The sequence below is a fragment of the Oncorhynchus mykiss genome, chromosome 9, assembly GCF_057628025.1.
Source record: "Oncorhynchus mykiss isolate SJ-2025 chromosome 9, ASM5762802v1, whole genome shotgun sequence".
NCBI lineage: Eukaryota > Metazoa > Chordata > Actinopteri > Salmoniformes > Salmonidae > Oncorhynchus > Oncorhynchus mykiss.
In genome coordinates this window covers 2,239,203-2,311,291 of record NC_143030.1, presented here as the reverse complement: position 1 = coordinate 2,311,291, position 72,089 = coordinate 2,239,203, and the positions used below count along the sequence as shown (strand labels likewise).

The 72,089-nt window shown below is 42.0% G+C and overlaps 1 protein-coding gene across 1 annotated transcript; it reads left to right on the top strand.

Moving 5' to 3' along the window:
* The first annotated feature begins 30,216 nt into the window (after positions 1-30,216).
* Positions 30,217-58,094, top strand: LOC149980699 (uncharacterized). The gene is made up of 6 exons (XM_090185654.1): positions 30,217-30,425; positions 31,195-31,439; positions 51,434-51,697; positions 54,249-54,383; positions 56,577-56,618; positions 57,656-58,094. Exons 1-6 carry the CDS (start codon positions 30,217-30,219, stop codon positions 57,676-57,678), a joined length of 918 nt encoding a protein of 305 aa, XP_090041780.1. The 3' UTR covers positions 57,679-58,094.
* The last annotated feature ends 13,995 nt before the right edge of the window (positions 58,095-72,089 follow it).

The window sequence follows — 72,089 nt, the reverse complement described above, 5'->3', positions numbered from 1 at the left end:
TGATGTTGCTTTATCTGATCACCACTGTGGATTTTTACTACCTTGTTGCCCATAACAGGGTAATACTGAACCCATTATTAAGAAACACTGACCTCTGAAGTTGATACAGATTTCGTTGAGTGTCTGAACAATATTAAACCACCTATTCTGCCTTCCTCTTGTGGTGATTTAGTTGATAACTTTAATAGTAAATGAAGGTCAACCATTGATGCCATAGATCCAGTAAAGTTGAAAAAGGACACATCCAAACAGAGAGTCCCTTGATGACTGAGGAAACTAATACATTAAAGAGAAACTGCAGAAAGGCAGAGAGGAAGAGGATGAAGTCAAAGTTGCAGGTCCATTATGATATTCTGAGAGAGCATCATATATAACAAGGCCATTAGATATGAGAGAGCATCATATATAACAAGGCCATTAGAAATGAGAGAGCATCACATATAACAAGGCCATTAGAAATGAGAGAGCATCATATATAACAAGGCCATTAGAAATGAGAGAGCATCATATATAACAAGGCCATTAGAAATGAGAGAGCATCACATATAACAAGGCCATTAGAAATGAGAGAGCATCATATATAACACGGCCATTAGAGATGCCAGATGGGCTCATTTTACTAACTTGATCACTAATAATCAGAATAATCAGAGAGTGCTCTTCTCCACCATTGATGGCCTGATAAATCCTACCTCCAGCAAACCTATGTGAACCCAAGACCTGACTAGAAGTTTGATGATATGTGTAGTAGCCTACCACACAAAGGCACTATGGATTTATTTTCCCTGGTTGACACAGACATGTTCAGGAACGTTACATCACAACTTAACCTTCTACCTGCCTTCTCCATCCTATCCCCACCACCTACAAAACAGTTTTAATTGCATATCAGAAGAAGTGCAAGCTATTGTTAATCCCTCCCTGTTCACAGGCACTTTCCCCACTGCACTAAAAACTGCTATGGTGGTTCCCCTTCTGAAGAAAGGTCATCTAGATTCTTCAGCTCTTAGCAATTATCGGCCAATCTCCAACCTCTTAACTTCTCTAGGGTAGGGGGCAGCATTTTCACGTTTGGATGAAAAGTATACCCACATTCAACTGCCAGTTACTCATCCCCAGGAGATAAGATATGCATATTATTAGTAGATTTGGATAGAAAACACTTTCTAAAGTTTCTAAAACTGTTTGAATTATGTCTGTGAGTATAACATAACTTATTTAGCAGGCGAAACCCAGAGGACACACCATTCAGATTTTTTTGTTTGTTGAGGTCACTGTCTTTTCAATGAGTTTTCATTGGGAAACCAGATTTCTAAGCGAATTGCTTCCAGTTCCTATGGCTTCCACTGGATGTCAACAGTCTTGAGAAATAGGTTGAGGTTATTCCTTTGTGTAATGAAGAAATACGGCCATCTTGAAGTCAAGGCACTCCACGTGTCCTGGACATGCGCTTCAATCAAACAGAAGGCATGCTACATATTGTTTTAATCCTGTATTGAACACAGATCAACCAGTCTTCAATTTTAGCGATTATTAACGTTAAAAAATACCTAAAGTTGTATTACAAAAGTAGTTTGACATTTTTTGGCAACATTTACAGGTAACCTTTGAGATATTTTGTCATCATGTTTGGAACCGGTGTTTTTCTGGATCAAACATGCCAAATAAATTTACATTTTGGATATATATCAATGGAATTAATCGAACAAAATAACCATTTGTGATGTTTATGGGACATATTGGAGTGCCAACAACAGAAGCTCGTCAAAGGTAAGGCGTGAATTATATTTTTATTTCTGCGTTTTGTGTCGCGCCTGCTGGGTTGAAATGTTTTCTCTCTTGTTTACTATAAGAGCTATGCTCAGATAATAGCATCGTATGTTTCGCTGAAAAGCCTATTTTAATTCTGACATGTTGGCTAGATTCACAACCAGTGTAGCTTTAATTTGGTTGTTTTCAAGTGTGATTTAATGGAAGTTTGATTTTATAGTAATTTTCATAGTAAATAATTTTAATTTGGCACTCTGCATTTTCTCAGGTGATACAGAAGCGTCTGGCCTAAACTCAGATTTTTGGATATAAATATGAACTTTACCGAACAAAAATACATGTATTGTGTAACTTGAAGTCCTATGAGTGTCATCTGAGGAAGATTATGAAAGGTTAGTGATGAATTTTATCTCTATTTCTGCATTTTGTTACTGCTCTCTTTAGCTGGAAAAATGGCTGTATTTTTCTGTGGCTCATACCTAACATAATCGTTTGGTGTGCTTTCGTTGTAAAACCTTTTTGAAATTGGACACTTTAGCTGGATTTACAACAAGTGTAGCTTTACAATGGTGTAAAATACTTGTATGCTTGAGGAATTTAAATAATGGGATTTCTGTTGTTTTGAATTTGGCGCCCTGCAGTTTCACTGGCTGTTGACGAAGTGGGACACTACCGTTCCACATACCCTAGAGAGTTTAAGCAGAATTCTGAATTAGTTGGTGCTCCAACAGCTAAATTATTACCTCAAACAAAGTGAGAGCACTGATTATACTTTTGGGTCCCAAGGAGCACCATTTTGTTTCTCTCCGTCACCCACACTCACTTTAAACATGTGGATGATAATTATGTAAAATATATAATTATATCACAGACCCATGCTCACTTTAAACATGTGGATGATAATTATATAAAATATATAATTATATCACAGACCCACGCTCACTTTAAACATGTGGATGATAACTATAAAAAATATATAATTATATTTTTATTTATTTTTATTTATTTTACCTTTATTTAACCATGTAGGCAAGTTGAGAACAAGTTCTCATTTACAATTGCGACCTGGCCAAGATAAAGCAAAGCAGTTCGACAGATACAACAACACAGAGTTACACATGGAGTAAAACAAACATACAGTCAATAATAAAGTATAAACAAGTCTATATACAATGTGAGCAAATGAGGTGAGAAGGGAGGTAAAGGCAAAAAAGGCCTTGGTGGCAAGGTAAATACAATATAGCAAGTAAAACACTGGAATGGTAGTTTTGCAATGGAAGAATGTGCAAAGTAGAAATAAAAATAATGGGGTGCAAAGGAGCAAAATAAATAAATAAATAAAATACAGTTGGGAAAGAGGTATTTGATAGGGCTAAATTATAGGTGGGCTATGTACAGGTGCAGTAATCTGTGAGCTGCTCTGACAGTTGGTGCTTAAAGCTAGTGAGGGAGATAAGTGTTTCCAGTTTCAGAGATTTTTGTAGTTCGTTCCAGTCATTGGCAGCAGAGAACTGGAAAGAGAGGCGGCCAAAGAAAGAATTGGTTTTGGGGGTGACTAGAGAGATATACCTGCTGGAGCGTGTGCTACAGGTGGGAGATGCTATGGTGACCAGCGAGCTGAGATAAGGGGGGACTTTACCTAGCAGGGTCTTGTAGATGACATGGAGCCAGTGGGTTTGGCGACGAGTATGAAGCGAGGGCCAGCCAACGAGAGCGTACAGGTCGCAATGGTGGGTAGTATATGGGGCTTTGGTGACAAAACGGATTGCACTGTGATAGACTGCATCCAATTTGTTGAGTAGGGTATTGGAGGCTATTTTGTAAATTACATCGCCAAAGTCGAGGATTGGTAGGATGGTCAGTTTTACAAGGGTATGTTTGGCAGCATGAGTGAAGGATGCTTTGTTGCGAAATAGGAAGCCAATTCTAGATTTAACTTTGGATTGGAGATGTTTGATATGGGTCTGGAAGGAGAGTTTACAGTCTAACCAGACACCTAAGTATTTGTAGTTGTCCACGTATTCTAAGTCAGAGCCGTCCAGAGTAGTGATGTTGGACAGGCGGGTAGGTGCAGGTAGCGATCGGTTGAAGAGCATGCATTTAGTTTTACTTGTATTTAAGAGCAATTGGAGGCCACGGAAGGAGAGTTGTATGGCATTGAAGCTTGCCTGGAGGGTTGTTAACACAGTGTCCAAAGAAGGGCCGGAAGTATACAGAATGGTGTCGTCTGCGTAGAGGTGGATCAGAGACTCACCAGCAGCAAGAGCGACCTCATTGATGTATACAGAGAAGAGAGTCGGTCCAAGAATTGAACCCTGTGGCACCCCCATAGAGACTGCCAGAGGTCCGGACAACAGACCCTCCGATTTGACACACTGAACTCTATCAGAGAAGTAGTTGGTGAACCAGGCGAGGCAATCATTTGAGAAACCAAGGCTGTTGAGTCTGCCGATGAGGATGTGGTGATTGACAGAGTCGAAAGCCTTGGCCAGATCAATGAATACGGCTGCACAGTAATGTTTCTTATCGATGGCGGTTAAGATATCGTTTAGGACCTTGAGCGTGGCTGAGGTGCACCCATGACCAGCTCTGAAACCAGATTGCATAGCAGAGAAGGTATGGTGAGATTCAAAATGGTCGGTAATCTGTTTGTTGACTTGGCTTTCGAAGACCTTAGAAAGGCATGGTAGGATAGATATAGGTCTGTAGCAGTTTGGGTCAAGAGTGTCCCCCCCTTTGAAGAGGGGGATGACCGCAGCTGCTTTCCAATCTTTGGGAATCTCAGACGACACGAAAGAGAGGTTGAACAGGCTAGTAATAGGGGTGGCAACAATTTCGTCAGATAATTTTAGAAAGAAAGGGTCCAGATTGTCTAGCCCGGCTGATTTGTAGGGGTCCAGATTTTGCAGCTCTTTCAGAACATCAGCTGAATGGATTTGGGAGAAGGAGAAATGGGGAAGGCTTGGGCGAGTTGCTGTTGGGGGTGCAGTGCTGTTGACAGGGGTAGGAGTAGCCAGGTGGAAAGCATGGCCAGCAGTAGAAAAATGCTTTTTGAAATTTTCAATTATGGTGGATTTATCAGTGGTGACAGTGTTTCCTATCTTCAGTGCAGTGGGCTGCTGGGAGGAGGTGTTCTTATTCTCCATGGACTTTACAGTGTCCCAGAACTTTTTTGAGTTAGTGTTGCAAGAAGCAAATTTCTGCTTGAAAAAGCTAGCCTTGGCTTTTCTAACTGCCTGTGTATAATGGTTTCTAGCTTCCCTGAACAGCTGCATATCACGGGGGCTGTTCGATGCTAATGCAGAACGCCATAGGATGTTTTTGTGTTGGTTAAGGGCAGTCAGGTCTGGGGAGAACCAAGGGCTATATCTGTTCCTGGTTCTAAATTTCTTGAATGGGGCATGTTTATTTAAGATGGTTAGGAAGGCATTTAAAAAAAATATCCAGGCATCCTCTACTGACGGGATGAGGTCAATATCCTTCCAGGATACCCCGGCCAGGTCGATTAGAAAGGCCTGCTCGCTGAAGTGTTTCAGGGAGCGTTTTACAGTGATGAGAGGAGGTCGTTTGACCGCTGACCCATTACGGATGCAGGCAATGAGGCAGTGATCGCTGAGATCTTGGTTGAAGACAGCAGAGGTGTATTTAGAGGGGAAGTTGGTTAGGATGATATCTATGAGGGTGCCCATGTTTAAGGCTTTGGGGAGGTACCTGGTAGGTTCATTGATAATTTGTGTGAGATTGAGGGCATCAAGTTTAGATTGTAGGATGGCTGGGGTGTTAAGCATGTTCTTGTTTAGGTCGCCTAGCAGCACGAGCTCTGAAGATAGATGGGGGGCAATCAGTTCACATATGGTGTCCAGAGCACAGCTGGGGGCAGAGGGTGGTCTATAGCAGGCGGCAACGGTGAGAGACTTGTTTTTAGAGAGGTGGATTTTTAAAAGTAGAAGTTCAAATTGTTTGGGTACAGACCTGGATAGTAGGACAGAACTCTGCAGGCTATCTTTGCAGTAGATTGCAACACCGCCCCCTTTGGCAGTTCTATCTTGTCTGAAAATGTTGTAGTTTGGAATTAAAATGTCTGAATTTTTGGTGGTCTTCCTAAGCCAGGATTCAGACACAGCTAGAACATCCGGGTTGGCAGAGTGTGCTAAAGCAGTGAATAGAACAAACTTAGGGAGGAGGCTTCTAATGTTAACATGCATGAAACCAAGGCTATTACGGTTACAGAAGTCATCAAAAGAGAGCGCCTGGGGAATAGGAGTGGAGCTAGGCACTGCAGGGCCTGGATTCACCTCTACATCGCCAGAGGAACATAGGAGGAGTAGAATAAGGGTGCGACTAAAAGCAATAAGAATTGGTCGTCTAGAACATCTGGAACAGAGAGTAAAAGGAGGTTTCTGGGGGCGATAAAATAGCATCAAGGTATAATGTACAGACAAAGGTAAGGTAGGATGTGAATACAGTGGAGGTAAACCTAGGTATTGAGTGATGAAGAGAGAGATATTGTCTCTAGAAACATCATTGAAACCAGGAGATGTCATTGCATGTGTGGGTGGTGGAACTAATAGGTTGGATAAGGTATAGTGAGCAGGACTAGAGGCTCTACAGTGAAATAAGCCAATAAACACTAACCAGAATAGCAATGGACAAGACATATTGCCATTAAGGAGAGGCATGCTTAGTCGAGTGATCAAAAGGGTCCAGTGAGTGGAGAGGTTGGTTGAGGGTCACGGCGATTTAGACAGCTAGCCAAGCCAACCGGTAGCAAGCTAGCATAGGATGGAGTCTGTTGTTAGCCACCTCTTGCGTTCGGTCAGTAGATTAGTGGGGTTCCGTGAGGTAGAGGGGATTAATCCAAATCACACAACAACAACAAAAATAAGAACAATAGATATAGTTATAGAGGCCCGAGAAGAAAACATAATAATAATAAAAATAAATAAATTGTCCGATTGTCTATTCAGATAGCAGCCGGTAAGACAGCTAACGGTTAGCGGGCCGCAGATGGGCGTTCAGGTAACGTCGCGACAGAGGAGCCAGCCGGATCTCCTTCAGGTAGATAACGTCGGCAGTCCAGTTGTGAAGGCCCGGTGGGGCTCCGCATAGGCAGTGAAACGGGTCCGGATAGGTGACTGCAGCCCAGGAGTGAATGATGGAACTCAGGAGTGATTGACGGAGCTGGCTAGCACCGGAACAATCGATGTTTGCTCCGGAATCGACGAAAGCCGACTGTCACACGGATAGCAGCTAGCTAGCTGTGAGATCCAGGTATGAATGTCCAGAGAGCAGTTGAAATCCAGGGACATGGAGAGAAAAATTGGTCCGGTATGTTCCGTTCCGAGCCGCGCTGCGCCGTACAAAACTGGCGATAGATTTTCGAGCTAAAGGATAGCTGATGACCACAAACCGTGGTTAGCTGAATACTAACGATTTGCCAGTAAAGAAGCTAACTAGCTTCTGATTAGCTTCTGGATTAGCTTCTGGGCTAGCTCCTGGCTAGCTTCTGGCTAGTTTCTGGCTAGCTTCTTGGAGTTTCTGGCTAGCTTCTTGGAGGATTACAGATCTGAGGTAAATAATAATTTTTTATAAATATAAATTGGTGAGGCTGGTTGCAGGAGAGTGTTTAGAAGATGAGTTGATGGAAAATAAAAATAAAATGTATGTGAAAAAAGTTGTAAATATATATATATATACAGGACAAGACAAGACGAGGACAAAAGACGTCTGAACTGCTATGCGATCTTGGAGAATGTCACAGGCCCACGCTCACTTTAAACATGTGGATGATAATTATAAAAAAGATATAATTATATCACAGACCCACGCTCACTTTAAACATGTGGATGATAATTATAAAAAAGATATAATTATATCACAGACCCACGCTCACTTTAAACATGTGGATGATAATTATATAAAATACATAATTATATCACAGACCCGATTTGCCCAAACGAAAAATGACATGAAAAGCACACATTTGTAAATCCCAAACTCTAAAAGTAATTGTAAAGGTAGATACAAATGCTTTGTGACATTGTGGTTTCAATAAAGAATGTAAACAAGATGTAAACAAGATGCTGTGTTTTTATTTACAATAATGATGGAGAACTGGAGTCATTTTGAAAAGTTTTCACAAGTGTACTGTAGTACTGCAGCAGGTGGAATACTGTAGTACTGTAATACTGCAGCAGGTGTAGTAGTGTAGTACTTTAATACTGTAGCAGGTGTAGTACTGTAGCAGGTGTAGTACTGTAGTACTGTAGCAGGTGTAGTACTGTAGTACTGTAGCAGGTGTAGCACTATAGTACTGTAGTACTGTAGCAGGTGTAGTACTGTAGTACTGTAGCAGGTGTGGTACTGAAGTACTATAGCAGGTGTAGTACTCTAGTACTGTAGTGGATGTAGTACTGTAGTACTGTAGCAGGTGTAGTACTGTAGTACTCTAGCATGTGTAGTACTGTAGTACTGTAGCAGGTGTAGTACTGTAGTACTGTAGCAGGTGTAGTACTGTAGTACTGTTGTACTGTAGCAGGTGTAGTACTGTAGCAGGTGTAGTACTGTTGTACTGTAGCAGTTGTAGTAATGTAGTACCGTAGCAGGTGTAGTCCATCAAACAATGTTTCCTATTAGCAGGACAAAAGACTCTTCATAGTCTGGCTACTGTAGGTGTGAAATTCACCCCAATGTGCATTGTATTCCCTGTCTGTGACAGTAATCCCCAAGTCCACCAGTATTTTTTAAATGTCTCCAGTAGATTTTCAGTTCATCCTGAAAGCCCATATCTGCTCATCTAGAATGAATAGAGATCCTGGTCATGGTGCTACAGTTTGTTGTACAGCATAATCAAAGTGAGGACAATCAGCGATCTGTTGTATACTTATGGCCTATTGTAACCTCAAAGTCACACCTTTCCAGTACTCCTCACCCCACCCCAAACTCCACCCTTAGCATAGTTACCATTCAAAAACGAGCTGTTTGTCTAAACAATTGCGACCAAAGAGAACAGATGAAATGAACATTGTTTTCTTTCTATGGTGCTACCCGTTACAGGGTTAGGACTGTAACCACCAGAGGACTTGAAAATGAGCCGGAGCTGAGAGGATTACCGAAACTAAAGGTAGTTTGGTTTCAGTTGAAGTCGGAAGTTTACATACATGAAGGGCACTTTTTGGCATTTGCTGTATGATTGATGAGAAACTCCATATTACAAATGTACGGTCCCTTACTAGATGTCCGCGAATGTTTGTAAAATTTGCCCGATGCAGCGGGCCATGCACCGGGGCCAGATCTTCCAGGAAGTCATCGAACTAAGTCTCTCGGACATTCGGTTTCCGTTTTATAAAATGTTCTAATTTTGGTAATTTTTCCGCTATCATTGTAAATTCCAGCAGATGGCGAAAGGAATCTTATGGCAAATGTACAAAACACCACCAATCACGACGTGGCCATTTCTCCTAAACGGAAAAGACTTTGAAGACGAAACTTTTTGAGCATAGGTTTGGCATAATGGGCAATTAGCCCCGAACAAGATGGCGTCGAGGCCTTAACCTCTCTGAACTACCCATCCAGGGGTGCGGTATAATTGTCATCAGCAACGCTGAATAGCATAGCGCCTCAGTCAAATAATATTACTAGAAAATATTCATATTCATGAAATCACAAGTGCAATATTGCAAAACACATTTTAGCCTTTTGTTAATCCACCTGTCGTCTCAGATTTTGAAATTATGCTTTACAGTGAAAGCAATCCAAGCGTTTGTGTAAATTATCGATAGCACAACATAACATTGTGTACACTTAGCATCAGGTAGCTTGGTCACTAAAATCAGAAAATCAATCAAATTAATTGTTTACCTTTGATGACCTTCGGATGTTTTCACTCATGAGACTCCCAGTTAGACAACAAATGTTCCTTTTGTTCCATAAAGATATTTTTATATCCAAATACCTCCGTTAGTTTGATGCGTTATGCCCAGAAATCCACAGGAAAGAGCAGTCACGTCAACGCAGACAAAAATTCCAAATTATATCCATAATGTCCACAGAAACATGTCAAACGTTTTTTATAATCATTCCTCAGGGTGTTTTTCAAATATCTATTCGATAATATATCAACTCGGGACAGTTGGCTTTTCACTAGGACCGGGAGTAACAATGGCCATCTTTCTCTTTTGCGCACAACTCACTCTGAGATCCCCCTCCTATCCACTTATGCAATGTGGTCGTTCACTCTCATTCTTCAAAATAAAAGCCTGAAACTATGTCTAAAGGCTGTTGACACCCCAGGGAAGCCATAGAAAAAGGAATATGGATGATATCCCTTTAAATGGGCAATAGGGACAGAAGGGTTTCAAAAAAAGAGGCACTTCCTGATTGGATTTTCCTCAGGGTTTCGCCTGCAATATCAGTTCTGTTAAACTCACATACAATATTTTGACAGTTTAGGAAACTTTAGAGTGTTTTCTATCCTAATCTAATTATATGCATATTCTAGCATCTGGTCCTGAGAAATAGGCCCTTTACTTTGGGAACGTTATTTTTCCAAACATAAAAATAGTGCCCCCTAGCTTCAAGAGGTCAGCTTTTTGAGTTAAGGCCATTTTTTCTGGGATTAAAGGTCAAAAACGAAAAAAGAGCGCTAATTTGACCATTTCACGTCAAAGTACAGGAACCTATGGTGTCAGGAAAAAAAGAACCAGACATTTATCTATCGTAATTTAAGAGAAATCGTACAATGTACAATTGGTTGAAGCTCAAAGAAATGTTTTTTTTTTAAAAAGTGTCAGATCCAGTTGCCGCATGTTCAGACATCCGTTAAGGTGGGTTTCGGAACTCTGTGATTTCTGTGATTTTCTGAAATAACACTCAATCATTCAACCCTCTGTAAATAAGTCAGTTCTTAACGTAAAGACTTCAAACTCAAAATTCAGTAAGAGCCTACCCCAAGGAGGATATGTGGTCACTTTCAACATCCTGTGTCAACCGGAAGTGCCTTAAATTGGTGTCATAGGTGCTGTTTCGAAGGGTTAAAAAGGTCACATCTTTCCCAAACTTCATATGTGTTTAGGCAACCCTCATGAACTGTAAATCAGTACTTTCTCCCAACAGATGTCAAAGAAACAAACTCACACACACACACACACACACACACACACACACACACACACACACACACACACACACACACACACACACACACACACACACACACACACACACACACACACACACACACACACAAACACACACACACAGCAAGGATGGAGTGACACAATGCGGGGCTTAAAGATACACAGAGCCTGCAATGGCATTACCATAATCTCTAGGCAGTGCCGAGTTCAACGAGATGCCTCGCTTGACCGTAGCTCGCTCGGTCTGAGCGCAGCGAACGTGAAAAAAAAGTAGGCCCAAAATGAAGCCTATCCCTAAATTTCAGGTGCTTTTGGGGTCAGCGGCGGAACCGTTAGGGTTAGAGGGACAATTCAACCACAGGAATGTTCCTAAGGTCCTCCCCATCTGTGCAAGCCTAACCGTGACCATGTGGCATTAACCCTTAACAGTGAAAATATGATTTTTTTATCTCACAGATTACAATGACATCTCTCCCCATAGGAATACATTTCCTGCTCCCATAAATTCAACCTGAAGCCTATATGGGTTATGAATGCCTTAGGAACCTGTTTTCGATGACAATCCATCAGGCCACTATGAGGTCTACCTGTGTCGATTCTAAGCTTCCAGGAGCAACTGGAAGGGGTTAAAAACACCCTAAAAGTGTTTTGCCATACCCAACCTGCAGTTTGTGAGAAAGTGGATTCAACCCTGTGTAAATCAGTCAGTTCTTAATGTAAAGATTTAAACTCTGGATTTTGTAAAAGCCTACCCCAATGAGGATATGTGTTTACTTTACGCCTTTAATTGGGGTCAAAGGGGCTGTTTCGAATGGTTAAAAAAGTCACATCTTTCCAAAACGTCACGTGTAACTAGGTAACCCTCATGAACTGTAAATCAGTCATTTCTCCCACCAGACTTCCAAGAAAAGCTCACACATAAACACAGCAAGGACGGAGTGACATAGACACACAGAGCCTGCAATAGTTACCTTTGTTAAAACTATCAATGAACCGTCAGACCTAGAGCTCTGAAACTTTAGAAACCTGTTCTAGAGCTCAAGTCGATAGTGCACGGTGAGTTATGTGGCTCGAGAAGGTTCTCAGACTGAGAAACAGCCTCGTACATTTGCAATAACTTCAATTAATTTTGACCATTACGAAAATTACACATTTAGAAAAGTCCCAGAGTCGCAAGACTAGGTGCATTGAAACCATCTCTGGCCATAAAGACAGACCCTAACGTTTCTGTCCGATAGCTCATTCAAGGACCCCATAGCAACGCCCGGAAAATTTGGATTTTCAGCACCAATTCAGGTCGCTGCTCGGGCTCCTAATGACCTATCGGGCCATAACTTGGTATTTGGGGTCGCATCAGCTAGGCCTACACATAATGTCAGAACTGGACCCGCAACTAGAACGTAACTACGTGTTTTATGTTTTTATTATGGTGCTATGAATTTTGGGCCAGCTCTGAAATATGTGATAGTTGGCTTCTAAACGAGTTGGAATAAGTAGGTTTGGTGTCAGTTTGTATCAGTTTGGTGTCAGAATGTTATCTAATTGACTGATGGACGGTGACTTGCTGGCTGACTTTTGTCCATTTGCAATATGTTTATACAGTGATAGACCATCACCAAATTGACTTTCTGAAATCAACACAACAACAGGAACAGGACAGGAACCAGAATCACTGCCCGGCCATCCCTAGTTCATCGGGCCAGTCAATTTCGCATTCCTGCAGTATTTTTGAGCATGTCAAATTCGTGATGGTAAATGCCCATTGAAACATATTGCAAATGGACAGCCATGTGCCTGGTGATTGGAACGGGTTACCAGGAATAAAAAATATAAAAACGTTTTTATTGCCTTTAGGGGGGTACAAGAGTTTCACGGTTGGGTAGGGAGCACCCCCCACCCGTACCCTTCCAATAGGGGGCGCCCCTGGTCATTTTGGACATTTTTCAAAAAATAGTTTAAAAACGACAGTCTCACTTCTCTCAAGTGACCATTGAGTGATGGAGAGGAACCACTATTACTACCTGACCATCCCGAGTTCATCGGGCCAGTCAATTTTGCATTTCTGCAGTATTTTTGAGCACGTCAAATTCATGATGGTAAATGCCCATTGAAACATATTGCAAATAGACAGTACATTTGCAATATGATTCAACAGTGAAAAAACATCACCAAATGGACATGATGAAATCAACACAAAAAGCGATGGAGAGGAACCACTATCACTACCTGGCCATCCCGAGTTCATCGAGCCAGTCAATTTCGCATTTCTGCAGTATTTTTGAGCATGTCAAATTCGTGATGATAAATGCCCATTGAAACATATAACAAATGGTCAGCCGTGCACCTGGTGATTGGAATCGGTTACCAGGAGCACATTTTTAAAGTGTTTTTAATGCCTTTAGGGGGAGCAAGGGGGAGCAAGGGGTCTACGGTTGGGTAGGGAGAACCCCCCCACCCGTGCCCATCCAAAATATGACATACATGATACATACACTGCTCAAAAAAATAAAGGGAACACTAAAATAACCCATCCTAGATCTGAATGAATTAAATATTCTTATTAAATACTTTTTTCTTTACATAGTTGAATGTGCTGACAAAAAAATCACACAAAAATAATCAATGGAAATCAAATTTATCAACCCATGGAGGTCTGGATTTGGAGTCACACTCAAAATTAAAGTGGAAAACCACACTACAGGCTGATCCAACTTTGATGTAATGTCCTTAAAACAAGTCAAAATGAGGCTCAGTAGTGTGTGTGGCCTCCACATGCCTGTATGAACTCCCTACAACGCCTGGGCATGCTCCTGATGAGGAAGCGGATGGTCTCCTGAGGGATCTCCTCCCAGACCTGGACTAATGCACCTGCCAACTCCTGGACAGTCTGTGGTGCAACGTGGCGTTGGCGGATGGAGCGAGACATGATGTCCCAGATCTGCTCAATTGGATTCAGGTCTGGGGAACGGGCGGGCCAGTCCATAGCATCAATGCCTTCCTCTTGCAGGAACTGCTGACACACTCCAGCCACATGAGGTCTAGCATTGGCTTGCATTAGGAGGAACCCAGGGCCAACCGCACCAGCATATGGTCTCACAAGGCGTCTGAGGATCTCATCTCGGTACCTAATGGCAGTCAGGCTACCTCTGGCGAGCACATGGAGGCCTGTGCGGAGGCCTGTGCGGCCCCCCAAAGAAATGCCACCCCACACCATGACTGACCCACCGCCAAACCGGTCATGCTGGAGGATGTTGCAGGCAGCAGAACGTTCTCCACGGCGTCTCCAGACTGTCACATCTGTCACATGTGCTCAGTGTGAACCTGCTTTCATCTGTGAAGAGCACAGGGCGCCAGTGGCGAATTTGCCAATCTTGGTGTTCTCTGGCAAATGCCAAACGACCTGCATGGTGTTGGGCTGTAAGCACAACCCCCACCTGTGGACGTCGGGCCCTCCTACCACCCTCATGGAGTCTGTTTCTGACTGTTTGAGCAGACACATGCACATTTGTGGCCTGCTGGAGGTCATTTTGCAGGGATCTGGCAGTGCTCCTCCTGCTCCTCCTTGCACAAAGACGGAGGTAGCGGTCCTGCTGCTGGGTTGTTGCCCTCCTACAGCCTACTCCACGTCTCCTGATGTACTGGCCTGTCTCCTGGTAGTGCCTCCATGCTCTGGACACTACGCTGACAGACACAGCAAACCTTCTTGCCATAGCTCGCATTGATGTACCATCCTGGATGAGCTGAACTACCTGAGCCACTTGTGTGGGTTGTAGACTCTGTCTCATGCTACCGCTAGAGTGAAAGCACCGCCAGCATTAAAAGTGACCAAAACATCAGCCAGGAAGCATAGGAACTGAGAAGTGGTCTGGTCACCAGCTACAGAACCACTCCTTTATTGGGGGTGTCTTGCTAATTGCCTATAATTTCCACCTGTTGTCTATTCAATTTGCACAACAGCATGTGAAATGTATTGTCAATCAGTGTTTGTTCCTAAGTGGACAGTTTGATTTCACAGAAGTGTGATTGACTTGGAGTTACATTGTGGTGTTTAAGTGTTCCCTTAATTTTTTTGAGCAGTGTATAATTGACCAAAAAATCTAAATAATTTTGGAGGGTGATAAGTTTTTGAATTTATTTTCAAATGTTCAAAATTTGACCCATGGGTCTTGACTTGATGTGCATTGCAATATGTTTTGAATGAAACAGATTGTTTCACTTATAATTCACTGTATCACAATTCCAGTGGGTCAGAAGTTTACATACACGAAGTTGACTCTGCCTTCAAACAGCTTGGAAAAATCCAGAAAATGTCATGGCTTTAGAAGCCTCAGATAGGCTAATTGACATAATTTGAGTTAATTGGAGGTGTATCTGTGGATGTATTTCAAGGCCTATCTTCAAACTCAGTGCCTCTTTGCTTGACATCATGGGAAAATCAAAATAAATCAGCCAAGACCTCAGAAAGAAAAATTGTAGACCTCCACAAGTCTGGTTCATCCTTGGGAGCAATTTCCAAAAGCATGAAGGTACCACGTTCATCTGTACAAATAATAGTACGCAAGTATAAACACCATGGGGCCACACAGCCGTCATACCCCTCAGGAAGGAGACGCGTTCTGTCTCCTAGAGATGAACGTACTTTGGTGCGAAAAGAGCAAATCAATCCCAGAAAAACCTCAAAGGACTTTGTGAAGATGCTGGAGGAAACAGGTACAAAAGTATCTATATCCACAGTAAAACGAGTCCTATATTGACATAACCTGAAAGGCCGCTCAGCAAGGAAGAAGCCACTGCTCCAAAACCACCATAAAAAAGCCAGACGACAGTTTGCAACTGCACATGGGACAAAGGTCATACTTTTTGGAGAAATGTCCTCCGGTCTGATAAAACAAAAATAGAACTGTTTGGTCATAATGACCATCGTTATGTTTGGAGGAAAAAGGGGATAGGCTTGCAAGCCGAAGAACTCCATCCCAACCATGAAGCACGGGGGTGGCATTATCATGTTGTGGGGGTGCTTTGCTGCAGGAGGGACTGGTGCACTTCAAAAAATAGATGGCATCATGAGGTAGGAAAATTATATGAAGCAACATCTCAAGACATCAGTCAGGAAGTTAAAGCTTGGTCGCAAATGGGTCTTCAAAATGGACAATGACTCCAAGCATACAATGACTCCAAGTTGTGGCAAAATGGCTTAATAAGGACAACAAAGTCAAGGTATTGGAGTGGCCATCACAAAGCTCTGGCCTCAATCCCATAGAAAATGTGTGGGGCTGCAATTGTCACGTTCTGACCTCTATTTCCGTTGTTTTGTATTTATTTAGTATGGTCAGGGCGTGAGTTGGGTGGGCAGTCTATGTTTGTTTTTCTATGTTTTGGGGCATTTCTATGTTTTCGGCCTAGTATGGTTCTCAATCAGAGGCAGGTGTCATTAGTTGTCTCTGATTGAGAATCATACTTAGATAGCCTGGGTTTTTGGTCCGCTTCTCCTTCTACAGACGAACGTCGTTACAGGGGCAGAACTGAAAAAGCATGTGTGAGCAATGAGGCCCACAAACCTGACTCAGTTACACCAGCTCTGTCAGGAGGAATTGTCCAAAATTCACCCAACTTATTGTGGGAAGCTTGTGGAAGTCTACCTGAAATGTTTGACCCAAGATAAACAATTGAAAGGCAATGCTACCAAATACTAACTGAGTGTATGTAGACTTCTGACCCACTGGGAATGTGATGAAATAAATCATTCTCTCTACTATTATTCTGACATTTCACATTCTTAAAATAAAGTGGTGATTCTAACTCACCTACGACAGAGCATTTTTACTAGGATTAAATGTTCGGAATTGGGAAAAACTGAGTTTAAATGTATTTGGCGAAGGTGTATGTAAACTTCCGACTTCAACTGTATATAGCCTATCAATGTCTTGGCATACTGTGTAATAATATCGATAATTGTGTACTAAAAACGTGAATGTGTTTTTACAGAGCATACAACCATGCCAACAGCCATCCGTGGAGATCAGTGGACAAAGGGCTGGACAACGGGCCGCACCAAAAACATGCATGGGGATTTGTTTTGCTAGATTCTTAAAATGTGTTTCTGTACGCAGCATCTGGTAAGCCACATTCGTGAAAAGAGTTAACACGAGTGGACACAGAATACCAACTAGGATGGATCCAGAGGCAAATGTGGCTTACCAGGGAACTTCCGGGTTAATAATAATTATAATCATCCTTAATACAGTGTCTCAGAAGTTTCTGTCCACGAGTTAATGAGTACTTGAGGTCACAGATAAAGTCTGGACATGGCCTGCTCCCCCTTATGGAATTAAGGAATTAAGGAATTAGGCACATTACCATGTTTACTATGTACTGTAGGCTATGTTAACTTGTCAGACTGCACAGTAGCTTAATAAACATACTGTTTGCAGGTGGCTTCTATCTTCAATATGATTTAAATGCTTTCTTATCACAATGTTTAAGGTGCGTGTGGGTGACCTCATGCAACCGCAAAATGTTGGATAAAGCATATATACATATACTGTACAGTATTTCTTCATCAACATCTTTATTTATCTTTCGTTAATAAAATAATGATAAAAATACTCTTTCAAAATGCAAAATTATTATTTTGCTCTTACTACTGTAGCCTACTCTCAACCAGTTGCATTGTACAGCATCATATTTTCTTAACGGACACCCTGAGGGATTCGTTTTTCATTTTTCTTGGAATAGAAACACCATAATATTAATCAAATTAAGTAAGCTACATTTCTTAAAATCAAATCAAATCATTTCCATACACTATGTTCTTACAAAAAAGGTTTTATATTCTCTACTACAGCCAATATTTAAAATAATCTACTGCAACTCAAAGATGCCCTCTCGTGGTCACACTAGCACTAACTAGCATTAATGGCAACAATGGCTGACACTTAAATAACGTGCCATAGAATTCTGAGGCAGCCCGCAAGGTGTGCTGCAGTTTGACACAACTTTTACAGGAAGAACCACTGTAGCAAGCTTGGTAGCCTTAACGCAGCATTCAGTCCTTATGAAGTAAAATATATCATTGTAGTGTATTTCTTCTTGTCTTTAATAGTAGCTTCAGACTAAACATGACTCACTCAGTTCCAGGTTGGACTTCAGACTAAACATGACTCACTCAGTTCCAGGTTGGACTTCAGACTGAACATGACTCACTCAGTTCCAGGTTGGACTTCAGACTGAACATGACTCACTCAGTTCCAGGTTGGACTTCAGACTGAACATGACTCACTCAGTTCCAGGTTGGACTTCAGACTGAACATGACTCACTCAGTTCCAGGTTGGACTTCAGACTGAACATGACTCACTAAGTTCCAGGTTGGACTACAGACTAAACATGACTCACTCAGTTCCAGGTTGGACTTCAGACTGAACATGACTCACTAAGTTCCAGGTTGGACTACAGACTAAACATGACTCACTCAGTTCCAGGTTGGACTTCAGACTAAACATGACTCACTCAGTTCCAGCTTGGACTGTGTTTCAGGTTTCTGTTGTTTGTTTGCTGTAAACCATTTTCTGTAAATCTTGGAAATAAGAATCTTTGGTTGTAGGAATCCTTCCAGGTAGTTTTGTCCAAATCAGGTTGTAGGGTTGGAGTTTTGATTTGGAGTGAATGTTATGTTGTGGAGGGTAGTATCCTGTCTATGTCTTTGTGAAAAAAAATCAAGTTAATCTAACTCAAAATCTATATTTTTGTAAAAACATGCTGAAAAATGTGGGAACTCACGTGCAGCTGTGTCTCTCTCGCTCTTTCTCTGTGTCTTTCTGTCATTGTCTCTCTCTCTCTCTCTCTGTCTCTGTCTCTCTGTCTCTCTTTCTCTCTCTTTCTCATCTATCTCTTCTATCTATCTAGGTTATGTTGTGAAGGGTAGTGTCCTCTCTCTGTGTCTGTCTGTCTGTCTCTCTCTCTTTCTCTCTCTCTCTGTCCCTCTCTTCTATATATCCCCCTCTCTCTCTATCTCTATTTATCTAACTCTCTCTGTCCCCCTCTTCTATATATCCCTTTCTAGCTATTTCTCAGTCTCTCTCTTTCTCGCTCTCTTTCTATTCCTCTCTCTCTCTCTCTCTCTCTCTCTCTCTCTCTCTCTCTCTCTCTCTCTCTCTCTCTCTCTCTCTCTCTTTCTCTCTTTCTCTCTCTCTCTCTCTGTCTCTCTGTCTCTCTCTCTCTCTCTCTCTCTCTCGGTCCCTCTCTTCTATATATCTCCCTCTCTCTATCTCTATTTATCTAACTCTCTCTGTCTCTCTTCTCTCTGTCACCCTCTTCTATATATCCCTTTCTAACTATTTCTCAATCTCTCTCTCTCTCTCTCTCTCTCTCTCTCTCTCTCTCACTCTCTCTTCTCTCTGTCTCTCTGTCTCTCTGTCTCTCTCTCTTCTCTATCTCTCTCTGTTTCTCTTCTCTCTAGGCCCCCTCATTCTGTCACACACATCTTTCACACCTCTCAGTCCTTCTCAAGAGGAAGTATAGATGGGTAGAGAGGAGAGGTTGGTGGGGGGATGGACAGGCTACAGGTCACTAGAGTTTAGGTACAGTTAGTTATTGACACGTTGAGATGGAACGCACCTGTCTTCTACTCTGTGAGTTTAATATTATCTAAAAAGTTTCATATATATATGGTTCAATGTCTAGATATCATTTTAATATCTGTATATTTAATATCTATATGGTTTAATATCTATATAGTTTAATATCTGTATGGTTTAATATATATATAGTTTAAAATCTATATGGTTTAATATCAACAAAGTTTAATATATATATCTGTGTTTTAATATCTGTATTGTTCAATATCTGTATGGTACAATATCAACATAATTTATTATATATTATTTTTATATATATATATATATATATATATATATATATATATATATATATGGTTTAATATCTGTATGGTTTAATATTTGTACGGTTTAATATCTGTACGTTTTAAAATCAACATAAATGTATATATATATATATATATATATATAGACATATATATAGATATGAAACTATATAGATATTAAACCATATTTATATATACATATAAATGTGGTTTAATATCTGTATAGTTTCATAGCTATATGTTTTAATATCAACATAATTTAATATATATTTATATATATGCTTTAATATATATGTAGTTTAATATCTATATGGTTTAATATCTATATGGTTTAATATCTATATAGTTTAATATCTATATAGTTTAATATCTATATTGTTTAATATCTATATGGTTTAATATCTATATGGTTTAATATCTATATAGTTTAATATCTATATAGTTTAATATCTATATGGTTTAATATCTATATGGTTTAATATCTATATAGTTTAATATCTATATAGTTTAATATCTATATAGTTTAATATATGTATAGTTTAATATCTATATAGTTTAATATCTATATGGTTTAATATCTATATGGTTTAATATCTATATAGTTTAATATCTATATGGTTTAATATCTATATAGTTTAATATCTATATAGTTTAATATCTATATGGTTTAATATCTATATGGTTTAATATCTATATAGTTTAATATCTATATGGTTTAATATCTATATAGTTTAATATCTATATAGTTTAATATCTATATGGTTTAATATCTATATAGTTTAATATATGTATAGTTTAATATCTATATAGTTTAATATCTATATAGTTTAATATCTATATAGTTTAATATCTATATGGTTTAATATCTATATAGTTTAATATATGTATAGTTTAATATCTATATAGTTTAATATATGTATAGTTTAATATCTCTATGGTTTAAAATCTGTATAGTTAAATATCTGTATAGTTTTACTTCTTAGTGATCCCTTCTCGCGCCAATCCCGTTAACGTTCACCCAGTGAAATAGCAGCGTGCCAAAATGAAAAACAGAAATACTCATAATAATAATTCACAAATCATACAAGTGTTATACATCGGTTTAAAGATGAACTTCTTGTTAATCCAGCCACAGTGTCAGATTTCAAAAAGGCTTTTTTAAATTTCAACCCTCCTGGCGCGACACAAAAGTCTGAAATAACGATATAATTCATGCCTTTCCTTCAAAGATCTTCTTCTGTTGGCACTCCAATATGTCCCATAAACATCACAAATGGTCCTTTTGTTAGATAAATTCCGTCGTTATATCTCCAAAATGTCCATTTATTTGCCGCGTTTGATTCAGAATAACACTGGTTCCAACTCGCGCAACAAAATACAAAATATCTAATAATCCAAACATTTCAAACAACTTTTCTAATAAAACTTTAGGTATTTTTTTACATAAATAATTTATACAATTTAAGACTGGATAAACTGTGTTCAATACCAGACGAAAACAATGTGTAGCATGCTTTCTGGTCACGCGCCTCTAACAAACAGTACACTTCACTCGTGCCTCATTCTGAACATGGCTACTTCTTAATTTCTCATTGAAAACACAGAGTATCAGTTTAATTTGAATCCTTCTCATCCGGATGTCAAAATACGACCCCGAAGAAGTTTTAATATCAATTCGGTTTAAAAACTGTAGATTAATATCTACATAGTTTAATATTTATATAGTTTAATGATATATCTATATAGTTTATATAGTTTTGGACCCCTACAAATCAGCCGGGCTAGACAATCTGGACCCTTTCTTTCTAAAATTATCTGCAGAAATTGTTGCCACCCCTATTACTAGCCTGTTCAACCTCTCTTTCGTGTCGTCTGAGATTCCCAAAGATTGGAAAGCAGCTGCACTCTTGACCCAAACTGCTACAGACCTATATCTATCCTACCATGCCTTTCTAAGGTCTTCGAAATCCAAGTCAACAAACAGATTACCGACCATTTTGAATCTCACCATACCTTCTCTGCTATGCAATCTGGTTTCAGTGCTGGTCATGGGTGCACCTCAGCCACGCTCAAGGTCCTAAATGATATCTTAACCGCCATCGATAAGAAACATTACTGTGCAGCCGTATTCATTGATCTGGCCAAGGCTTTCGACTCTGTCAATCACCACATCCTCATTGGCAGACTCGACAGCCTTGGTTTCTCAAATGATTGCCTCGCCTGGTTCACCAACTACTTCTCTGATAGAGTTCAGTGTGTCAAATCGGAGGGTCTGCTGTCCGGACCTCTGGCAGTCTCTATGGGGGTACTTTAATATAGTGGGTAGTTTAATATTTATATAGTTAAATATCTATATAGTTGAATGTCAATATATAGTTTATTATCTATATGGTTTAATATCTATATACTTTAATATCTATATAGTTTAATATCTGTATAGTTTAGTATCTATATGGTTTAATATCTATATGGTTTAATATCCATACGGTTTAATATCTATATAGTTTAATATCTATATGGTTTAATATATATATAGTTTTATATCTATATGGTTTAATATCTATATGGTTTAATATCTGTATAGTTTAATATCTGTATGGTTTAATATCTATATGGTTTAATATCTATATGGTTTAATATCTGTATAGTTTAATATCTGTATGGTTTAATATCTATATGGTTTAATATCTATATGGTTTAATATATATATAGTTTTATATCTATATGGTTTAATATCTATGGTTTTATATATCCTCTTAAAAGGGTGGTTCTGGTAAGCTAATTGTTTTAGATGGTCTACCATGGATCATTTGAATTTCAGGACCTCTGTCTGGATTTTCTTTTTAATAAGCAGTATTTGATCAATTGTATGACTACACCTGTGCATTGAATAACACATTCAGAAATGACAAAAAATATAGTAAAAAAATTGATCAATTGGAATAATATTTTGGAGAGGCTCTCCTATATGTACGAGATATAAGAAAGCTAAGGAAATACATTTGTAAATACCATTAATTTGTATGTGTTACCTTCAGATGAGCTAAGGAAATATAATCATTTACCTTCAGATGAGTCCCTTGATACTTGTGGTGGTCATAGAGTCTCCCCTTTCCATAGTGTGGTCATATTATTTTGTAGCTGAGTCTCCTCTTTCCATAGAGGGGTCATATTATTTTGTAGCTGAGTCTCCTCTTTCCATAGTGGGGTCATATTAGTTTGTAGCTGAGTCTCCTCTTTCCATAGAGGGGTCATATTATTTTGTAGCTTATTCTCCTCTTTCCACAGAGGGGTCATATTAGTTTGTTGCTGAGAATCTCCCCTTTCCATAGTGGGGTCATACTAGTTTGTAAATGAGAGATTTCACTTTCATAGTGGGGTCATATTAGTTTGTAGCCCAAACAGTTCTGACTGAACAGCTGACTGACTTCAGACGAATCCCTTGACACTTTGGGGGTCGTAGAGCAAAATGCACTTTCCACTGCAGATGGAAATCCAACAGCGTTGGATATCTCTCAAACTGAAGGACTTTGATGGGGATGTTTGTATTATGTTAATTAGATTGGCACAGAAATGCATCAATAGACTATTAAGGAAATGAATATCTCTGGAACAGCTCAGTGTTTCCATCATGTACCATAGTGATAGTTCTCTCTGTGTGTTTCAGTGTTTACATCATGTACCATAGTGATAGTTCTCTCTGTGTGTTTCAGTGTTTACATCATGTGCCATAGTGATAGTTCTCTCTGCGTGTTTCAGTGTTTACATCATGTACCATAGTGATAGTTCTCTCTGTGTTTCAGTGCTGTTGAGTACACTGGTATACTGTAGCCTCGGACAAGGTGGAGGTGAGTACATTTCTCTATATTCATCACCTATTCTATAATAGTAACATTTCTCTATATTCATCACCTGTTCTATAATAGTAACATTTAACATCACCCTCTTCTTCATAGCAAATTCTAATTACATTGTGTTTGATCATGTTAGTACAGCCTGTATGTGTCAAACATCTCAGAGTGCTGATCTGGGATCAGGTGCCCCTGTCTGCCCATGTATGTTATTTATTGTGATCTAAAACTCAAATCTCAAAATAACTGATGAAAACAGTAATATAACTGATGAATACAGTAATATAACTGATACCACTGGGTGTAAATAGAACAGTATTGATGAATACAGTAATATAACTGATGAATACAGTAATATAACTGATGAATACAGTAATATAACTGATGATACCACTGGGTGTAAATAGAACAGTATTGATGAATACAGTAATATAACTGATGAATACAGTAATATAACTGATGATACCACTGGGTGTAAATAGAACAGTATTGATGAATACAGTAATATAACTGATGAATACAGTAATATAACTGATGAATACAGTAATATAACTGATGAATACAGTAATATAACTGATGACTACAGTAATATAACTGATGAATACAGTAATATGACTGATGATGCCACTGGGTAAAAATTGAACAGTAGTGATGAATACAGTAATATAACTGATGAATACAGTAATATAACTGATGAATACAGTAATATAACTGATGATACCACTGGGTGAAAACAGAGCAGTAGTGATGAATACAGTGATATATCTGATGAATACAGTAATATAACTGATGAATACAGTAATATAACTGATGAATACAGTAATATAACTGATGATACCACTGGGTGAAAACAGAGCAGTAGTGATGAATACAGTAATATAACTGATGAATACAGTAATATAACTGATGAATACAGTAATATAACTGATGATACCCCTGGGTGAAAACAGAGCAGTAGTGATGAATACAGTAATATTCCCTTCATGAAACATCCGACCATAACAGTTTCAGAAGCTACTTCCGGCGCCGACAGAGATGGCCGCCTCGCTTCGCGTTCCTAGGAAACTATGCAGTTTTTTGTTTTTTTTACGTGTTATTTCTTACATTAGTACCCCAGGTCATCTTAGGTTTCATTACATACAGTCGAGAAGAACTACTGAATATAAGATCAGCGTCAACTCACCATCAGTACGACCAAGAATATGTTTTTCACGACGCGGATCCTGTGTTCTGCCTTACAAACAGGACAACGGAGTGGATCCTATGCAGCGACCCAAAAAAACGACTCCGAAAAAGAGGGAAATGAGGCGGTCTTCTGGTCAGACTCCGGAGACGGGCACACCGTGCACCACTCCCTAGCATTCTTCTTGCCAATGTCCAGTCTCTTGACAACAAGGTTGATGAAATCCGAGCAAGGGTAGCATTCCAGAGGGACATCAGAGACTGTAACGTTCTTTGCTTCAAGGAAACATGGCTCACTGGAGAGACGCTATCCGAGGCGGTGCAGCCAACGGGTTTCTCCACGCATCGCGCCGACAGAAACAAACATCTTTCTGGTAAGAAGAGGGGCGGGGGCGTATGCCTTATGGCTAACGTGACATGGTGTGATGAAAGAAACATACAGGAACTCAAATCCTTCTGTTCACCTGATTTAGAATTCCTCACAATCAAATGTAGACCGCATTATCTACCAAGAGAATTCTCTTCGATTATAATCACAGCCGTATATATCCCCCCCAAGCAGACACATCGATGGCTCTGAACAAACTTTATTTAACTCTTTGCAAACTGGAAACCATTTATCCGGAGGCTGCATTCATTGTAGCTGTGGATTTTAACAAGGCTAATCTGAAAACAAGTCCCTAAATGTTATCAGCATATCGATTGCGCAACCAAGGGTGGAAAGACCTTGGATCATTGTTACTCTAACTTCCGCGAAACTGAAAGCGCGAACCACTGCTTTTAATCAGGGCAAGGTGTCTGGTAACATGACCGAATACAAACAGTGCAGCTATTCCCTCCTCAAAGGCTATCAAACAAGCTAAGCGTCAGTACAGAGACAAAGTAGAATCTCAATTCAACGGCTCAGACACAAGAGGCATGTGGCAGGGTCTACAGTCAATCACGGACTACAGGAAGAAATCCAGCCCAGTCACGGACCAGGATGTCTTGCTCCCAGGCAGACTAAATAACTTTTTTGCCCGCTTTGAGGACAATACAGTGCCACTGACACGGCCTGCAACGAAAACATGCGGTCTCTCCTTCACTGCAGCCGAGGTGAGTAAGACATTTAAACGTGTTAACCCTCGCAAGGCTGCAGGCCCAGACGGCATCCCCAGCCGCGCCCTCAGAGCATGCGCAGACCAGCTGGCCGGTGTGTTTACGGACATATTCAATCAATCCCTATACCAGTCTGCTGTTCCCACATGCTTCAAGAGGGCCACCATTGTTCCTGTTCCCAAGAAAGCTAAGGTAACTGAGCTAAACGACTACTGCCCCGTAGCACTCACTTCCGTCATCATGAAGTGCTTTGAGAGACTAGTCAAGGACTATATCACCTCCACCCTACCTGACACCCTAGACCCACTCCAATTTGCTTACCGCCCAAATAGGTCCACAGACGATGCAATCTCAACCACACTGCACACTGCCCTAACCCATCTGGACAAGAGGAATACCTATGTGAGAATGCTGTTCATTGACTACAGCTCGGCATTCAACACCATAGTACGCTCCAAGCTCGTCATCAAGCTTGAGACCCTGGGTCTCGACCCCGCCCTGTGCAACTGGGTACTGGACTTCCTGACGGGCCGCCCCCAGGTGATGAGGGTAGGCAACAACATCTCCTCCCCGCTGATCCTCAACACTGGGGCCCCACAAGGGTGCGTTCTGAGCCCTCTCCTGTACTCCCTGTTCACCCACGACTGCGTGGCCACGCACGCCTCCAACTCAATCATCAAGTTTGCGGACGACACAACAGTGGTAGGCTTGATTACCAACAACGACGAGACGGCCTACAGGGAGGAGGTGAGGGCCCTCGGAGTGTGGTGTCAGGAGAATAACCTCACACTCAACGTCAACAAAACTAAGGAGATGATTGTGGACTTCAGGAAACAGCAGAGGGAACACCCCCCTAACAGTAGTGGAGAGGGTAGCAAGTTTTAAGTTCCTCGGCAAACACATCACAGACAAACTGAATTGGTCTACTCACACAGACAGCATTGTGAAGAAGGCACAGCAGCGAAAAGCACTCACAAACTTCTACAGATGCATAATTGAGAGCATCCTGGCGGGCTGTATCACCGCCTGGTACGGCAACTGCTCCGCCCTCAACCGTAAGGCTCTCCAGAGGGTATTGAGGTCTGCACAGCGCATCACCGGGGGCAAACTACCTGCCCTCCAGGACACCTACACCACCCGATGTTACAGGAAGGCCATAAAGATCATCAAGGACATCAACCACCCGAGCCACTGCCTGTTCACCCCGCTATCATCCAGAAGGCGAGGTCAGTACAGGTGCATCAAAGCTGGGACCGAGAGACTGAAAAACAGCTTCTATCTCAAGGCCATCAGACTGTTAAACAGCCACCACTAACAATGAGTGGCTGCTGCCAACACACTGACACTGACTCAACTCCAGCCACTTTAATAATGGGAATTGATGGGAAATGATGTAAATATATCACTAGCCACTTTAAACAATGCTACCTTATATAATGTTACTTACCCTACATTATTCATCTCATATGCATACGTATATACTGTACTCTATATCATCGACTGTATCCTTATGTAATACATGTATCACTAGCCATTTTAACTATGCCACTTTGTTTACATACTCATCTCATATGTATATACTGTACTCGATACCATCTACTGTATCTTGCCTAAGCTGCTCTGTACCATCACTCATTCATATATCCTTATGTACATATTCTTTATCCCCTTACACTGTGTATAAGACAGTAGTTTTGGAATTGTTAGTTAGATTACTTGTTGGTTATTACTGCATTGTCGGAACTAGAAGCACAAGCATTTCGCTACACTCGCATTAACATCTGCTAACCATGTGTATGTGACAAATAACATTTGATTTGATTTGATTTGATTTAGAGAATGAAGGGTCACAGAAAACCCCAAGCCAATGACACAAACAAGCAGCCAATACAGAAAGATAAATGAGGCCAAAGCAGCACCACCCCCTGTTATTCTGATCCTGGCAGGGTTGGTCCTACAAACACAAAGCAGCAACACCCCTTGTTATTCTGATCCTGGCAGAGATGGTCCTACAAACACAAATCAGAATACCATCCTAACAAGCCATAAACACACAATGTGGACACATATTTACATTTATATTTGACATTGTAGTCATTTCTCTTAGCCAGAGAGGCATACAGTTAATGCATTCATCTTAAGATATCTTTTTTCTGGGGTACAGAGATGTCACACACCCACCCGGAAACAACAGCAGATACACATAAAATACCACAACAACCTACAACCATACAGATATTAAGCTGTCCTTATGAAGTTTCTGAGAGTACGTGTGATGACTGGTTTTAGGTTTTTGACCGTTCTATTGTTGATAACTTGAGTTGTTTAAAAAAAAAGTAACCTTTATTTAACCTTTATTTAACCAGGTAGGCCAGTTGAGATCAAGGTCAATTTTACAACTGCGACCTGGCCAATATAAAACAAAGCAGTGCGACACAAACAACAACACAGAGTTACAGATGGAATAAACAAACGTACAGTCATTAACACAATAGAAAAGTCTATATACAGTGCGTGCAAAAGAAGTACAATTAGGGAGGTAAGGCAATAAATAGGTCGTAGTGTCGAAATAATTACAATTTAGCAATTAAACACTGGAGTAACAGATGTGCAGAAGATGAATGTGCAAGTAGAGATACTGGGGTGCAAAGGAGCAAAAAATATTTCAAATAAAATATAAATAAATAACAATATGGGGATGAGGTAGTTGGATGGGATATTTACAGATGGGCTATGTACAGGTGCAATGATCTGTAAGCTGCTCTGATAGCTGATGCTTAGTGAGGGAGATATGAGTCTCCAGCTTCAGTGATTTTTGCAATTCGTTCCAGTCATTGGCAGCAGAGAACTGGAAGGAAAGGCGGCCGAAGGAGGAATTGGCTTTGGGGGTGACCAGTACAATATACCTGCTGGAGCACGTGCTACGGGTGGGTGTTGCTATGGTGACCAGTGCTACGGGTTTCTAATAAGAGACGTTTTAGACATTTGTAAACTGTCTGATGTGAACCTTACTTTGGATCAGGAGAAATCAATGAAAGGGTTTGGGGATGTTTTTTTTATTTATTTTTTTTTGATCTTGGATGAGTTTACTGTATGCTGGGGCCTCATGTATGGTGAAGGTGGGGGGTGGTTTGAGCTGCCCCATCCCTGTCCAAAGGGGCATCAGGCAGGGATGCCCAATTTCAGGACAGTTATATTGTCTGGCAATTGAACCAATGCTTTGTTTTTTAAGAGTGAGGCTTACTGGTTTCTCTGTGCCAGGAGTAATGAAGGGTCCCACGATAGCACTGTCTGCATATGCAGATGACATGACCGTTTTTATTACAGGGGATGTTAAGATTCCCTCAAATGCTTTAAAGAGTTAATTTGGAAGATAGTGATTCACTGTGGGCTGGGTCCACTCCATGGTTACCAGGGGGCTTCAATGGGGCAGAGATGGGATGAAGACTTGGGTGTTTTTCTTCGCTCTGATGTCTTACAAAAAATAACTGAGTGGGTGTGGTGGAGAAGGTGTCTGCCAGATTGTCTAGGTGGAAATGGGTGCTACTCCAGCTGTCTGATAGGGGAAGGGTGCTGGTAGCCAATCACCTAGCCGCCTCTACCCTGTGGCACAGACTAATGATTTTACATCCACCGGGAGGCCTGATAGAAGAGCTTCAGAGTATCTTTGACAATTTCTTCTGGTCTGGACAACATTGTATTAAAGCTGCAGCCCTGTACCTGCCACTGCACGAGGGTGGGCAAGGCCTGGTGGACATTTCTTCAAGGATCATGGCTTTCCAGCTCTAAGCAGCCGAGAGACTGTTGTACAGTGACGGTTCTAGCTGGGTGGATACAGCCTACACATTGATGAGGAGAGACAAGCACCATTTCCTCTTAAAGCTAGAGGGGGTGATTTATCTAGCCTGACTCCATTCTATGAGTCTGTTACGCAGGCTTGGAGAGTTTGACATGTCCCGTAAGGCCGGCATGACACCAGGGAAGTGGCCTTTTGAAGAGTCTCTTTGTCATAACACTGTCATCCAGTCCCGTGCTAGGGGTTCAGCCAGTCTACATTCATGCCTGTTAGGTGTGGGGTGTACCAAGCTGGGTCATCTGATGCGGCGCAGGAGCAGATCGTTGGAGGAGCTGGGAGAAAGAGCAGGGATTCGATGATCTCGCCTACTGAGGAAGGTCGTCGCTGAGGTCTGTGACTCCTTGCCAGTACTTCATCTGTAGTATGTGACTGACACTTCCAATTCCGATCGGTGGAAGGAGGGTCTGGATTATGTGTTTCCTGCACTGATTGTTAGTGCTGCGATGGGGGCAATCGAGGAGGACGTGGGGATGCTGCTTTCCTTCCATACCCCGGAGCTGGGGGAGTTCAAGGAGCTGGGGGAATTCAAGGAGCTGGGGGAGTTCAAGGAGCTGGGGGAGTTCAAGGCGGTGGGTAAGAAGGACATGTACATAATGTGTAAAAGTGTCCCGTGCTTCTTCCCTGGAAGGGGTAAAATCGACAAGGTGGGCAGGTGTGTTTGGTCCAGGGGCCTCCCCAAAAGGCTGTTGGCGATCATTAATCCAACTGCCTATTTAAAAGAGAACAGCTGACCTACAATGGAGGATAATACATGGAGCCATAGCCACCAATATGCATATGGTACACCTGGATCCTACAGTTGGGGAAGAGTGTCCATTCTGTGCTGAAAGAGTTTCAGAGTCTGAAATCTGTTTTTACTGTGTCCCAAGTTGGTCGGGATGATTTACCTGATCAGTTCTTGGTTCTTGGTTCGGTTTAGTCAATAGGGTGTAGCTGTGGGGGGAAGCTAAATTAGCGATATGGAAACAACAGTATTCGGGGACAAGGGTCTGTGGATGTGATGGGAATGCTGGAGGGAATGTTGGCAGCGAGACTGAGGGTTGAGTTTGCCTATTATAAACTTGTCAACAATATTGATCTGTTTATGAGTATATGGGCTATTCAGAGGCTGTTGTGTTTAGTTACTGTGGAGGAGGATTTGGAGTTGTGTTTTTAATTGATGTGTAACTATGTTTTGTATGAGTATTTATTGTGTTGTGGGCTCCCAAACCCAATAAAGATGATTTAAAACTCTTTCTCTCTCTCTCTCTCTCTCTCTCTCTCTCTCTCTCTCTCTCTCTCTCTCTCTCTCTCTCTCTCTCTCTCTCTCTCTCTCTCTCTCTCTCTCTCTCTCTCTCTCTCTCTCTCTCTCTCTCTCTCTCTCTCTCTCTCTCTCTCTCTCTCGCTCTCTCTTTTTCTCCTCCAGCCTCTCTGAATGTCAGTACTGACAGATCTCAGTTCTTTAAATATGAGTCTGTCTCTCTGAGCTGTGAGGTTCAGGGGAACTCTACTGGATGGAGAGTGGTGAGGAACACAGAAAGAAGAAACCTTTCAGAGTGTAATACTGACTGGGGAAAACAACAAGGTTATTCATGCATCATGTCACTAATACAATCATACAGTGGAGTGTACTGGTGTGAGTCTGGGTCTGGAGAACACAGCAATGCTGTCAACATCACAGTACATGGTATGTCCACAAACACCATCTACTAACATTATAGTGTTTTAGTGACTCATCTGGTTTCAGATAGCTGATGTTAGGTTTATACAGTTGAAGTAAGAAGTTTACATACACCTTAGCCAAATACATTTAAACTCAGTTTTTCACAATTCCTGACATTTAATCCTAGTCAAATTCCCTATTTTAGGTCAGTTAGGATCACCACTTCATTTTAAGAATGTGAAATGTCAGAATAATAGATGAGAGAATGGTTAATTTCAGCTTGTATTTCTTTCATCACATTCCCAGTGGGTCAGAAGTTTACATACACTCAATTAGTATTTGGTAGCATTGCCTTAAAAATTGTTTAACTTTGGTCAAATGTTTTGGATAGCCTTCTACAAGGTTCAATATATCCACACAATTTCCCTTCCTCATGAAGCCATCTATTTTGTGAAGTGCACCAGTCCCTCCTGCAGCAAAGCAGCCCCACAACATGATGCTGCCACCCCCGTGCTTCACGGTTGGGATGGTGTTCTTCGGCTTTCAAGCCTCACCCTTTTCCCTCCAAACATAACGATGGTCATTATGGCCAAACAGCTCTATTTTTGTTTCATCAGACCAGAGGACATTTCTCCAAAAAGTATGATCTTGGTCCCCATGTGCAGTTGCAGACCGTAGTCTGGCTTTTTTATGGCGGTTTTGGAGCAGTGGCTTCTTCCTTGCTGAGCGGCCTTTCAGGTTATGTCGATATAGGACTCAACACCATACTTATATTCCACCATAATTTGCAAATAAATTCATACAAAATCCACCAATGTTATTTTCTGGATTTTTTTTCTCTCATTTTGTCTGTCATAGTTGAAGTGTACCTATGATGAACATTACAGGCCTCTCTCATCTTTTTAAGTGGGAGAACTTGCACAATTGGTGGCTGACTAAATACTTTTTTGCCCCACTGTAGCTAATGAGAACCATCAGATGACTGGAAAATCTCCTACATAAGCCCCCCTTTGAAACTCACAGAGTTTCACACAATTACATTTTATAGATGAGAATGGCAGCACCTTCGGAAACTCTATGGAGATAATTAACCTCACGTCCATCTTAAATCTGAGCTCCACTTTCCCATATACACTGACTGGTAAGTCAGAACATATAGTGTTCAAGCATGTGCATTTCTTAGCCTTACCTGAGATTATCTCAGTTGAATACAAGAAAAATAGTAAACAATAAAATCAATAAACTAAACATCCTAATATTGTCATTCTCAATATGATACCTAAACATATTGCCCTTCCTCACAGACACCTCTCTAAGATATATTTTTACATAAGTGAAAAACCTGTTAGAAGATTGAGGACAAACCCTATGTCACATACATGTCCAGGGGAAAATATATTAAGAAGGTCTAACATCATGTATCATTCAGCAACTGTTACATTGAGTACATGGTTGTACATGGTTATACTATGTCTATACTTTTTTCTGGCCCCACTGAACTTATACCATTTGTTATTGCTGTTCTAAATTGTTGGTCAACGTTTGGATCTGGAGTAGTTTCTTCATTGTGGCTACCCCAGTTGGTAACAGATGTCCAGATTTTCTGCACAACCCACTTTCTTGTGGTTTTGTCATTGTCTTAGTTGGTGTACTAGTTTCTAGTGGGAGGTGATTTTTACAGTTTCTTCTAGGTTTGCTGCTGTTGCTGTCATGGCCATTCTATCATTCTTCATCTGTCCTGGTTTTCACTCTGTTAGAAAGACCATGTGATGGCAGAGAAGTCGATGGTAAGAAAGTCTCATTCCCATTCTCCTGTTGTTGTTTCTTCGTCCCCTTGGACAGCACCTCCATCAGGGGTATCTGCCACTCCTCCCTATCCCTGGGCTCTCTGGATATTCAGGAGAGAGTGTCTGTTGGCTGTTAGAAGATGGTCCTTGATCCGCCTCTCCTTCGGCTTCTTCCTGGCGCGTCAACCTTCTCTGCTCCCGTTCCCTTGGGACACCCGCCTGGTGTATCAGCATCATCATGGGCTCGGTGGTCGCCTCCTTCTCCCCACTAGGACTCTGATGCAGTGGTTTAGATGGTACCAGATGCTTCCTTCCTTTCACCTGGACGACTGTTGGTGTTGCTCGGACTGCTCCGTAGGGACCCCTCTCGCCTTGGCTTGTTCCACTTCCTCCGGAACACTCGGATGTAGTCCTGGTCCGGACGTGGAACCTCTGGTCCTGGTTCAGGCTGTTTCCTTGAGGTTTTCAAACTCAGAGACTTATGACCTCTGTTCTATGATTACACCATACACCATCTTATTTCTATCTCTCCAGCTGAAGCTGGTGACTTCCTTCCTTTCAGCTGAGCTGCTTTTAGTTTCTCCTTCTGATTCCTAGAGAGTGACAGCATAAGACTTGCAACGAAAAACACAAAACATAACAGTATTACCAATGTAGTTATGCATATTTATATATGGAGGAAAATCAAAGTCTGAAACCATGACAATTCCCACTCTCTCTTCAACTGATGTGCGTATCCCTAGTCAACGTTACATTCTCTTGAGATAACTCAGCATTGTATATGCTTTCACATTAATGCCTTCAACATGTTGTTTCGAGCACAATTACCCCAACATCTATCCTCTTCATGTGATGCATTAACCAATAGAACAAGTAGCTCCTAGACTTAACCCATCTGCATGTCTCCAGTGGAATCTAGTCCCTCTCTAGTCTCTCTCTAGACTATAATCTAGTCTCTCTCTCTCTTTACCTTTACTTTAAGGAGAGACAAGACAATCTTTACCACTGCTGTAAGGTGTACCGTATGAGTGGACCAGACCAAATCTATCCCAACACCCCCTCCTGCTGTATCTGGATGTTCAATTCATCTCTGGAATTCAGCCCAGGCCCTTGGTTATCTCTGTTTTCACCTGAGGATATACACACTGCAACACATGGGTTATTTCCTGACAACATCATTAGTGACATTTGAATAACCGCATCCCCTGTTCTCCCATCGGTCTCCCAGTTACCAATCTATGTGGCATGAGTCTTCATATACTGTTATCCGGACAATGCTAGTAAAGTGACCCCTGCTATTACTAACATGGCCCATGACTAAAATCTTCTTCAATTGCAATCCCTTCGGCAACTGCCGTGAGAATAAATGTAATGTAATCTATCAAGTGTTCACCGGCTATTAGCTATTATATATTATATATATATATATATATTAGCTATAGCTACTATTATTACTATTAGAAATTGGGAAAGAGATGAATGAGTTGGAAGAATATTCAACCTACATATACTTCCATCTAACCCATAACACACATGTCACTACTCCAAATTTACTACAACAGTTAGAAACATACTAAAAACATTCTCAAATCTATTTAGTCAATGTTAAGGTTTTCTTCTTCCTCTTCCTCTGAAGAGGAGGTGTAGCAGGGAGCGGACCAAAATGCAACGTGGTTATTTTGATACATGTTAAATAAAAGATAAACATGAACAATTCAAAAACAATAAACGTAACGTGAAAACCTAAACAGCCTTATCTGGTGCAAACAAACACTGAGACAGGAACAATCACCCACGAAACACTAAAAGAATATGGCTGCCTAAATATAGTTCCCAATCAGAGACAACGATAAACACCTGCCTCTGATTGAGAACCACTCCAGGCAACCATAGACCCCACTAACCACAATTCCATAACCTACAACAAACCCCTAGACAAAACACACCACATGAATAACCCATGTCACACCCTGGCCTGACCAAAATAATAAAGAAAACACAAAATACTAAGACCAGGGCGTGACAGAACCCCCCCAAGGTGCGGCCGCACACCTAAACCCAATAGGAGAGGGTCCGGGTGGGCGTCTGTACCCCACTTCAACAAAGTCTTAGTCCGCTTAATAGTCGTCCTTAGATTAGCGACCCTCGCCGCCGACCTTGGCCTAGTAACCCCCACCAAGGGCCCCACTGGACTGAGGGGCAGCTTCGGACTGAGGGGTAGCCCAGGACTGAGGGGTAACTCGGGACTGAGAGGAAGCTCAGGCAGGTTGATGGCTCTGGCAGATCCTGGCTGGCTGGTGGTTCTGGCAGATCCTGGCTGACTGGCGGATCCTGGCAGGCTGGTGGTTCCGGCAGATCCTGGCTGACTGGCGGATCCTGGCTGACTGATGGTTCCGGCAGATCCTGGCTAACTGGCGGCTCTGGCAGATCCTGGCTGATTGGCGGATCTTGGCTGAATGGCGGATCCTGGCTGAATGGCGGATCCTGGCTAAATGGCGGATCTGGAAGATCCTGGCTGACTGGCAGATCCTGGCAGACTGGCGGCTCTGGCTGATCCATGCTGACTGGCGGCTCTGGCTGCTCCATGCTGACTGGCGGCTCTGGCTGCTCCATGCTGACTGGCGGCTCTGGCTGCTCCATGCTGACTGGCGGCTCTGGCTGCTCCCTGCTGACTGGCGGCTCTGGCTGCTCCATGCAGACTGGCGGCTCTGGCGGCTCCTTGCAGACTGGCGGCTCTGGCGGCTCCTTGCAGACTGGCGGCTCTGGCGGCTCCTTGCATACTGGCAGCTCTGGCAGCTCCTTACAGACTGCCAGCTCTGGCAGCTCCTTGCAGACTGACAGCTCCTTGCAGACTGACAACTCCTTGCAGACTGACAGCTCCTTGCAGACTGACAGCTCTGGCGGCTCCTTGCAGACTGACAGCTCCGGCAGCGCTGAACACGCAGGAGACTCCGGCAGCGCTGAACAGGCGGGAGACTCCGGCAGCGCTGGAGAGGAGGAAGGCTCCGGCAGCGCTGAACAAGCGGGAGACTCCGGCAGCGCTGGAGAGGAGGAAGGCTCTGGCAGCGCTGGACAGGCGAAGCGCACTGTAGGCCTGGTGTGTGGTGCTGGCACTGGTGGTACTGGGCCGAGGACACGCACAGGAAGCCTGGTGCGGGGAGCTGCCACCGGAGGGCTGGTGCGTGGAGGTGGTAATGGATAGACCGGACCGTGCAGGCGCACTGGAGCTCTTGAGCACCGAGCCTGCCCAACCTTACCTGGTTGAATACTCCCGGTCGCCCTGCCAGTGCGGCGAGGTGGAATAGCCCGCACTGGGCTATGCAGGCAAACCGGGGACACCGTGCACAAGGCTGGTGCCATGTAAGCCGGCCCAAGGAGACGCACTGGAGACCAGATGCGTAGAGCCGGCTTCATGACACTTGGCTCGATGCTTACTCTAGCCCGGCCGATACACGGAGCTGGTATGTACCGCACCGGGCTATGCACCCGCACTGGGGACACCGTGCGCTCCACAGCATAACACGGTGCCTGCCCGGTCTCTCTAGCACAAGAAGTTGGCGCAGGTCTCCTACCTGGCGTCGCCATACTCCCTGTGTGCCAAGACATTTTTGGGGCTGACTCTCGGGCTTCCATCCACGCCGCCGTGTTCGTCTCTCCAACTCCATTCTCCTATATATCTCCTATAACCCTCCTCGCACTGCTCCAGCGAAACCCAGGCGGGCTCCGGCACTCTCCCTGGATCGACCGCCCACCTGTCTATTTCCTCCCAAGTCGTATAATCCAGACTTCATTGCTCCTGCTGCCGCTGCCTGTCACCAAGCCGCTTGGTCCTGTTGTGGTGGGTGATTCTGTTACGGTTTTCTTCCGGTGAAGGAGAGGCGGACCAAAATGCAGCGTGGTTATTTCGATACATGTTTAATAAAAGATAAACACAAACAATACAAAACAATAAACGTAATGTGAAAACCTAAACAGCCTATTCTGGTGCAAACTAACACAGAGACAGGAACAATCACCCACGAAACACTCAAAGAATATGGCTGCCTAAATATGATTCCCAATCAGAGACAACGATAAACACCTGCTTCTGATTGAGAACCACTCCAGGCAACCATAGACTTTTCTAGACAACCCCACTATACCACAATCCCAATACCTACAAAAAAAACAAGACAAAACACACCACAAAAATAAACCCATGTCACACCCTGGCCTGACCAAAATAATAAAGAAAACACAAAATACTAAGACCAGGGCGTGACAGTCAATATACATCAATCCCTCCTTTGGAACAAAGATTACTTTTATGTTCCACAAAACCTAAAAACACATTGACCAAGAAAAGAGAAAAATACATGTTTAATAACTTCGTAACTAAAACTGGGAAAAAACGTCCATGAGTTATGTGCCCATGTTATGCTGGTCTCCATGCTGTCTCCATCATTGGGTGCCATTACAAAACACAGACTATAAAATGATATGCAATTACTTGTATTCTATCACCTATTTATCAATACAATGTAACATTAACATTATTATGACATAATAAAACAAAAGAAGCAAAAACCAAACAACCAAAGCTTTCATCCAATAAATTATAACCCCTTAGGAAAGGAAACTTAGAGGTTTCCAGGGCTTCCATAGGCCTAATAAATCTAAACAGTTCTATGTCCAAAACATAACTAAAACATTATCAATGACCCAAATTCAGAATAACAGTCCTTAGTGCTTACAAAAACTCAAATTCAAACTTCTCAATTCAGCATCCCTATTAAAATGTACATTAATAAAAATAGAACCATATATATATATATATGTTTATATATACAGCTGTAGCTGTGATCCTGGAGAGACCTGTTTATATATTATATACAGCTGGTGCTGTGATCCTGGAGAGCCCTGTTTATATATTGTATACAGCTGGTGCTGTGATCCTGGAGAGACCTGTTTATATATTATATACAGCTGGAGCTGTGATCCTGGAGAGCCATGTTTATATATTATATACAGCTGGAGCTGTGATCCTGGAGAGACCTGTTTATATATGATGTTTCTATATTATATACAGCTGTTGCTGTGATCCTGGAGAGCCTTGTTTATATATTATATACAGCTGGTGCTGTGATCCTGGAAAGACCTGTTTATATATTATATACAGCTGGAGCTGTGATCCTGGAGATACCTGTTTATATATGATGTTTATATATTATATACAGCTGGAGTTGTGATCCTGGAGAGACCTGTTTATATATGATGTTTATATATTATATACAGCTGGTGCTGTGATCCTGGAAAGACCTGTTTATATATTATATACAGCTGGAGCTGTGATCCTGGAGATACCTGTTTATATATGATGTTTATATATTATATACAGCTGGTGCTGTGATCCTGGAGAGACCTGTTCATATATGATGTTTATATATTATATACAGGTGGTGCTGTGATCCTCGAGAGACCTGTTTATATATAATGTTTATATATTAAATACAGATGGACCTGTGATCCTGGAGAGACCTGTTTATATACAGCTGGAGCTGTGATCCTGGAGAGACCTGTTTGTATATGATGTTTATATATTATATGCAGATGGAGCTGTGATCCTGGAGAGACTTGTTTATATACAGCTGGAGCTGTGATCCTGGAGAGACCTGTTTATACGTGATGTTTATATATTATATACAGATGGTGCTGTGGTCCTGGAGAGACCTGTTTATATATTATATACAGCTGGAGCTGTGATCCTGGAGAGACCTGTTTATATATTATATACAGCTGGAGCTGTGATCCTGGAGAGCCCTGTTTATATATTATATACAGCTGGAGCTGTGATCCTGGAGAGACCTGTTTATATATGATGTTTATATATTATATACAGCTGGAGCTGTGATCCTGGAGAGACCTGTTTATATATGATGTTTATATATTATATACAGCTGGAGCTGTGATCCTGGAGAGACCTGTTTATATATAATGTTTATGTATTATATACAGCTGGAGCTGTGATCCTGGAGAGACCTGTTTATATATGATGTTTACATATTATATACAGCTGGAGCTGTGATCCTGGAGAGACCTGTTTATATATTATATACAGCTGGTGCTGTGATCCTGGAGAGACCTGTTTATATATTATATACAGCTGGTGCTGTGATCCTGGAGATCCCTGTTTATATATTATATACAGCTGGAGCTGTGATCCTGGAGAGACCTGTTTATATATTATATACAGCTGGAGCTGTGATCCTGGAGAGACCTGTTTATATATTATATACAGCTGGAGCTGTGATCCTGGAGAGACCTGTTTATATATAATGTTTATGTATTATATACAGCTGGAGCTGTGATCCTGGAGAGACCTGTTTATATATTATATACAGCTGGAGCTGTGATCCTGGAGAGACCTGTTTATATATTAAATACAGATGGAGTTGTGATCCTGGAGAGACCTGTTTATATATTATATACAGCTGGAGCTGTGATCCTGGATAGACCTGTTTATATATTATATATAGCTGGAGCTGTGATCCTGGAGAGTCCTGTTTATATATGATGTTTATATATTATATACAGCTGGAGCTGTGATCCTGGAGAGACCTGTTTATATATTATATACAGCTGGTGCTGTGATCCTGGAGAGACCTGTTTATATATTATATACAGCTGGAGCTGTGATCCTGGAGAGCCCTGTTTATATATTATATACAGCTGGAGCTGTGATCCTGGAGAGACCTGTTTATATATGATGTTTCTATATTATATACAGCTGGAGCTGTGATCCTGGAGATACCTGTTTATATATGATGTTTAAATATGATATACAGCTGTTGCTGTGATCCTGGAGAGCCCTGTTTATATATTATATACAGCTGGTGCTGTGATCCTGGAGAGACCTGTTTATATATGATGTTTATATATTATATACAGCTGGAGCTGTGATCCTGGAGAGACCTGTTTATATATGATGTTTATATATTATATACAGCTGGAGCTGTGATCCTGGAGAGACCTGTTTATATATTATATACAGCTGGAGCTGTGATCCTGGAGAGCCCTGTTTATATATTATATACAGCTGGAGCTGTGATCCTGGAGAGACCTGTTTATATATGATGTTTCTATATTATATACAGCTGGAGCTGTGATCCTGGAGATACCTGTTTATATATGATGTTTATATATTATATACAGCTGGAGCTGTGATCCTGGAGAGACCTGTTTATATATTATATACAGCTGGTGCTGTGATCCTGGAGAGACCTGTTCATATATTATATACAGCTGGAGCTGTGATCCTGGAGAGACCTGTTTATATATTATATACAGCTGGTGCTGTGATCCTGGAGAGACCTGTTTATATATTATATACAGCTGGTGCTGTGATCCTGGAGAGACCTGTTTATATATTATATACAGCTGGTGCTGTGATCCTGGAGAGACCTGTTCATATATGATGTTTATATATTATATACAGGTGGTGCTGTGATCCTCGAGAGACCTGTTTATATATAATGTTTATATATTAAATACAGATGGACCTGTGATCCTGGAGAGACCTGTTTATATACAGCTGGAGCTGTGATCCTGGAGAGACCTGTTTGTATATGATGTTTATATATTATATGCAGATGGAGCTGTGATCCTGGAGAGACTTGTTTATATATGATGTTTATATATTATATACAGCTGGAGCTGTGATCCTGGAGAGACCTGTTTATACGTGATGTTTATATATTACATACAGATGGTGCTGTGATCCTGGAGAGACCTGTTTATATATTATATACAGCTGGAGCTGTGATCCTCGAGAGACCTGTTTATATATTATATACAGCTGGAGCTGTGATCCTGGAGAGCCCTGTTTATATATTATATACAGCTGGAGCTGTGATCCTGGAGAGACCTGTTTATATATGATGTTTATATATTATATACAGCTGGAGCTGTGATCCTGGAGAGACCTGTTTATATATGATGTTTACATATTATATACAGCTGGTGCTGTGATCCTGGAGATACCTGTTTATATATTATATACAGCTGGTGCTGTGATCCTGGAGAGACCTGTTTATATATAATGTTTATGTATTATATACAGCTGGAGCTGTGATCCTGGAGAGACCTGTTTATATATTAAATACAGATGGAGTTGTGATCCTGGAGAGACCTGTTTATATATTATATACAGCTGGTGCTGTGATCCAGGAGAGACCTGTTTATATATAATGTTTATGAATTATATACAGCTGGAGCTGTGATCCTGGAGAGACCTGTTTATATATTAAATACAGATGGAGTTGTGATCCTGGAGAGACCTGTTTATATATTATATACAGCTGGAGCTGTGATCCTGGATAGACCTGTTTATATATTATATATAGCTGGAGCTGTGATCCTGGAGAGTCCTGTTTATATATGATGTTTATATATTATATACAGATGGAGCTGTGATCCTGGAGAGACCTGTTTATATATGATGTTTATATATTATATATAGCTGGAGCTGTGATCCTGGAGAGACCTGTTTATATATTATATACAGCTGGTGCTGTGATCCTGGAGAGACCTGTTTATATATTATATACAGCTGGAGCTGTGATCCTGGAGAGCCCTGTTTATATATGATGTTTATATATTATATACAGATGGAGCTGTGATCCTGGAGAGACCTGTTTATATATGATGTTTATATATTATATACAGATGGAGCTGTGATCCTGGAGAGACCTGTTTATATATGATGTTTCTATATTATATACAGCTGGAGCTGTGATCCTGGAGATACCTGTTTATATATGATGTTTAAATATGATATACAGCTGTTGCTGTGATCCTGGAGAGCCCTGTTTATATATTATATACAGCTGGTGCTGTGATCCTGGAGAGACCTGTTTATATATTATATACAGCTGGAGCTGTGATCCTGGAGAGACCTGTTTATATATCATGTTTATATATTAAATACAGATGGACCTGTGATCCTGGAGATACCTGTTCATATATGATGTTTATATATTATATACAGGTGGTGCTGTGATCCTCGAGAGACCTGTTTATATATCATGTTTATATATTAAATACAGATGGACCTGTGATCCTGGAGAGACCTGTTCATATACAGCTGGAGCTGTGATCCTGGAGAGACCTGTTTGTATATGATGTTTATATATTATATGCAGATGGAGCTGTGATCCTGGAGAGACCTGTTTATATATTATATACAGCTGGAGCTGTGATCCTGGAGAGACCTGTTTATATATTATATACAGCTGGAGCTGTGATCCTGGAGAGACCTGTTTATATATTATATACAGCTGGAGCTGTGATCCTGGAGAGACCTGTTTATATATTATATACAGCTGGAGCTGTGATCCTGGAGAGACCTGTTTATATATTATATACAGCTGGAGCTGTGATCCTGGAGAGCCCTGTTTATATATGATGTTTACATATTATATACAGCTGGTGCTGTGATCCTGGAGAGACCTGTTTATATATGATGTTTATGTATTATATACAGCTGGAGCTGTGATCCTGGAGAGACCTGTTTATATATTAAATACAGATGGAGTTGTGATCCTGGAGAGCCCTGTTCATATATTATATACAGCTGGTGCTGTGATCCTGGAGAGACCTGTTTATATATTAAATACAGATGGAGTTGTGATCCTGGAGAGACCTGTTTATATATTATATACAGCTGGTGCTGTGACCCTGGAGAGACCTGTTTATATATGATGTTTATATATTATATACAGCTGGAGTTGTGATCCTGGAGAGACCTGTTTATATATAATGTTTATGTATTATATACAGCTGGAGCTGTGATCCTGGAGAGACCTGTTTATATATTATATACAGCTGGTGCTGTGATCCTGGAGAGACCTGTTTATATATTATATACAGCTGGTGCTGTGATCCTGGAGAGACCTGTTTATATATTATATACAGCTGGTGCTGTGATCCTGGAGAGACCTGTTCATATATGATGTTTATATATTATATACAGGTGGTGCTGTGATCCTCGAGAGACCTGTTTATATATAATGTTTATATATTAAATACAGATGGACCTGTGATCCTGGAGAGACCTGTTTATATACAGCTGGAGCTGTGATCCTGGAGAGACCTGTTTGTATATGATGTTTATATATTATATGCAGATGGAGCTGTGATCCTGGAGAGACTTGTTTATATACAGCTGGAGCTGTGATCCTGGAGAGACCTGTTTATACGTGATGTTTATATATTACATACAGATGGTGCTGTGATCCTGGAGAGACCTGTTTATATATTATATACAGCTGGAGCTGTGATCCTCGAGAGACCTGTTTATATGTTATATACAGCTGGAGCTGTGATCCTGGAGAGCCCTGTTTATATATTATATACAGCTGGAGCTGTGATCCTGGAGAGACCTGTTTATATATGATGTTTATATATTATATACAGCTGGAGCTGTGATCCTGGAGAGACCTGTTTATATATGATGTTTACATATTATATACAGCTGGTGCTGTGATCCTGGAGATACCTGTTTATATATTATATACAGCTGGTGCTGTGATCCTGGAGAGACCTGTTTATATATAATGTTTATGTATTATATACAGCTGGAGCTGTGATCCTGGAGAGACCTGTTTATATATTATATACAGCTGGTGCTGTGATCCTGGAGAGACCTGTTTATATATAATGTTTATGAATTATATACAGCTGGAGCTGTGATCCTGGAGAGACCTGTTTATATATTAAATACAGATGGAGTTGTGATCCTGGAGAGACCTGTTTATATATTATATACAGCTGGAGCTGTGATCCTGGATAGACCTGTTTATATATTATATATAGCTGGAGCTGTGATCCTGGAGAGTCCTGTTTATATATGATGTTTATATATTATATACAGATGGAGCTGTGATCCTGGAGAGACCTGTTTATATATGATGTTTATATATTATATATAGCTGGAGCTGTGATCCTGGAGAGACCTGTTTATATATTATATACAGCTGGTGCTGTGATCCTGGAGAGACCTGTTTATATATTATATACAGCTGGAGCTGTGATCCTGGAGAGCCCTGTTTATATATGATGTTTATATATTATATACAGATGGAGCTGTGATCCTGGAGAGACCTGTTTATATATGATGTTTATATATTATATACAGATAGAGCTGTGATCCTGGAGAGACCTGTTTATATATGATGTTTCTATATTATATACAGCTGGAGCTGTGATCCTGGAGATACCTGTTTATATATGATGTTTAAATATGATATACAGCTGTTGCTGTGATCCTGGAGAGCCCTGTTTATATATTATATAGAGCTGGTGCTGTGATCCTGGAGAGACCTGTTTATATATTATATACAGCTGGACCTGTGATCCTGGAGAGACCTGTTCATATATGATGTTTATATATTATATACAGGTGGTGCTGTGATCCTCGAGAGACCTGTTTATATATCATGTTTATATATTAAATACAGATGGACCTGTGATCCTGGAGAGACCTGTTCATATACAGCTGGAGCTGTGATCCTGGAGAGACCTGTTTGTATATGATGTTTATATATTATATGCAGATGGAGCTGTGATCCTGGAGAGACCTGTTTATACGTGATGTTTATATATTATATACAGATGGTGCTGTGATCCTGGAGAGACCTGTTTATATATTATATACAGCTGGAGCTGTGATCCTGGAGAGACCTGTTTATATATTATATACAGCTGGAGCTGTGATCCTGGAGAGCCCTGTTTATATATGATGTTTACATATTATATACAGCTGGTGCTGTGATCCTGGAGAGACCTGTTTATATATGATGTTTATGTATTATATACAGCTGGAGCTGTGATCCTGGAGAGACCTGTTTATATATTAAATACAGATGGAGTTGTGATCCTGGAGAGCCCTGTTTATATATTATTGTTACGGTGCGTGAATGAGGACCCAAAAGCGAATCAACTTAAACAGAGCTTCTTTAATTACCAAACATAGGTAGGCTCAGATGGACCGGCAGATTCCGACAGGACAGGACAAGGTTACAGCAAACATGACGGCAGTCTGGTTCAGGCATGAATGACACAAACAAACAAGAATCCGACAAGGACAGGAGCAGAAACAGAGAGAGATATAGGGACCTAATCAGAGGGAAAAAGGGAACAGGTGGGGAACGGGGTGAATGGGTAGTTAGAGGAGACAAGGGACAGCTGGGGGAAAGCGGGGGAGAAAAGGTAACCTAACACGACCAGCAGAGGGAGACAGGGTGAAGGGAAAGGACAGAGACAAGACAACATGACAGTACATGACAGTACCCCCCCACTCACCGAGCGCCTCCTGGCGCACTCGAGGAGGAAACCTGGCGGCAACGGAGGAAATCATCAATCAGCGCACGGTCCAGCACGTCCCGAGAGGGAACCCAACTCCTCTCCTCAGGACCGTACCCCTCCCAGTCAACTAGGTACTGATGACCACGGCCCCGAGGACGCATGTCCAAGATTTTACGGACCCTGTAGATAGGTGCGCCCTCGACAAGGATGGGGGGGGGGGGGGGAAGACGAGCGGGGGCGCGAAGAACGGGCTTAACACAGGAGACATGGAAGACCGGGTGGACGCGACGAAGATATCGCGGAAGAAGAAGTCGCACTGCGACAGGATTAATGACCTGAGAGATACGGAATGGACCAATGAACCGCGGGGTCAACTTGCGAGAAGCCGTCTTAAGGGGAAGGTTCTGAGTGGAGAGCCAAACTCTCTGACCGCGACAATATCTAGGGCTCTTCGTTCTACGCTTATTAGCAGCTCTCACAGTATGCGCCCTATAACGGCAAAGTGCAGACCTGACCCTCTTCCAGGTGCGCTCGCAACGTTGGACAAAAGCCTGAGCGGAGGGGACGCTGGACTCGGCGAACTGAGATGAGAACAACGGAGGCTGGTACCCGAGGCTACTCTGAAAAGGAGATAGCCCGGTCGCAGACGAAGGAAGCGAGTTGTGGGCGTATTCTGCCCAGGGGAGCTGTTCTGACCAAGACGCAGGGTTGCGAAAAGAAAGACTGCGTAAGATGCGACCAATAGTCTGATTGGCCCGTTCTGCTTGACCGTTAGACTGGGGGTGAAAGCCGGAAGAGAGACTGACGGAAGCCCCAATCAAACGGCAAAACTCCCTCCAAAATTGAGACGTGAATTGCGGACCTCTGTCCGAAACGACGTCTGACGGAAGGCCATGAATTCTGAAAACATTCTCGATGATGATTTGTGCCGTCTCTTTAGCAGAAGGAAGCTTAGCAAGGGGAATGAAATGAGCCGCCTTAGAGAACCTATCGACAACCGTAAGAATAACAGTCTTCCCCGCTGACGAAGGCAGTCCGGTGACAAAATCTAAGGCGATGTGAGACCACGGTCGAGAGGGAATAGGAAGCGGCCTGAGACGGCCGGCAGGAGGAGAGTTACCGGACTTAGTCTGCGCGCAGACCGAACAAGCAGCCACGAAACGACGCGTGTCATGCTCCCGGGTGGGCCACCAAAAACGCTGGCGAATGGAAGCAAGCGTACCCCGAACGCCAGGGTGGCCGGCTAACTTGGCAGAGTGAGCCCACTGAAGAACGGCCAGACGAGTAGGAACGGGAACGAAAAGAAGGTTCCTAGGACAAGCGCGCGGCGACGGAGTGTGAGTGAGCGCTTGTTTTACCTGCCTCTCAATTCCCCAGACAGTCAACCCGACAACACGCCCCTCAGGGAGAATCCCCTCGGGGTCAGTGGAGGCTACTGAAGAACTGAAGAGACGAGACAAAGCATCAGGCTTGGTGTTCTTAGAGCCCGGACGATAAGAAATCACGAACTCGAAACGAGCGAAAAACAGCGCCCAACGCGCCTGACGCGCATTAAGTCGTTTGGCAGAACGGATGTACTCAAGGTTCCTATGGTCAGTCCAAACGACAAAAGGAACGGTCGCCCCCTCCAACCACTGTCGCCATTCGCCTAGGGCTAACCGGATGGCGAGCAGTTCGCGGTTACCCACATCATAGTTACGTTCCGACGGCGACAGGCGATGAGAAAAATACGCGCATGGGTGGACCTTGTCGTCAGAGAGGGAGCGCTGAGAAAGGATGGCTCCCACGCCCACCTCTGACGCGTCAACCTCGACAACGAACTGTCTAGAGACGTCAGGTGTAACAAGGATAGGAGCGGATGTAAAACGATTCTTGAGGAGATCAAAAGCTCCCTGGGCGGAAACGGACCACTTAAAGCACGTCTTGACAGAAGTAAGGGCTGTGAGAGGAGCTGCCACCTGACCGAAATTACGGATGAAACGACGATAGAAGTTCGCGAAGCCGAGAAAGCGCTGCAGCTCGACGCGTGACTTAGGGACGGGCCAATCAATGACAGCTTGGACCTTAGCGGGATCCATCTTAATGCCTTCAGCGGAAATAACAGAACCGAGAAATGTGACGGAGGAGGCATGAAAAGTGCACTTCTCAGCCTTCACAAAAAGACAATTCTCTAAAAGGCGCTGGAGGACACGTCGAACGTGCTGAACATGAATCTGGAGTGACGGTGAAAAAATCAGGATATCGTCAAGGTAAACGAAAACAAAGATGTTCAGCATGTCTCTCAGGACATCATTGACTAATGCCTGAAAGACAGCTGGAGCGTTAGCGAGGCCGAAAGGAAGAACCCGGTATTCAAAGTGCCCTAACGGAGTGTTAAACGCCGTCTTCCACTCGTCCCCCTCCCTGATGCGCACGAGATGGTAAGCGTTACGAAGGTCCAACTTAGTGAAAAACCTGGCTCCCTGCAGGATCTCGAAGGCTGAAGACATAAGAGGAAGCGGATAACGATTCTTCACTGTTATGTCATTCAGCCCTCGATAATCTATGCAGGGGCGCAGAGACCCGTCCTTCTTCTTGACAAAAAAAAACCCCGCTCCGGCGGGAGAGGAGGAGGGGACTATGGTACCGGCGTCAAGAGCTACAGACAAATAATCCTCGAGAGCCTTACGTTCGGGAGCCGACAGAGAGTATAGTCTACCCCGGGGGGGAGTGGTTCCCGGAAGGAGATCAATACTACAATCATACGACCGGTGTGGAGGAAGAGAGGTGGCCCTGGACCGACTGAACACCGTGCGCAGATCGTGATATTCCTCCGGCACCCCTGTCAAATCACCAGGCTCCTCCTGTGAAGAAGAGACAGAGGAAACAGGAGGGATAGCAGACATTAAACATTTCACATGACAAGAGACGTTCCAGGAGAGGATAGAATTACTAGACCAATTAATGGAAGGATTATGACAAACTAGCCAGGGATGGCCCAAAACAACAGGTGTAAAAGGTGAACGAAAAATTAAAAAAGAAATGGTTTCACTATGATTACCAGAAACAGTGAGGGTTAAAGGTAGCGTCTCACGCTGAATCCTGGGGAGAGGACTACCATCCAGGGCGAACAAGGCCGTGGGCTCCTTTAACTGTCTGAGAGGAATGTCATGTTCCCGAGCCCAGGTCTCGTCCATAAAACAGCCCTCCGCCCCAGAGTCTATTAAGGCACTGCAGGAAGCTGACGAACCGGTCCAGCGTAGATGGACCGACAAGGTAGTGCAGGATCTTGAAGGAGAGACAGGAGTAGTAGCGCTCACCAGTAGCCCTCCGCTTACTGACGAGCTCTGGCCTTTTACTGGACATGAAGTGACAAAATGACCAGCGGCACCGCAATAGAGACAGAGGCGGTTGGTGATTCTCCGTTCCCTCTCCTTAGTCGAGATGCGGATACCTCCCAGCTGCATGGGCTCAGCACCCGAGCCGGCAGAGGACGATGGTAGTGATGCGGAGAGGGAGGCGACGGAGAGCGCGAGCTCCTTTCCACGAGCTCGGTGACGAAGATCAACCCGTCGCTCAATGCGAATAGCGAGTTCAATCAAGGAATCCACGCTGGAAGGAACCTCCCGGGAGAGAATCTCATCCTTTACCTCTGCGCGGAAACCCTCCAGAAGACGAGCGAGCAAGGCCGGCTCGTTCCAGCCACTGGAGACAGCAAGAGTGCGAAACTCAATAGAGTAGTCTGTTATGGATCGATTGCCTTGACATAGGGAAGACAGGGCCCTGGAAGCCTCCTCCCCAAAAACAGATCGATCAAAAACCCGTATCATCTCCTCCTTAAAGTCTTGATACTGGTTAGTACACTCAGCCCTTGCCTCCCAGATTGCCGTGCCCCACTCACGAGCCCGTCCAATAAGGAGAGATATGACGTAGGCGACACGAGCAGTGCTCCTGGAGTAAGTGTTGGGCTGGAGAGAAAACACAATATCACACTGGGTGAGGAACGAGCGGCATTCAGTGGGCTCCCCAGAGTAACACGGCGGGTTATTGATTCTGGGCTCCGGAGATTCGAAAGCCCTGGAAGTGGCCGGTGGATCGAGGCGGAGATGGTGAACCTGTTCTGTGAGGTTGGAGACTTGGGTGGCCAGGGTCTCAACGGCATGTCGAGCAGCAGACAATTCCTGCTTGTGTCTGCCTAGCATCGCTCCCTGGATCTCGACGGCTGAGTGGAGAGGATCCGAAGTCGCTGGGTCCATTCTTGGTCGGATTCTTCTGTTACGGTGCGTGAATGAGGACCCAAAAGCGAATCAACTTAAACAGAGCTTCTTTAATTACCAAACATAGGTAGGCTCAGATGGACCGGCAGATTCCGACAGGACAGGACAAGGTTACAGCAAACATGACGGCAGTCTGGTTCAGGCATGAATGACACAAACAAACAAGAATCCGACAAGGACAGGAGCAGAAACAGAGAGAGATATAGGGACCTAATCAGAGGGAAAAAGGGAACAGGTGGGGAACGGGGTGAATGGGTAGTTAGAGGAGACAAGGGACAGCTGGGGGAAAGCGGGGGAGAAAAGGTAACCTAACACGACCAGCAGAGGGAGACAGGGTGAAGGGAAAGGACAGAGACAAGACAACATGACAGTACATGACAATTATATACAGCTGGTGCTGTGATCCTGGAGAGACCTGTTTATATATTAAATACAGATGGAGTTGTGATCCTGGAGAGACCTGTTTATATATTATATACAGCTGGTGCTGTGACCCTGGAGAGACCTGTTTATATATGATGTTTATATATTATATACAGCTGGAGTTGTGATCCTGGAGAGACCTGTTTATATATAATGTTTATGTATTATATACAGCTGGAGCTGTGATCCTGGAGAGACCTGTTTATATATTAAATACAGCTGGTGCTGTGACCCTGGAGAGACCTGTTTATATATGATGTTTATGTATTATATACAGCTGGAGCTGTGATCCTGGAGAGACCTGTTTATATATTATATACAGCTGGTGCTGTGACCCTGGAGAGACCTGTTTATATATGATGTTTATGTATTATATACAGCTGGAGCTGTGATCCTGGAGAGACCTGTTTATATATTAAATACAGATGGAGTTGTGATCCTGGAGAGCCCTGTTTATATATTATATACAGCTGGTGCTGTGATCCTGGAGAGACCTGTTTATATATTAAATACAGATGGAGTTGTGATCCTGGAGAGACCTGTTTATATATTATATACAGCTGGTGCTGTGACCCTGGAGAGACCTGTTTATATATGATGTTTATATATTATATACAGCTGGAGCTGTGATCCTGGAGAGACCTGTTTATATATTAAATACAGATGGAGTTGTGATCCTGGAGAGACCTGTTTATATATTATATACAGCTGGAGCTGTGATCCTGGATAGACCTGTTTATATATTATATATAGCTGGAGCTGTGATCCTGGAGAGTCCTGTTTATATATGATGTTTATATATTATATACAGATGGAGCTGTGATCCTGGAGAGACCTGTTTATATATGATGTTTATATATTATATACAGATGGAGCTGTGATCCTGGAGAGACCTGTTTATATATGATGTTTATATATTATATACAGCTGGAGCTGTGATCCTGGAGAGTCCTGTTTATATATGATGTTTATATATTATATACAGCTGGAGCTGTGATTCTTGAGAGACCTGTTTATATATTATATACAGCTGGAGCTGTGATCCTGGAGAGACCTGTTTATATATGATGTTTATATATTATATACAGCTGGAGCTGTGATCCTGGAGAGACCTGTTTATATATGATGTTTATATATTATATACAGATGGAGCTGTGATTCTTGAGAGACCTGTTTATATATGATGTTTATATATTATATACAGATGGAGCTGTGATCCTAGAGAGCCCTGCCCTTCCTGTGACTGAGGGAGATTCTGTGACTCTGCGCTGCAGATATCAGGGAACTCCCTCTGACCTCACAGCTGTTTTCTACAAAGATGGATCCCTCATCAGGGCTGAGACTACAGGACAGATAACCATCTCTGCAGTATCCAAGTCAGATGAAGGACTCTACAAGTGTTCCAGCTCTAAAGGAGAATCACCAGATAGCTGGATGACAGTGACAGGTGAGAATATGACAAACCATAAGAACAGCCCTTAGCCATGGTATATTGGCCATATACCACACCCCCTCAGGGCTTATTACTTATATGGTTACTTGGTAGTTACATGTATTTACAATGTAGTTGCTGTAACTAACCATGAAAATATCAAATCAAATCAAATTGTATTAGTTGCATGCGCTGAATTCAACAGGTGTTGTAGACCTTTCAGTGAAATGCTGACTTACGAGCCCCTATAACCAAAAGTGCAGTTTCAAAAAATACGGATAAGAATAAGAGATAAAAAGAAACAAGTAATTAAATTAAATTAAAATTAATAAATTAAAAATAACAATATATACTAGAATGGAGACTATATACAGGGTATTACGGTACAGAGTCAACGTGGAGGCTGTATACAGGGTATTACGGTACAGAGTCCATGTGGAGACTATATACAGGGTATTACGGTACAGAGTAAGTCTGGAGGCTATATACAGGGTATTACGGTACAGAGTCAATGTGGAGGCTATATACAGGGTGTTACGGTACAGAGTCAATGTGGAGACTATATACCGGGTGTTACGGTACAGAGTCAATGTGGAGGCTATATACAGGCTATTACGGTACAGAGTCAATGTGGAGGCTATATACAGGGTGTTACGGTACTGAGTCAATGTGGAGGCCAAATACAGGGGGTACTGGTACAGAGTCAATGTGGAGGCTATATACAGGGGGTACTGGTACAGAGTCAATGTGGAGGCTATATACAGGGGGTACTGGTACAGAGTCAATGTGGAGGCTATATACAGGGTGTTACGGTACAGAGTCAATGTGGAGGCTATATACAGGGTGTTACGGTACAGAGTCAAAATAAATGTTTGAAGTTATGCAACCAGTCAGAGTCAATGGCTGAACCTTTTGTGATTCTGAGGACCCCATGGCTTGGGGGTAAAAACTGCTGAGAAGCCTTTTTGTCCTAGACTTGGCACTCCGGTACCGCTTACCATGCGGTGGTAGAGAGAACAGTCTATGACTGGAGTGGCTGGAGTCTTTGACAATTTTTAGGGCCTTCCTCTGACACCGCCTGGTATAGAGGTCCTGGATGGCAGGAAGCTTGGTCCCAGCAATGTACTGGGCCATACGTACTACCCTCTGTAGTGTCTTGCGGTCGGAGGCCGAGCAGTTGTCATACCAGGCAGTGATGCAACCAGTTAGGTTGCTCTCAATGTAGAACCTTTTGAGGATTTGAGGACCCATGCCAAATCTTTTTAGTCTCCAGTATAAATATACTGCACATTTTACATTTATGAACACAATTATAAATCTGTGTGTGTTGTGTGTATGTATGTGTGTGTGTATATATTTGTGTGTCTGTGTGTATGGGTGTGTATTTGCATGTCTCTCTCCAGCAGTCCCAGTGTTGTCCATGTCTCTCTCCAGGACCATCTCCAGTGTTGTCCATGTCTCTCTCTCCAGCACCATCTCCAGTGTTGTCCATGTCTCTGCCCAGCACCATCTCCAGTGTTGTCCATGTCTCTCTCCAGCACCATCTCCAGTGTTGTCCATGTCTCTGCCCAGCACCATCTCCAGTGTTGTCCATGTCTCTCTCCAGCACCATCTCCAGTTTGGTCCATGTCTCTCTCCAGCACCATCTCCAGTGTTGTCCATGTCTCTACCCAGCACCATCTCCAGTGTTGTCCATGTCTCTGCCCATCACCATCTCCAGTGTTGTCCATGTCTCTACCCAGCACCATCTCCAGTGTTGTTCATGTCTCTCTCCAGCACCATCTCCAGTGTTGTCCATGTCTCTACCCAGCACCATCTCCAGTGTTGTCCATGTCTCTGCCCAGCACCATCCCAGTGTTGTCCATGTCTCTACCCATCACCATCTCCAGTGTTGTCCATGTCTCTACCAGCACCATCTCCAGTGTTGTCCATGTCTCTGCCCAGCACCATCCCAGTGTTGTCCATCTCTCTGCCCAGCACCATCCCAGTGTTGTCCATGTCTCTGCCCAGCACCATCCCAGTGTTGTCCATGTCTCTGCCCAGCACCATCTCCAGTGTTGTCCATGTCTCTGCCCAGCACCATCTCCAGTGTTGTCCATGTCTCTACCCATCACCATCTCCAGTGTTGTCCATGTCTCTGCCCAGCACCATCCCAGTGTTGTCCATGTCTCTGCCCAGCACCATCTCCAGTGTTGTCCATGTCTCTGCCCAGCACCATCTCCAGTGTTGTCCATGTCTCTCTCCAGCTCCATCTCCAGTGTTGTCCATGTCTCTGCCCATCACCATCTCCAGTGTTGTCCATGTCTCTCTCCAGCACCATCTCCAGTGTTGTCCATGTCTCTACCCAGCACCATCTCCAGTGTTGTCCATGTCTCTGCCCAGCACCATCTCCAGTGTTGTCCATGTCTCTCTCCAGCACCATCTCCAGTGTTGTCCATGTCTCTACCCAGCACCATCTCCAGTGTTGTCCATGTCTCTACCCAGCACCATCTCCAGTGTTGTCCATGTCTCTACCCAGGTTGCTGTGTAGTCTACTGGTGGGGTCTCCCTACCCATAAATGTGCTCATAATACAGGTCTCATTCTTTCTCCAGCTGCAGTTCCATCTCCAGAAGTCCCAGTGTTGTCCATGTCTCTACGCAGGCTGCTGTGTAGTCTACTGGTGGGGTCTCCCTACCTGCTGGTGACCATCATACTGCTGGTGAAATGCTGCAGGAGCAGGACTCAAGGTGAGAACCTGATTTTATACAGGATCGCCTCATTCCAACAGAATACCTGATGTAAATCAGAATTATATAAAAATGACTCACAATTCTGCAGTAGTTCTGACTGAGTTATGTTGTAAAGTGTTGATAACTATCTCTGACTGAGTCAGGTTGTAAAGTGTTGATAACTATCTCTGACTGAGTCAGGTTGTAAAGTGTTGATAACTATCTCTGACTGAGTCAGGTTGTAAAGTGTTGATAACTATCTCTGACTGAGTCAGGTTGTAAAGTGCTGATAACTAGTTCTGACTGAGTTATGTTGTAAAGTGTTGATAACTATCTCTGACTGAGTCAGGTTGTAAAGTGTTGATAACTATCTCTGACTGAGTCAGGTTGTAAAGTGTTGATAACTATCTCTGACTGAGTCAGGTTGTAAAGTGTTGATAACTATCTCTGACTGAGTTAGGTTGTAAAGTGTTGATAACTATCTCTGACTGAGTTATGTTGTAAAGTGTTGATAACTATCTCTGACTGAGTTATGTTGTAAAGTGCTGATAACTAGTTCTGACTGAGTTATGTTGTAAAGTGTTGATAACTATCTCTGACTGAGTCAGGTTGTAAAGTGCTGATAACTAGTTCTGACTGAGTTATGTTGTAAAGTGTTGATAACTATCTCAGACTGAGTCAGGTTGTAAAGTGTTGATAACTATCTCTGACTGAGTCAGGTTGTAATGTGTTGATAACTATCTCTGACTGAGTTATGTTGTAAAGTGCTGATAACTAGTTCTGACTGAGTTATGTTGTAAAGTGTTGATAACTATCTCTGACTGAGTCAGGTTGTAAAGTGTTGATAACTATCTCTGACTGAGTCAGGTTGTAAAGTGTTGATAACTATCTCTGACTGAGTCAGGTTGTAAAGTGTTGATAACTATCTCTGACTGAGTCAGGTTGTAAAGTGCTGATAACTATCTCTGACTGAGTCAGGTTGTAAAGTGTTGATAACTATCTCTGACTGAGTCAGGTTGTAAAGTGTTGATAACTATCTCTGACTGAGTTATGTTGTAAAGTGTTGATAACTATCTCTGACTGAGTTATGTTGTAAAGTGTTGATAACTATCTCTGACTGAGTTATGTTGTAAAGTGTTGATAACTATCTCTGACTGAGTCAGGTTGTAAAGTGTTGATAACTAGCTCTGATTGAACCATTTGTTTATGTGTTGACAACTACCTGTGATTGTACCATGTTGTTAATGTTGAAAACGGTGTCACGCCTGCTCCCTATCTGGCGCTCGACTGCCTTCGTTACAGCATCACTGCACTCACCTGGACTCATTTTGTGTTTTTTCGTGTTTTGATTGCCTTCCCTATTTTGGTCTGCTTCCCTGTGTGTTGCCTGTACCATCGTTAATGTCATTGTGTGTTCCTGTCCAGACGCTGTTCTTTCCTGTTCCATGTCCGTTATTCATTAAATGTTCACTTCCTGTACCTTCTTCTCATCCCCGGCGTGGATCCATACTTGTACTATTAACAGAAGCATCTGGGAGTGTTGGTTGGCAACGGTGTGTCTGGGTGCTGTCGCTGAGGTAACCGGGGGTGCCTTAGCTAGCTTGTAGAGATTCCACATCTTAGCTGGCTGGAGAGGTTGTCTTGCCCCGGTGGGCTCGGCTGATGCCCACCACACGTCATGCTTCAGCCGGCCATCAGGCTCCCAGGCCTCAGCTGGTTTGTCAGGCTCCCACGTCTGGGCGGGATTGTCAGGCTCACATGCCTCTGCTGGTTCATCGGGCTTCTACATCCCAGCCGTCCAGTGCCCATAAATCGGCCCGTCAGGCTCACCCAGGTGGAATGCTGGGTGGCGCCCCTAGAAGGGTGGTACTGTCACGCCTGCTCCCGCTCTCCTTCTCTGGTGCTTGAGGGTGCCAGACTTCATTACGCACACCTGTCACCATCGTTACACGCGCATCATTGGACTCACCTGGACTCCTTTAGTTTTTAGATTGCCTTCCCTATTTCTGTCTGCATCTCCGTGTGTTCCCTGTACCAGCATTAATGTCATTGTGTGTTCCTATCCTGTTCCGATATTCATTAAATGTTCCCTCCCTGTACCTGCTTCTCGTCCCCAGCATCGATCCTTACAGATTGAACCATGTTGTTAAGTGTTGATAACTGTATCTCTGATTGAACCATGTTGTTAAGTGTTGATAACTGTCTGTTTAGGTGAAACCAGGGTACCCAGGAAGACCCACCAAGACCAATTAGGTGAGTTTCTACCTTACAACACAACAGCTGCAGGGTCACAATATGGTATTCTGAACACAGTGTGTACTATATTATATTACCTCTTAGTAGAAGTAGAAAGTAGGATGGTTTAGAGTCAACTACGACAATATGGTATTCTGAACACATTGTGTACTATATTATATTACCTCTTAGTAGAAGTAGAAACTAGGATGGATTAACTACCACAATATGGTATTCTGAAAACATTGTGTACTATATTATGTTACCTCTTAGTAGAAGTAGAAAGTAGGATGGTTTAGAGTCAACTACCACAATATGGTATTCTGTCCACAGTGTGTACTATATTATATGACCTCTTAGTAGAAGAAGAAAGTAGGATGGATTAGAGTCAACTACCACAATAAGGTATTCTGAAAACAAGGTGTACTATATTATGTTACCTCTTAGTAGAAGTAGAAAGTAGGATGGATTAGAGTCAACTACCACAATATGGTATTCTGAACACAGTGTGTACTATATTATGTTACCTCTCAGTAGAAGTAAGAGGAGAAAATAGAAAATAGCCCAGGTATTGCTAAGTAGTAAATATCCTGGGTATTGATAAGGAGTAAATAACCCTGGTATTGATAAGGAGTAAATGGCCCAGGAATTGATAAGGAGTCAATATCCCTGGTATTGATAAGGTGTGAAATATCCTGGGTATTTATGAGTAAATAGCCTGGGTATTGATAAGGAGTACATATCCTGGGTATTGACGAGCAATAAATAGCCCAGGTATTGATAATTAGTAAATATTGGTGGTACTGGTACTGGTACTGTTGCCCATGTACTGATATTTAGTAAATAAAGCTGGTATTGATAAGGAGTAAATAGCCCAGGTATTGATGAGGGAAAGCTGGACATAAACTAGAGCCTCATTGGAAGTAATATGAAAGGATTCTAAGTAGCACAGTATTGACTAGTAAATCATCTGATATGATTTACATTTCTAAGTGGTTCTGTATTGGAGAAGTAAATACATGGCCACACTGATGAACTACTTCTGTGTTGAACAGGTGATCGTGTTGAAGAAGAGTGAGGCTGAGATCACCTGATCACCATAACAACCATCAGAATGGAACTCATGGAATTCTAATATAGAACTGTGAGTCACAATGCTGTATGTTGTTACATTGTAGCTCCACCTGCTGGAACAATAGTGGCATTTGATCAAATGTGATCTATTAACTGATACATGTATTATTCTGATTGGAATGTGTTTTAATATCATGTGTGTTGTATTATTCATTCAGCAGCTGTCCTTTAACATCAGTCATATACTGGTCATATACTGTATAGCATTATGATTGATACATTGTAAATGCCTTCACTTCTCATGTCTATACAGATCAACTGATAGGTGTTGTGGTTCAGGCATTATTGTTACAGGTTCAGTATAATGTTATACCGTTACGTTTTACAGAGTTAGAAAACATACAGGAGAGGAGAATTCAATTATTATAATTATTTACTATATTTTCCCATTTTGATTTTGGTCTCTATAGTAGTTCTTCATAATTTGATTTGATTTAAACATTAAACTAATGTAGGCCTATTGTTTCATTGTGCTTGTTTTGTGCAAAACCATTATTTTTCAATGAATAATCTCAGTAAAGTATTACTTTTGTCTTTGTAGCATATAGAATAAATTTAAAATTTTCCTTAATCATGTATCCTGTTTTTTAATTCGTTCTGAATACTCCATTCCAGGTTCCCCCTACAGCCACCAGGGCCTTGAGTATCTTCTAAATACTCCATTCCAGGTTTCCCCTACAGCCCCTACGGCCTTGAGTATCTTCTAAATACTCCATTCCAGGTTCCCCCTACAGCCCCCAGGGCCTTGAGTATCTTCTAAATGCTCCATTCCAGGTTTCCCCTACAGCCTCCAGGGCCTTTATGTATCTTCTAAATGCTCCATTCCAGGTTCCCCCTACAGCCTCCAGGGCCTTGAGTATCTTCTAAATACTCCATTCCAGGTTCCCCCTACAGCCCCCTATATTTATTATAATATATATCTTGAGTATATCTCTAAAATTAAATTTATGCTGAAACATTAGATAAGTTTCATGCAGCAACATAAAATGAGTGTAATTTCTGCCATACTGCTCTCACCTACCTAGCTAGACTACATCTGACAGTGAAAGGCACATACATTGAATATGATCAATGTTTTTAGGGCAATTTCACATCGCAAGTTTGTTGTCCAGTAGGGATTTCAGCATGTTAATCTTGGTGGGGCAAACTGAATTTTTAGATTCATGCCAACAAAGCCACGACACAACACAACACTAAACAATACATTATTTGCACTATAATGGTGACAAACACACAAACTGTTAGGGCCTACATAAAGCTGTCCCAACAGCAGAGCCTTCTTTCCAGCACCATGGAGTGACTCCTTACCACCACTATCCCTGAGCCTCAGTGGAGCCTTGTTTTCAGCACCATGGAGTGACTCCTTACCACCACTACCCCTGAGCCTCAGTGGAGCCTTGTTTTCAGCACCATGGAGTGACTCCTTACCACCACTACCCCTGAGCCTCAGCAGAGCCTTGTTGTCAGCACCATGGAGTGACTCCTACCCCTGAGCCTCAGCAGAGCCTTGTTTTCAGCACCATGGAGTGACTCCTTACCACCACTACCCCTGAGCCTCAGTGGAGCCTTGTTTTCAGCACCATGGAGTGACTCCTTACCACCACTACCCCTGAGCCTCAGTGGAGCCTTGTTGTCAGCACCATGGAGTGACTCCTTACCACCACTACCCCTGAGCCTCAGTGGAGCCTTGTTGTCAGCACCATGGAGTGACTCCTTACCACCACTACCCCTGAGCCTCAGTGGAGCCTTGTTGTCAGCACCATGGAGTGACTCCTTACCACCACTACCCCTGAGCCTCAGCAGAGCCTTGTCTGGCAGCAAAACAGTTCATTCAGCCTCATTAACTGCCTTTAAAAAAACATAGCTGATATGGCTGACTTGTTTAAACAAATGTGGTTTCTACTGACAACTGAGATGTACAAACTACGGCATAAGGGAATGGTAAGCGGGTGAGAGGCAATGCGTCATTTAATTTAAGACATTAATGAGCTAAGACGGACGTAGTAAATCTTTTAATAAATGTATTGTTCTCTGCAGATCATCTCAGGCTCTGACAGGTTGGATGGGGAGCATCGCTGCACAGATATTTTCAGGTCTCTCCAGAGATCTTCGATCGGGTTCAAGTCCATGCTCTGGCAGGGCCACTCAAGGACATTCAGAGACTTGTCCCGAAGCCACTCCTGCATTGTCTTGGCAGTGTGCGTAGGGTCGTTGCCTGTTGGAAGGTGAACCTTCACCCCAGTCTGAGATCCTGAGCGCTCTGGAGCAGGTTTTCATCAAGGATTTATCTGTACTTTGTGCCATTCATCTTTCCCTCGATCCTGACTAGTCTCCCAGTCCCTGCCGCTGAAAAACATCCCCACAGCATGATGCTGCCATCACATTGCTTCACCATAGGGATGGTGCCAGGTTTCCTCCAGACATGACGCTTGGCATTCAGAGTCAGAGTCTTGAGGTGCTTTTTGGCAAACTCCAAGCGGGCTGTCATGTGCATTTTACTGAGGAGTTGCTTCCGTCTGGCCATTCCACCATAAAGGCCTGATTGGTGGAATGCTGCAGAGATGGTTGTCCTTCTGGAAGTTTCTCCCTTCTCCACAGAGGAACTCTGGAGCTCTGTCAAAGTGACCATTGGGTTCTTGGTCACCTCCCTGACCAAGGCCCTTCTCCCCCGATTGCTCAGTTTGGCCGGGCGGCCAGCTCTAGGAAGAGTCTTTGTGGTTCCAAACTTCTTCCATTTATGGAATGATGGAGGCCATTGTGTTCTTGGGGACCTTCAATGCTGAACACATTTTTTGGTACCCTTCCCTAGATCTGTTCCTCGACACAATCCTGTCTGGGAGCTCCACGGACAATTCCTTCAAACTCATGTCGCGCACCTACAGGGCTGGTCATAAAATAGGTAGCTCATGGATGCAAATAATGTTCTTCCCCAAAAACATAGCAAAAGAAGATCATCTGTTTCAGTAGCTGTAGTGAGCTAGCTAACTATCTAGCTAGGTGTCATCATCTAAAATAAACCTAATTTATAAGACAGTTCTTATTTGATTAATGGTGGTCCGTCCATCTATGTGAAGCTAGCCACAATAAGGATTAGCCACAATTGTGGACTTTGCGGTTAGCCTTCAAAATAAAAGTATGTCATTGACAGTGATGCAAATTAATACAAATAGTATAATTATGCCATATTTGAATAGATCATGCTAAACAAGGTATAATGTTAAATAAGACTATTTGTTAATTTGACAAAAATCTGTTGAAATTACTCTGGATGTATTAGACTTCAGAATTGCATTGGGGGCTTATTATATTATTATTATTATTATTATTATTATATATTATTATTACACTTATTTCACTGTACAGCCTTACCTATGAATTGTAGATCAATGACATGGGGTATCAGTCTACTCAGTGACACCCAGAGAACATTAGCATTGAAGCTCTTATTGGGGTGGCAGGTAGCCCAGTGGTTACAGCATTGAGCCAGTAACCAAAAAGGTTGCTGGATCAAATCCTCGAGCTGACAATGTAAAAATCTGTCGCTCTGCCCCTGAACAAGGAAGTTTACAATGAAGCCTTACCAGTGATCAGTGGGTTAATAAGAATTTGCTCTTAACTGACTTGCCTAGTTAATAAAAAAAGGTTTTGTGGGACTCTGAAACAACTGTGAATTGAGCAACATGTCTTGTCAACCTATCTGTATTGAACACTATTCCAGAGGAAAAGCAAGTTGAGAAAAAATGTATTGAGTATACTGATACTCAATTTCATTAATCCCCACTCATTAGGTAAAGTTCTACAGTGCAATATGAATGTCAATTGTCGTGGAAATTTCCTGTATTTACCAAATCAAAGCAAAGACACACATAGCCAGACAGCATTGGCCATCATTTATCGTTCAGCTTTGTCTCCTAGTGATCCCATAACAAAATACTCACACAGAGTAACCCAGGGCATACCTGGCTAGCACATGTAAAATAATTGGAATTCACCACCTCTGAGGGTCACTTAGACAATCACACAGACGCACAGAATGAGGTCCTTCTTCCAATAAGGCTTCACCAAATGGCGTGTTTTCACCTAGAATACACAGTCCCTTTGGCCCCTCACGCTCTGTATTTTCAGCTCCACCACCACATAAAGCATGGAGTTAGGCAGCATGTTGGAGCTGCCTTACTGCCTTACTCAAGAAAAGCAAAAATAAACTATGTTTGTATGCAGCTTTATTAACTCAATGATTATTATCCTTTACATTGTTTGCAAACTGATATGTGACATGTCAAAATAACAAACAAAATAGGCCAAAATTATCAAAAAATCAAGTGTGTATATATATACCGTATATAGATATACAATACCAGTCAGAAGTTTGGACACACCTACTCATTCAAGGGTTTTTCTTTATTTTACTATTTTCTACATTGTAGAATAATAGTGAAAACATAAAAACTACGAAATAACACATATGGAATCATGTAGTAACCAAAAAAGTATTAAACCAATCAAAATATAATTTATTTTTTGAAATTCTTCAAAGTAGCCACTTATCGTGTCTCTGACTTTAAATGTGAAGACTGTTATTTTATCAAATCAATTCTCTATATGTTACTACTAATATGTGATTAAACTAATCATGTAAACTTGAATGAACTAGCAAGTCAGGGCACCATGGGAAAATGTTTATAGAGTCTATTTCCTGAATCAACTCAAAATATATTTTCAAATCTTTTCGTGTACAGTCTTCTTCTATTAAAACCTCTTCAGGATAGGTTCTAGTTTCCTGAATTTCCGTCTGACTGACGTGCCCAAAGTAAACTACCTGTTACTCAGGCCCAGAAGCCAGGATATGCATTGGATAGAAAACAATTTGAAGTTTCTAAAACTGTCAAAATAATATCGGAGACTATAACAGAATTGATAAAAAGCGAGCGAAAATCCGAAGAAAAACCAACCAGAATTTTTTTTTGTTTTTAGGTCCTAGGCTCTTATAATGTAAACCTATGTAATTCCGTCTCTCAGATTGTAATTCCTATGGCTTCCACTAGATGTCTACATTATTTTTTCAAGGTTTCAGGAATTTTGAGTTTTGGTGAGGAGAGCAACGGAACAAAATCAGTCTTTCGGCGCGTGTGGAATAATTTTACTTTTTGAACATACTACTTTCCGTATGAAATATTTTAGTTTATTTACAGTTTTTTTTATAGTTTATTTACCTGAAGATTAAATAGAAATGTTGTTTGACTTGCTTGGACAAAGTTTAGCGGTAGCTTTTTGGATTCCTTTGTCTGCATTTTAAACGAGTGGTTTACTGAAATTGATGGCACCAACTAAACTGACTTTTTTGGATATAAAGAAGGATTTTGTCTAACAAAATGACCATTCATAGCTGGGACCCTTGGGATTGCAAAAAGAGGAAGATTTTCAAAAGTAAGTGATTTATTTAATCGCTATTTGTGACTGTGCTGTTTGAAAAGTATAATGATGTTGTCACGCCCTGACCGTAGAGAGCGTTTCATGTCTCTATTTTGGTTTGGTCAGGGTGTGATTTGGGTGGGCAGTCTATGTTCTATGTTCTATGATTTTCTATTTCTATGTGTTTGACCGGGTGTGGTTCTCAATCAGAGGCAGCTGTCTATCGTTGTCTCTGATTGAGAACCATACTTAGGTAGCCTTTTCTTACCTGTGTTTTGTGAATAATTATTTTCTGTGTGTGTTTGTGTGCACCTCAGTTGCGTCACGTTCTCTGCTGTTTACCTGTTTGTTTCTTGGTTGTTTCGGTTTCACTTTCATTAAAAGATGTGGAACTACATGCACACTGCGCCTTGGTCGATTTATGACAGGGAGTTTGAGGATAGCGAGCGTGACAGATGTGGGGCGCTGTCCTCAGACAATCATGGTATGCTTTCGCTGTAAAGCCTTCTGTAAATCTGACAACACAGTTAGATTAACAAGAATTTAAGCTTTTAAATTATATAAGATACTTCATGTTCATGAATGTTTAATATTATGATTATTCATTTGAATTGTGCGCCCTCCAATTTCACTGGATATTGTCAACTTTGATCTCACTAGCGGGACACCTAGCCTTAAGAAGTTTTAATTAATGAATGAATTATTATTCAGTGTCATCTGAACGCCGTAAAATTCTTGGTTATCTTCACGAACCCTGGCTAACAAGTTGATTCAGCATTGCAAAAATTGGCTTAATTATTTATTTACTAAATACCAAAATAATCACACAGAATTACCTATACACAGGATGGATCATACATCGATTACTAATCATTTCATAAAAGAAAAAGTCCCTAGCGGACGAAAGGGGGTTTGAATGAAAGAGCGGGAAGACTGAAGGACAAAGGAATTGGGTCGGACCTTAAGAAGCTATGCTATCGTAAATACAGAATCTTATGCATTCTAATACCTGCCCATTCGGTAAAGGAAAATGCAAGATATGTATTTACACTGAGTTGCACTTCGATAGATAGGTCGAAGATTGAAGACTGGTTTGCCCAGCAGAGATCGCCCTGTCCTTTGAAGAATATTTCTGGTCGTTGTAGGGCGAATACGTTGTACCCTTTCGTTCTGAAGAGATTGTCTTTCCTCTCCTAGGCCACGTATGTTTGCAGCTGATATCTAGACTTCTAGGATGTATCACTTCTTCTTATGTGAATAAGAGTTCAACGTTCATACCATGTTGCCATAATCAACTAGTGCTGAATTCTGCCTGGTCTAGTAGAAATTCATCCTTCCAGCGTGGTGATCATCACCTCCTCATTGAAATTATCCCTTTTAAACGTATGGACACCAGTCCTCACGTCGTCGGGAACTGAGGTTGACTTCCGTGAACAGGCTTTTGTACTGGGGGAAAGAAGAGCATGTTTCATAGTTCTCAACCAATGTCTATTCACTTGGGCGAGGCCACTGAGTGAGCAGAGTTTACTTATGAAAACAATTCTCTCATTTAGAAGCTACAATGACATTTAATCTTTTCACAAATAGTTTCATATTTAAATATTTAAATTGCACAACAATTCCATGTGAATCTGACATCAAATTATTTTAGTACCGACGGATACTTTCAACTGGTTGGATTGCAGAAATATTGTACCAACCTTTTGATGTTACCATACTCTCTCTATGTTAACAAAGGGCTTTCCATGAGTCCATTCTGTAGAGTGTAGAGAAAAGGGGGAAAGGTATTTATTGGGGGTCATAAACCTCAAAGTCATGACAGACCCTTTGCCTTGATGACAGCTTTGCACATTTTTGGCATTCTTTCAACCAGCTTCATGAGGTAGTCACCTGAAATGCATTTAAATTAACAGGTGTGCCTTGTTAAAAGTTAATTTGTGGAATTTCTTTGCTTATTAATGCGTTTTAGCGAATCAGTTGAGTTGTGACAATGTAGGGGTGGAATACAGAATATAGCCCTATTTGGTAAAATACCAAGTCCATACTATCCTCTACGGTGTTGGTGTCCCCCCAACGGGCAGTTGAGCTAATGTGCGCTAATATGATTAGCATGAGGTAACAAAAACATTATCCAGGACAAAGACAACTGCACTGTCCAATTTACAGTAGCTATTGCAGTGAAAACATACCATGCTATTGAGAGTGCACAGTTATGTACTTGCAAATGTATATATTGAGTAATTAGGCACATTTGGGCAGACTTGAAACAAAATTTTGAACATAAATTCAACGGTTCATTTGATCAGTCTTAAACGTTGAACATACACTGCTGCCATCTAGTGGCCAAAACCTGAATTGTTTATTTAGTCCTAAATCATATAATGGCCTTTATCTTGCATTTCAAAGATGATAAAACTAAAAAACTAAAAAAACAGATCTAATGTGTTATTTTCTCCTACATTAAGATTCCCTCAAATGCTTTAAAGAGTTAATTTGGAAGATAGTGATTCACTGTGGGCTGGGTCCACTCCATGGTTACCAGGGGGGCTTCAATGGGGCAGAGATGGGATGAAGACTTGGGTGTTTTTCTTCGCTCTGATGTCTTACAAAAAATAACTGGGTGGGTGTGGTGGAGAAGGTGTATGCCAGATTGTCTAGGTGGAAATGGGTGCTACCCCAGCTGTCTGATAGGGGAAGGGTGCTGGTAGCCAATCACCTAGCCGCCTCTACCCTGTGGCACAGACTAATGATTTTACATCCACCGGGAGGCCTGATAGAAGAGCTTCAGAGTATCTTTGACAATTTCTTCTGGTCTGGACAACATTGTATTAAAGCTGCAGCCCTGTACCTGCCACTGCACGAGGGTGGGCAAGGCCTGGTGGACATTTCTTCAAGGATCATGGTTTTGCGGCTCTAAGCAGCCGAGAGACTGTTGTACAGTGACGGTTCTAGCTGGGTGGATACAGCCTACACATTGATGAGGAGAGACAAGCACCTTTTCCTCTTAAAGCTAGAGGGGGTGATTTATCTAGCCTGACTCCATTTTATGAGTCTGTTACGCAGGCTTGGAGAGTTTGACATGTCCCGTAAGGCCGGCATGACACCAGGGAAGTGGCATTTTGAAGAGTCTCTTTGTCATAACACTGTCATCCAGTCCCGTGCTAGGGGTTCAGCCAGTCTACATTCATGCCTGTTAGGTGTGGGGTGTACCAAGCTGGGTCATCTGATGCGGCGCAGGAGCAGATCGTTGGAGGAGCTGGGAGAAAGAGCAGGGATTGTAGGCTCATTCCTTGCGCAATCACAGCCATATAAGGAGACAATGGAAAACAGAGCTTCAGAGATTCTGCTCATTTCCTGGTTGACGCATCATCTTGGTTTCGCCTGTAGAATGAGTTCTGGGGCACTTACAGACAATATCTTTGCAGATTCTGAAACTTCAGAGTGTTTTCTTTCAAAAACTGTCAAGAATATGCATAGTCGAATATGCATAATCTTTTCGTGACAAAATATCGCGCTTAAAACGGGAACGTTTTTTATTCAAAAATGAAATAGCGCCCCTAGAGATCAAAGAGGTTAACTTCACATTTCCACAAACTTCAAAGGGTTTCCTTTCAAATGGTATCAATAATATGCATGTCCTTGCTTCAGGGCCTGAGATACAGGCAGTTAGATTTTGGTATGTCATTTTAGGAGAAATTGAAAAAAAAGAGGCCAAGGCAGCTCAAATAAGCAAAGAGAAAGTAAAACATGAAGGTCCGTCAATCTGGACAATTTCAAGAAACTGGCTCTCATGAGGAGCTCTACAGCTGAAGAGGACACATTAATTAGAGTCAACTGCACCTCAGATTGCGGCCCAAATAAATGCTTCACAGAGTTCAAGTAACAGACACATCTGAACATCAACTGTTCAGAGGAGATTGTGTGAATCAGGCCTCATGGTCTCATTGCTACATTATAAAATGGCCACCCTGACATTTAAAATGTTTTTTGCACTGCTGCTACTCACTGCACTGTATATTATGTATATATCATAGTCACTTTACCCCTACCTACAGTATAAATTACCTGGTCTAACCTGTACTACTGTTTATTATCTATATCATAGTCTCTTTATCACTACCTACAGTATAAATTACCTGGTCTAACCTGTACTACTGTTTATTATCTATATATCAGTCACTTTACAGTATAAATTACCTGGTCTAACCTGTACTACTGTATATTATCTATATCATAGTCACTTTATCCCTACCTACATGAACAAATTACCTGGTCTAACCTGTGTTTATTATCTATATCATAGTCTCTTTATCACTACCTACAGTATAAATTACCTGGTCTAACCGGTACTACTGTTTATTATCTATATATCATAGTCACTTTACAGTATAAATTACCTGGTCTAACCTGTATCCCCACATATTGACTCGGTACCAGCACCCACTTATATAGCCTCCTTCTTGTTATGTAATTTTTTGTGTTACATTTTATTACATTTTTTACTTTAGTTTATTGAATAAATGTTATCTTAACATTGTTGGTTAGGGGCTTGTAAGTAAGCATTTCACGGTGAAGGTCTACACCTGTTTTAATCGGCACATATGACCAATACAATGTTATTTGATAGCCTGGCGTCAGATTGTAGGTAGAGTAGTCTGATCCTAGATCTGTGGTTAGGGACAACTTCTATTTAAATTATCATCCATGTCTGCAGCCAGGGAATATAATAGATGTATCACAGTGTTCAGTATTACACCATTACAACACATGGAACACTGCCATCTAGTGGACACATGGAGCACTGCCAACTAGTGGACAAGTCAGGAAACAACACATGGAGCACTGCCATCTAGTGGACACATGGAGCACTGCCATCTAGTAGACACATGGAGCACTGCCATCTAGTGGACAAGTCAGGAAACAACACATGGAGCACCTGCCATCTAGTAGACTCATGGAGCACTGCCATCTAGTGGACACATGGAGCACTGCCATCTAGTGGACACATGGAGCACTGCCATCTAGTGGACAAGTCAGGAAACAACACATGGAGCACTGCTATCTAGTGGACACATGGAGCACTGCCATCTAGTAGACACATGGAGCACTGCCATCTAGTGGACAAATCAGGATACAACACATGGAGCACGGCCATCTAGTGGACAAGTCAGGAAACAACACATGGAGCACTGCTATCTAGTGGACACATGGAGCACTGCCATCTAGTAGACACATGGAGCACTGCCATCTAGTGGACAAATAAGGATACAACACATGGAGCACGGCCATCTAGTGGACAGATCAGGATACAACACATGCACTGCCATCTACTGGTTAAATCAGGATACAACACGTATAACCACGAGGTCCAGGAAGCTTTATTTGGTAAGTTGGCAACCATACACTGGTGTTGCTCAAGATAAAAACACACAATTACATTACAGAAATATCCAATTGGACATAAACAATTACAATATAAAACACATTGAAGCCTTCACATCATTCATCATGGACATAACACTAAAACCTTCCTTCTGTTAGTAGTAATGAAGTCTTTACAACTGATACTGTCAGCTGGTTCCAGTCAGTGGTGTCTGTATGTTCTCATGATAAACTGACTAACTCTGTGGTTGATAGTTCCAGTCAGTGGTTTAACTGATGGAGGTCAAGACTGCAACGTCTAAGGAGAAGAACATGATCAACTGACTCTAACTCTGTTGTGGAAACTTCACACCTATATGTTGCTGATGCTGTTGATGGAGGTCAAGGCTGCAGTGTCTAAAGATAAGTCCGTTGGTGTGAAAAGGGGAGGAGGGAGAGAGAAGATAAGAGAAAGGAGAAGTAAAGAGATGGACTGACAGGGTTGTGGTTATTCACCGCTGCTGAAGAGAGCATCTTTTTCCATCCACCATGACGTTCTGATGTCACTAGGGTCACTAGGTAAAGAGAGAGGAGAGAGAGATGAGTGAGGGACAGAGGAGCTGATCCAGGCTACTACAGTGAAGACCTCCAACACCACAGGAACAGTTATAGACCCCAACATGTCTCAGTGTTTAATGTGTAGTTAGATACATTTATACACCCCAACAGGTCTCAGTGTTTAATGTGTAGTTAGATACATTTATAGACCCCAACAGGTCTCAGTGTTTAATGTGTAGTTAGATACATTTATACACCCCAACAGGTCTCAGTGTTTAATGTGTAGTTAGATAGATTTATACACCCCAACAGGTCTCAGTGTTTAATGTGTAGTTAGATACATTTATACACACCAACATAAAGCCTAATTATAATGACTGATTCAACCATGTGTTTGACTGGTGTTTTAAGTGTTTAGAACTCTGAATGTACATCACACAGAATACGTCGGTTCCCATGGGGACTAAAATAGACCCTGCTGCAGCAGTCAACAAAGTGGAGGGCGTGTGGGTGATGTTGTTCACAAATAGCTCCAACCTCAAACAGCCACAGATCTCTTGCTCTGTACAGCCTCTATTTTTACTAATGCTGTCAGTTGTAAGGAAGTTTCATTTGGTGACTTTGGGTCTTTTGAGTATCATGCTATACTGTTTAAATGTCAGCCACCAGACCAGAGCATCATGTTTTACTGTTTAAATGTCAGCCACCAGACCAGAGCATCATGTTATACTGTTTAAATGTCAGCCGCCAGACCAGAGCATCATGTTATACTGTTTAAATGTCAGCAACCAGACCAGAGCATCATGTTATACTGTTTAAATGTCAGCAACCAGACCAGAGCATCATGTTATACTGTTTAAATGTCAGCCACCAGACCAGAGCATCATGTTATACTGTTTAAATGTCAGCCGCCAGACCAGAGCATCATGTTATACTGTTTAAATGTCAGCAACCAGACCAGAGCATCATGTTATACTGTTTAAATGTCAGCCACCAGACCAGAGCATCATGTTATACTGTTTAAATGTCAGCCACCAGACCAGAGCATCATGTTATACTGTTTAAATGTCAGCAACCAGACCAGAGCATCATGTTATACTGTTTAAATGTCAGCCACCAGAGCATCATGTTATACTGTTTAAATGTCAGCCACCAGACCAGAGCATCATGTTATACTGTTTAAATATCAGCCACCAGACCAGAGCATCATGTTAAACAGTTTACATTTCAGCCACCAGTGTTGGCCATAACCCTGTATAGCCCATTATATTTTCTGAACTATAGTCTATTGACCTTGATAAATATGATAAAATCATTGTTGTTGGTTGATTTTAATATTCATGTTGACAAAGAGACTGACTCCAAGGCCATTGAATTTCTGAATAATTTTAGCTCTAGGGACTTTATCCAACATATTACTGGGCCCACCCATAACCACAGCCATACTCTGGACCTGGTTATTACCAAGGGGCTTTCTACTGGGCCCACCCATAACCACAGCCATACTCTGGACCTGGTTATTACCAAGGGGCTTTCTACTGGGCCCACCCATAACCACAGCCATACTCTGGACCTGGTTTTTACCAAGGGGCTTTCTACTGGGACCACCCATAACCACCACCACACTATATTACCAAGGGGCTTTCTACTGGGCCCACCCATAACCACAGCCATACTCTGGACCTGGTTATTACCAAGGGGCTATCTACTGGGCCCACCCATAACCACAGCCATACTCTGGACCTGGTTTTTACCAAGGGGCTTTCTACTGGGACCACCCATAACCACCACCACACTATATTACCAAGGGGCTTTCTACTGGGCCCACCCATAACCACAGCCATACTCTGGACCTGGTTATTACCAAGGGGCTATCTACTGGGCCCACCCATAACCACAGCCATACTCTGGACCTGGTTATTACCAAGGGTCTTTCTATTGACATATCCTCTATTGTTGATGTTGCTTTATCTGACCACCACTGGGGATTTTTACTACCTTGTTGCCCATAACAGGGTAATACTGAACCCATTATTAAGAAACGCTGACCTCTGAAGTTGATACAGTTTTCGTTGAGTGTCTGAACAATATTAAACCACCTATTCTGCCTTCCTCTTGTGGTGATTTAGTTGATAACTTTAATAGTAAATGAAGGTCAACCATTGATGCCATAGATCCAGTAAAGTTGAAAAAGGACACATCCAAACAGACAGTTCCTTGATGAGTGAGGAAACTAATAAAATAAAGAGAAACTGCTGAAAGGCAGGAGAGAGCATCATATATAACAAGGCCATTAGAAATGAGAGAGCATCATATATAACAAGGCCATTAGAAATGAGAGAGCATCATATATAACAAGGCCATTAGAAATGAGAGAGCATCATATATAACAAGGCCATTAGAAATGAGAGAGCATCATATATAACAAGGCCATTAGAAATGAGAGAGCATCATATATAACAAGGCCATTAGAAATGAGAGAGCATCATATATAACAAGGCCATTAGAAATGAGAGAGCATCATATATAACAAGGCCATTAGAAATGAGAGAGCATCATATATAACAAGGCCATTAGAAATGAGAGAGCATCATATATAACAAGGCCATTAGAAATGAGAGAGCATCATATATAACAAGGCCATTAGAAATGAGAGAGCATCATATATAACAAGGCCATTAGAAATGAGAGAGCATCATATATAACATGGCCATTAGAAATGAGAGAGCATCATATATAACAAGGCCATTAGAAATGAGAGAGCATCATATATAACAAGGCCATTAGAAATGAGAGAGCATCATATATAACAAGGCCATTAGAAATGAGAGAGCATAATATATAACAAGGCCATTATAAATGAGAGAGCATCATATATAACAAGGTCATTAGAAATGAGAGAGCATCATATATAACAAGGTCATTAGAAATGAGAGAGTATCATATATAACACTGCTATTAGAAATGAGAGAGCATCATATATAACAAGGCCATTAGAAATGAGAGAGCATCATTTCCAACAAG

What these genes read in the sequence shown, in the direction of transcription:
- LOC149980699 (XM_090185654.1), top strand. Translation starts at nt 30,217, where the DNA reads ATGGGGGCAATCGAGGAGGACGTGGGGATGCTGCTTTCCTTCCATACC. An exon ending in TGTCAACATCACAGTACATG is followed by an intron (nt 31,440 to 51,433) that starts GTATGTCCACAA and finishes ATACAGATGGAG; the next exon opens with CTGTGATCCTAGAGAGCCCT. An exon ending in GACCCACCAAGACCAATTAG is followed by an intron (nt 56,619 to 57,655) that starts GTGAGTTTCTAC and finishes TGTGTTGAACAG; the next exon opens with GTGATCGTGTTGAAGAAGAG.